Raw genomic sequence first — 72,089 nt, 5'->3', positions numbered from 1 at the left:
CGTGCAATGGGTGGGTGTCCGTGTACCCCAGTGCTGGCATTCCCTTGTGGGGGCTGTTGTGACGGTGGTTTGGGGGGGGATGGGTATGTGCTGTGGGCATGCTTAGGTGAGGGGTGTCCATGGTTTGTGGTCGCATGCAGGGCTTGGTGTTGGGATGGGTGGGTTGTGATGGTGAGACATTATCAAGGAGGATGTGTGATGGGGGTGGGGGGGAGGGTGGGGGTATGATTTGGCATGCCGGTGGGTGGGGGGGAAGAAGTAGTTGAGATTTGACTTACCAGAGTCCATTCCTCCGCCTACTCCAGCGAGGCCCTCAGGATGCAGGATCGCCAAGACCTGTTCCTCCCATGTTGTGAATTCTGGGGGTTGAGGTGGGGGTCCGCCGCCAGTCTTCTGCACTGCGATGTTGTGTCTGGATACCATGGAACGCACCTTCCCCCGTAGGTCGTTCCACCGCTTCCTGATGTCGTCCCGATTTCGTGGATGCTGTCCCACAGCGTTGACCCTGTCCACTATTCTTTGCCATAGCTCCATCATCCGGGCAATGGTGGTGTGCTGCACCTGTGCCCCGAAGAGCTGGGGCTCTACCCGAACTATTTTATGGGGTGGTGTGGATGAGGTGTGGGGTGGCGTTTGTGGTGATGAGTGTGGTGAGTGTGGTGGTGTGTGGTGTTTTGTGCGTGGATGTTGTGTGAGTGATGATGGTGTGTGCCTGTGGATGCTAGTATTGTTGATAGTGGTGTCTCTCTGTGTGCTTCTTTCTCAATTTTTGTAGTAGGGGTTTGTGGGTGATGTGGGTGTGTGTTTTATATTGTGTTGGGTGTGTGGGAGTGGTGTTAGTATGTGTATCAGGTGTGTTTTGGAGCTGTGTGTGTATTTTGACCGCGGCGGTGTGTACCACCAATGGAATACCGCGGCTGAAAGACCGCCGCATGAATTCGTGGGTCGGAATGGAATGGGCGTATTTCTGTTGGCGTGACGGTGGAGGTTTGGTCATCGCCAGTTTTTCGCTGACCTTTGGTGTGCCGGACTTTTGTGGATGTCGGGTTTTTGGCGGTTTGCCTGTTGCGGGTCAGAATGACCGTGGCGGTTTCCCGCGGCCGCGGCGGTGTTATGGCGGTCTTCTGACTGCCGGTAAGCGCCTTTTACCGCCGAGGTCAGAATTACCCCCTTTGTCTTTTATGTGGAAGTGTTGCTTGCGCTTCGTTGGATTGCAGACGTTCCGAGTTACGTGTATGATCTTTAGACTCCTCAAACGCAAAACCTCTCCCACGAAAAAAGCTTCTCAGCCCTGCACTTATCCAGCGCACCTCTACATGAGCGGCCCAGGTCCAAAGGTTGAAGTGGGCAGGATCCAAAGATCACAATGTGCCCATTCTTTTTTTAAGTTAAGAAAAGGAGTTCCCCTCCTTTTTTATTAAAAGACAAGCGTCCAGGACAGTTAATGTCGATAGCTGGAATGGAAAGAAGGGAATCTCCTGTACTGTGAAGTCAAGAGAAGGACTGACAGTTAAACAAAAACAGCTCTACTTGTCTTGAAATGTAAATGTGTGTAATTAGTCTGTCTGTATAAACAAATGCTGCTTGGAAGCCAGTACTGACTTGATTGATGGTTTCAATGGAAGTTTTGTGATGGCAAAGATTTATTCTGTTTCAGAGATATTGTATGTTTAAAATAATGACTCACATATTCACAGTACTTTCTGTCACAATCTTGGTCCTTGTAGCACAGAAACTATATGCTTTTCACCACTGGATCAACCAACATTCTGTTCAGTGGCTCTTTGGTTAAGTACACAGACATCTACAGTCATTTCATGAGTCAATAGAGGTTTCATAATTAGGGTTCCCAGTTTTATGATATTTATTTTTTTAACATTTCTATCTGTCTTTATCCATATTTATTTTTTGTCCATCTTATTAATATGTATTCATATTTATTTTGTGGTTTGTGAATGAGTGGAGTCAAAACTGTCCAGATTTATTTAAATGATAGGTACGCACTCATACTTTGATGCCTGTCTTGTTATAGCAAATTCAGCAGCCAAATATAGCAATACATTACACCCACAGGTAAATATTAGATATTTGCAAAAAATACATTTTAACACAGGACTGTATTTAAAGATATCTTATCCTGTTTTTTTAACTCCTAATGCTTTCTGCTCATCTGTGGTCTTGGAATTCACAACAGTCACTTATTAGAAGAACAATTTTAAGTTTTCATTGTTTTCTATCTGTATATATCTGAAAAAATCAATAAAAATGGAAATCTTGGAGCCTTATTCCTAATGTGAAATAGTGCATTTCCCACTGATTCACCTTGCATTTATTTTTCATTTAATGTGTGCATTATTTTATATGCAGTTATCTGAAGGTGAAAGAGCAACAAGTTTAGGGGCATATTTACAATCTCTTGGCACAGGGCAGCACTGCAAGCCTTCTTGCTGCACTGCCCTGTACCAAATGAAAAGGGCAGGAATGCACCGTATCTACAAGATATGGCACATTCCTGTCCTTTTCCCCTGCAGTGGTGCACAATGGGCTGCCATGGGGCAATGCAGGCATCTCTGCACCATGGTGCAAGTGTGTCTGTGTTGCGAGGATGATTTGTTTTTATGAACAAAGGGACTCCTTCTTGCACTAAAACAATCACAAGAGGTGTTTTACTCCTATATGTGTTGCAAAATGCAGCACACATAGAAAAAGGAAAAAACAAGGAGACATAAAGGTATTTCTCCTCGTTGTTCCTCCCTTACACCTTCCCTAGGGAGGCGTAGGCTTTTGACGTATTCCCAGGTTTACAACTCCTTGCAAATTTGTGAATGCATCAAAATCCATGAGTGTGTGTGGGAACACCCTCCGCAACACCCATGGAATTCCTCTTTCATGCAGAGTAAGGCAATGCAGCAACTTGTACTGTGTTGCCTTACTCCTAAGCTACAAGGCCATGAAAAGGCATGCAAAGTCACTTTGCCTGGCCTTGTAGATATGTGCCTGCAGCCTGCACCACTGGTGCGTCAAAAAAAGTGATGCACCGGTGGCACGTGGCACTTGTAAACTTAGTCCTTAGTTATAGAATATGTAGCATATTTACAAGATTTTGGTGCAGGTCAGCACTGCGAACATTCTTGCTGCGCTGCCCTGCACATTCCTGTCCTTTTTCCCTGTGCTGGGACACAATCACAAGAGGTGTTTTCCTCTTTCTATGTGTGCTGCAAAATACGAGGAGAAATATAGGTATTTCTGATTCCTGTGCTTCCCTTTATGCCTCCTCTGACGAGATGTAGACTTTTAACGAATTCCCAGGTTTACGAAATCTCATTAATCTGGAAAAGTGTCAAGTGCCGTGGATATTACGTGGGAACATCCACCGTAACGTCCATGGCACGCCTCCCTGTTGCAGGGTGAGTCAACACAGCAACTCACGCTACGTTGACTCAGGTTTACGAAATCTCATTAATCTGGAAAAGTGTCAAGTGCCGTGGATGTTACGTGGGAACATCCACCGTAACGTCCATGGCACGCCTCCCTGTTGCAGGGTGAGTCAACACAGCAACTCACGCTACGTTGACTCAGTTCATATTTACAAGGCCAGGAAAAGCCACGCAGGGGGGCTTTAGGTGGCCTTGTAAATATGGCCCAGCAGTGTGTGCCACTGGACCATCACTAAAAGTGATAATCCGGTGGCGTAAAGGGCCTTGTAAATATGGCCTTGTGTTTTTTAGCCATACCTGTGACTCCACCCTCATGTTCGCTGGCCCCACCTCCACTACACACAAGTCACAGTTCCCATACATTTTTAATACACTTCTACCTCTGCCTGTGCCCTATGTGAAATTGCAGATGATAGTACCAGTCTTACCAACGGTACACACTAGTGAGTGTTTTAGGTTTATGTAGCTACTCATGACTTTTCTGCAGGAATAGAGAAGTATGGGAATCAGGACAACTTTGTGAAAGTAAAACATGTTTGTAGAAAAACTAACATGTCTGCTTACATATATTTGACAATGTCCTTTCCACATGAGCTGCAGGAAATAAATAGTTTGAAAAGCGTGGTCAATCATTGCTTTTTTGCATGCCAGTGTTGTACCCTGTTGAGAAAAGCCCTGTGTCATGACTGTCTTCAGACAGAATAAATACCCTGTCAAACAAACACCATGAATCCAGCAAAACCTATCAAAACGATTTAGCACATTCTGAAAATGATTCACACTATAATTTCGGAAGTGGGAGTCCTAGTAAATATTGGAAGCAGATGGTGGGCATTATTTCCTGGCACTAACTATGTTAAAATGTACTGATTTCATAACTGATGGAACACAGGCCTCATGTAAACACAAAGAAAAATGCACAGATTTCTTACACTCACTTTTTGTTTTGACAAGTAGTTTACACAGCCTTTACTCGAATTGAACACATTACTGCTTTGAGTTGGTCCAGGAGATAGAAGATCTCGAAAAGGAATTTATAATAAAATGTGTTTGGGACACTTGACTTGTGAAAGAACAACTACATGCATGCTATCTCCAGATGCCTGATTCCGAGCGAGGATTTATTTTATTATCACTTTTACTTAGGGCATGCCTTGGGCAACATGGTTAACAGAGCGCTGTACGGACAGAGAAAATGTGAACATTAAGGACCATAATTTAAAGGAAATTCTTGTAAAATATGGATTGTGTGTGTGTTTTTTTTTGTTTTATATAGTGCAAATTTGAACCACGGTTTACATTAGCAGCAGATTATATTACACAGAATTAGATTACTTTTTTTTTCATTTTAGATGCAGGTGATTAAATGATTTGTCCAGCATCATATGATGTTGAATGATGCTGGGACTTGAACCTGGTTTGCAGTTCCAAAGTTGCAAATCTGGCCGTTGGGCCTCATGTGCTCCCTATTTAGGTAACAGCTGGCCAGTATGAGGGCCTCATTACGACTTTTCTAGGACCGCAGAAGCCTCTGCAAGCAAAAGAGCGCCAGTCCTGGAGATCTTTTGCCCACCATATTAGGAGTAGTCAGCTGGGCCAGGTGGGCAAAAACAGCGTTTTCGCCCGCTGTCCCAGCGGAAAAATCACCACAACATTGATGCTGGCTCATAATTGAGCCGTCGGCAATGTTGTGGTGCGTCGGGTGCGACAGCACCTGTTGTGCATTTCACTGCCTATAATTTGGGCATTGAAATGTGCGATGGGGCTGTGCATGGGGGACCCTGCACTGCCCACGCCCTTCCCTGGCGGATTACAACTGCCGGGACCCCCAGGCTGCAGGCTGGCTGCAGCCTGTCGGTGTTGGAGGTTTGACTGTGGCGGCTCCACCAAGATCACAATGGGGCTGAGGCAGTCCAACCATCATCGCGAGTGTGGCGGTCTTGAGACCGCCACACTCATAATGAGGGCCTAAATATTTTCTTCTTGCTTGGGAATTATGGCTGTGAGAGCATTCTAGAATCTTGGACGCAGATTAACTAACAAGTCACACAATACACCAAGATACTGCACTGCGTGAGAGGAAGAGGGCAGGAATGCACCATATCTATCAATATATGGCACATTCCTGCCCTTTCCCTGTGCAGGTGCACTGAATGCAGCCTAGCCCCAATGTAGGCACCCTTGAGCCATAGTGCAAGGGTGCCTGCATCATAGTGAGAATTGTTTTTGTGCAAGAAGGGACAATATTTCTCCCCATTACACCTCACCTGGGAAGACATACCACCGTTAATAAATCCGGGAATATGCCAAAACCATGAGAGGGTGCATGGGAACACCCAAGCTTCACCTATGGAATGCCTTTCCAGCTCAGAATAACGCAAGGCAGTGACTAGTGCAGTGCTTACATTGAGCTGGTGGCCATCACTTGAGAAATGATTGCTAGGAGGATAAGTAGGACTAGCAGGTTGTTTTTAGCCTTGCCTAGTTAGCCATGACTGGTTAAGCCACAGCCACTTAGTTTTTGGGGACCGGCTCTTATTTTTTTTTTCCACATGGATCAGAAAAACTTAGGAAGAGAAAGACGGCAAAACAATCACAAAAAGAGAAAGTAGGAACCTACGAGAAAAAACAGCTGGAAGTGCCTGAAGTGAATTAAAGACTACCAGCTATTGTATTTAGTCCACTGATGTTTAATTTTAATTGCACTGGCCGCCAGCTTCTCAGCAGAGCTTCAGACACCAGCACTCTTCCATTCACAAATTGAGCACTGGACTAGTACTGCCTTGTGTTACTCCAGATTTACAATTCCACACAGAGCTGCAGAAGGTGGCTCTGTGTGGCACAGTAAATCTGACTTTGTGCTGCCTTGTGCCCCCTTGCATGATGCAATGAAAGTCCAAGGGCTTCGTAAATCTCATTCTAACCATTGGAAAGGTGCCATGCATCTGGTACCATGCACAATCTAGGTGAGCCACTCTTTAAGATATAGTATAACTGATGTGATAGGTAAAACCCATAATTTTAGAATGGATTGTGGTTTACCAGTATCCATAAGAGGGCTGTTGCCCATAAGAGATCGGCATTAAGATATAATACATATTCTGAAACTAATAATTAAGTGAATACATATATTCTTTCAGGCACCATTTACAATACAAATGGGTCTTGAGAAGAGCTTCATGAATAGAAGAGTTGTGCTGTTACTGAATTACAGAGTGCAGACCACGTGTAAATAATATAAATTCACAAAATGAAAAATGGAATTGTGCACATCCATTATAAAGTATGGCTGTTATACATGGATGATAATTAAAATGTGATTGTGTGATCTGTTGTGTAACCGTAATGGTCCTCACAAAAACCTGTAAACAATCACTTGAAAATTTAAACATCTCAGTTTTTAGTGTTCACAGGTACGAAGCCTTAGGTTCTCATGAAAATAGCTTTAGTTCCGGATCCTCACTTGACTGACAAAGTCGATGCCCACTCTGGTGTTTATTATAAGAGCAGTACGACTGTTTTTTGGTTTGGGGAAAGAAGGGCAAATGGTCGAGGGTAGAAAATCCAGTGTATGGAGATCCACAAAAATCTAAATACAAATATTGATTCAATGAGTGATTAAAAACATAGGTGAGCCACAGGAAGCACGAATGAATTAGCCCTGAAAGAGTCGCCTTCCAACCTTTTTAGAGAAGTTTGCCACATCTCCCATAAAGATAAAGAACATTTTAAAAACCATGGTGTGGGAGACTGCATTTTGTATTAACCTTTTCTGTTCTGGGGCATTCCTGAGTGTATGAATGTTTAGATTTTCAAATGCCCAGGTCACTGGTGGTCCCAGTCAATTGCTATGTGCTTCCAAAAGCTAGCAGCTAAACACCAAAACTATTTTAAAGAATACTTAAGAGTTAGAGAGATTGTTGGACCTGGCCCTTGTGGCAGGTTCATCCACTGACTTTTTGCCTCCATCCTTCTATTTTTTCTGACCTCTCGCTGTTGGCTCAAGGACTCTGAGCACTTTATCACTGCTGATCAGTGCTGAAGTGCAGGTGCTCTCCCTTCTAAAGATTGTATGATTGGCTTATACCTATTTGGCATATTTAATTTACCTGTAAGTCCTTTGTACAGTGGAATCTCTATATCCAGAGCCTCTACATTAAATGTTACCAGTGGACCTGCAGAGCTGCTTGCGTCACCCACTGAAGTAGCCTTTCAAACCTGTCTCAGTCCTGCTAGCACAGGGCCTGCACGCACAGTTTTCTGCCACAGGGACCTGGCATCTAAATGTACTTGGCAGGCCCAGCACTCCCCTTTTACTACATGTAAGTCATCCCTAAGGTAAGCCTTAGCCCTAGCTAGCCTCATGGGCAGGATGAAATGTATGTTGAAGGCAGGACATGTGCTAGGTAGCGGGGCTGTCCTGGTAGTGACAAACAGCCTATTTGGTTTCTCACTGCTGTGAGTGCTGCCTTCTCATAGGATTGCATTGGAAATGCCCTGTGTAGGGGGTATTGGCTGATTTATGAGGGGTAGTGTAGGCATGTTTGGTATGGTTGTAATGGTAATAAGAAATGCTGCTTGCTGGTGTGAGTAGATTTGTTATTACTAGTACAGAAATGCTACTTCTAGAAAGTGAGCAGTTCTCAGTCCTTATGACTCTGGTGTTTTGCAGCTTGACTCCAATCCACATCTGGGCAGAGTGACGGTTGGGCTTTGTGCATACTTTTCAGACAGCCTGTACACAAGGAAGGTGGAGGTGTCACAGAGGTGCATCTGCATACTGAATAGTCTTCCTTGGCTGAGAGAAGGGGTCGTGGGGCACACCTGCATTTGTAAAGGCTGTGGCCTAGCCTCACACTATAGGGTTGTTTACCCCCAACTGATGTTTGAAGCCTGTGCTAGAGGAGAAAGGGGGCACTCCCAGAACCAGTTGTAAATGGTTGGAACCTCCTCTCCCCTTTCTTTGTAAACCCACTGTAAAACTGTAAAACTGAGTTTAAATACAGGGGAGTTTTCCCCACAATTTGGAGACACCTTGGAACTTACTTGGAATTAGACACAGAATACTGGAAGGACTCACCAGGAACCGCCATGGACTGCTGCTGTGCTGACCTGTGACCTACTTGGTCACTGTAAGGAACTGCCACTTGCTTGCATCCACCTTGTGCTGTCCTGCTGCTGAGCCTTGCCGCCTGCGCTCTTTTTCTGTTATTGCTGGGCCCAGGGGCTGCGTGCTGTGATCCTGGAGCCCTGCAACAAGTCCCTAGTGCCTGGAGAGTGCTTTGCCATCTTTCCCTGAAGCACTGTGAAAATTCATTTTGTGCTTAAAAGCGAATCTTAGGTGGTGCCTTTGCGCTTGGTAAAGTGCCTGCTTGAACCCTGGAATAACTGTTGTGACCCGGGCTTTTTTAAGTGTGCCCCTGCACATGAAAGTGCTTTTCCGATGCCGAGAACTCAGGAGTTGTTGATTTCAAAAATGCGCTGGAGACGCGCTGCCCCTAGGATCCCTGGGGCACAAACAGAGTGAAGGAAGGAGCGAGTGTGCTCCTACCATGCCCCTGGGGCGAAGCACGCTCTGAGGAGCGCCCACAGGGCACAAGCAGGCACCCACTCTGGTGCCTGATGTCTCCTACAACCCGGGCTGCAGCCTGGATTGGGAAGCTGGGCGGGGGACGGAAGCCTCATCAGAGGCTCCCCCGCCCCACCGGAGCCCATTTGTTGTTTTGGATGGGCCGGGGGGAAGGAAGCCTCATCAGAGGCTCCTAACGCCCCAACATAGCCCAAAATTGCCCTTTCAGGATGTGGGTGGGTGGAAGCCTTGCTGGAGGCTCCCCACCCGACATAATCCTCACTTGTTGTTTTGGGGCCCGTGCGAGAGTCGGGTGAGCCCCACACCGGGCCCATATTGTTTTCTCTGTCTTTGGTCTCCCCTCTGAAGGGCCGGTTGAGGCCCAGGGAGGGGCCCCCAGAGATCACAGGCCCCAGTGGGGGGCCAATATAAAAACCAGAGGGGATGTGTGTGGCCCCTCTCTCCATTAAATTACTGCGAGGCCCCTGTTAGCGCAACAGAGCGCCGGGGCCCCCTTTGTTCGTTTCTTGGCACTGGGAGTGCCTGGCATCATAGAAACATGTACTTTTAAAGGACCTACGTATGTCATATGTTCCTTGTATCGACATTCATGGTTCATATGTTAACCTGCCTATTTTTATGAGGTGTTCCATATATGTTTGCCAATGTTCTTTTTATGGGCATGATGCTAATATTTGTTTTCCTGACTTGCCATCTTCATGATATGGGCATTTATGATATTTCTATGACAAGTGTATTTGTGCAGTAATGTTATTCCTGACTACTGCTTATGTTGCAGAATAATAAGCAACCTGTGTGTTATATGTGACTACTCCTGGTTCTGCAGACTAACTAATGTCTAACGTTCTGACAACTTCTTGAGTAGCAGGATATTACTGACATGTTGTGTTTGGTCTAATAATTTACGTTGTGTACAATACAGTATATTTTCATAAAACTTGGTGTTGTGTTTCCTTTGTGGTGGAGATAGTGTGTCACATGTGTTGTGTGGGTTGTACAAATGCTTTACACATTGCCTCTGGGATAGGCCTGACTGCTCGTGCCAAGCTACCATTGGTTGAGCAGAGGTTATCTTAGACGTGTAACTCCCTTGCCCTGACTAGAATGGGTGGTTTCTGCCTGGCTTAGGCGCATACCCTAGCCAACTAGAATCCCCATTTCTAACAGAGATAGATATAAAATCCAGAGATTGGGTTTTGATAAAGACACATACCAAAGTAAATAAAGGAGAATCTATGTTTTCAGCTGCAGTCATGGGTCTCAAGGCCACTAGAACTTAGGTTTTATTGAAATAAAAAGGATGGTGGAAAGTTTCTACGGAACAAGCAACAATTATTTGTAATTTTGGTAAACGATCAGCTAGAGCTTCCTTAAATAGATATATTTAAGATGCAGTTTGTGCTTCACGAAATAACAACTGAAATTCCTATTTGAGTGTTGGTAAGTATTACTTTCAAATAGTTCTTCCACAGACTTTCTTGAGTTTAATTCACAGCCAGATACAGCACTCTGACTTTTTTTAATCTAACTTGTATTCTTTGAGTGCTCTCTGTGAGATCTGACCATGATAGTTCTTCTATACACACAAACAGGGTTGGACTTAATCCTTTTTACACCAATGTAAATTGAACAAATTGTGTAGTTGTCGCTCCAGCAAAATGTAAGAATTGAAAACCGTTGATGTACGTTTTGATGGAACAATCCTGTGTATCGCTCCATATTCATCAGCATATATCATTGTAGCATAGGTTCTCATTCTGCTAATGAGGCTACTGGATTTGGGAGACAGGATCACATGGATGGTGGGTACTAAGTATGATTCCACACCACATGACACCTTTCGGCCTAATCTGGGTTCTCCGGCTAACTAGCAGCACCTCATCTCTGGCCGGGATGATTGTGGCAACCGGGCGCATGACAAGGAAGATTCCTCAGGTGAATCATGGTCGGTCAGATCCCATCCCTTTCTCTCAGTTACCGAAAGTCTCATATAGGCAAAGACAATAGAGGCAGAATATAGTTCAATAAGGATTTATTGAAGTAACTGCATCTTATGTAAAAAAGGCATGTATGGCAATAACTAGGATGATTAAACACAATAAAAGCAAGCAGGTTACTAACAGAGTAAAACACAAGAACAATCCTACCATACTGTCACTGGGAGTGATACATATGTTTCTCCTACCTACACTATGTTTGAGCACAGTGTAATAAGCCTAGTCTGCCCTTTGTACCTGGAGGAAGAAGCATGTAGTCTAGAGAGACACCATCCCCGTGTGGGTCAGAGGTCCAGCAGTCTAAGCAAGTAGCTGCAGCGAACCAATCAGCATAGAGTCGTGTTCATCTGGCTGGAATCTCCCTCTAACCTGTCTAGTACAAAGGGGTGTTTTTATAATAAAACACTGCCATTCTAAGAAATGGTCCCCACGTAAGAGTTGTTTTTGTCCATGAATGTTGGAGACACAGCATACCACGTTTGTCGGCAACCCTATCTGACTGAAGCCTTGAAGAAAGCACAAAGTGAAATAAATGTCCTACCAAGAACATGATGCTATCCTAAGCGAAAGTACAATGAGATAAAGAAAATAAAACAGCACCGCAAATGTGGCTATTGCTGTAAAAATAAAGCAATGCTGAATAAAATGTAAGTGGATTAAAGTGCACAGCAGCAGGCCCAATAAACTAAAACAACGTGTCTAAAACATGGCCAAAATTGCTATACAACACCATAATGGATTAGCTTGAATCACACATATATGTTGTATGGAGATTCAAATGAGCTCAACATCATGTCTCACATATAGAATAGGCACTAGGGGCCTGATTTAGAACTTGGCTTATGGGTTACTCAGTCACAAATCGTCGAAATCTAAAAAACATACGGTGACTGATATCCCATCCGCCGAAATCTAGATCCAATAGGATATTATGGGATTTAGATTTCAGTGGATGGGATATCCCCCACCGTTGTGATGGAGTAGCCCATCCACCAAGTTCTAAATCAGTCCCTAAGTCTGCATCATGCTCTTATGCAATATGAAGGGTTATCAGACGTTTAACTGAATAGTGAACATCTGATGGCAACAGATACGGGAGACTATGCCATCAGATGGCATTGTAGTAAAGAGGCTGACTATTCAGTTCAATGTTTGTACACCAAATTTGCATGGTTCAAGTTCATCCATTACAGTGCATTCTTTGATCATGTATAGTCCTGATGAAGATGGTGCCATATATAGGATTGTTCCACCGAAACATACATCAACGGTTTCAAATTGTTCACTTTTGTTAGTCTTCTAAGGAGGAGGCAGAGAGACAACTGATACCTGCTTCACCTCTCAGACATCAGAGAGACAACAGGGTTCTGCATTTTTTTAATAGAGACAATGGACTCCATGACATACTGCTTCAGTGGGTCTGATAAATTGTTGGTGTTTTTTCATTATTTTGTTTAATTAATGATTGTATAGTATGGACATGATGTAACTAAAATTGCAGTTTCGAATAATAATTTTGTAATCAATTTGTGATTTTTTTGAATAAGTAGATAGGCAGATTTGTACATATAAATTGTGAGTTCAATATTAAATAATGTCCAAGGGAAACCTTTTTTCTGTTTTTTTTTTTGTTTAGTTCAATAGTGAAGGCTCCGTTTTCCATTCTTCCTCACACACTGGTATTTTTTGTGATATAAAAATATCATGCACCACAGGCACATATTCCTACTGTTGCAGTGTGAGTGACTATCTGTTAAAACATCCCTCACTAAATAATGAGCTGCATAATATCCTAAACTGAAAGATACGAACTTAGCTTTAAATTCGTGCTGCTCACTTGCGCTCACAGAAGATAGCTAATTGGGCTTGCCTGCTGCTCAGGTTGTGAGGGTAATTGTTAAGGCTGCTGTGGCTGTTGCAGGGAATTATTGTGCAGGTAGTATAACCATTACTAGTAACATCTGGACAATTTTTGACCATCAGCATTTTGCATGCTACTCTGTTTATTCATTGAGTTACCCACGCCTGCCAGATACATCTATTATGCAGGACGTACAAGCTGTCAGTACATCTCATCTCCATGCCAGCTCGTGTTGTGCGCTTCCTTGTATGCACTTGTTCCTCGATATTAGAGGATCTAATAATGCTAGGTGTTTCTCAGGTGATTCTGCAATATCGAACCTGAGGTTTATTATTGAACTGATTACTTACCAATAATCCTTATTACTCCTAGTCCTACTTATTAACCTCTCAAACATTTCTTAAGTGGTGAGCCCTACTTTGTGACCGGAAAGCTTAAAAGCATGGTGGAAATGCAAGCCCCGTCCATTTATCTGGGTGCTGTCAAAGGAATAACATTCTCACCACTTCCTCTGACTTATGCAAACCACAACAAAGGACAGGTAGTCAAGGGAGGCTGAGTGCCTCATAATGACTGTGAAGAGAGCAAGTAGAAATAAAAGTAACCAAGATTAATGGTCAGTAATTGGGGCATTAAACCTACATCTTTGTCCTAATTATTATCACTCTACACCAGTGGTACCCAACCTTTCGACTTCTTAGGACCCCCACTGAATCATTATTGGATTCCGGGGACCCCCCCCCACTAAGTCATTACTGAAAGCTAGGGACCTAATCTGTCTATATTATTTACATTTCTAAGCAGTCGCAGACCCCCTGAGGAACCACTGCTCTACACGGATACCAAAGACATATTTTGCCCATAAAAATCAAAACGAAGTCAGCAAAATTGTAATTAATGCTGCAACATCAGTGAGTTTTTTAGAGAAAGCACGTTCAAGGCCAAATTGAACGGAGTAATCCTACACCAAATGACAACTTCTCAGAGACTAGGCCCTGCAGATGTTAATGGTGTGCAAAGATATGACAGGAAACCCTAGTCCACACCTGACAATTCTCAGCCAGAGGATGCCCCTGAACTTCAGCCCAAGAAACAGGTAGACAGCTGACCTATCCTGATTATCCTACGGCACAGACAAAAAGCCAGGGAAATGGTGTAACAAATCCGTATATTGATCATGAAAGAAGTGACCTTGCATCCCTACATTGCCACTCAGAAAAACAGATGTTCAGAATGGCAAAACGACTATGAAATGTTTAGCTAAACCAAGAATGCAAAAAATACCTCTCTGGAGATGAAGAAGGAGGAAATATAGGCAACCACCACCCCCTGAACTCAAGGAGCTTTAGTGACTAAAATTTCCTAATCCGTCCTCCAGCAGGCTAGTCAGGGGCATGGCTTCCAAGATCTTAAATTTAACAAATATAGCGAAGTTATATAAGCGGCTTTAGGAAGATGGTAAAAGCAAACGTAGCCATTGTGAACACCCTTGTTTGTTCCTTTACCGTTTTCCTCAAATAGCACTGATAGTGATTTTGGTTATTGCATGGTAGATCCTTGTCATGTGTATATAATTACATTGTTTCAATAGGAAACAAAAATGTTTCCCAAAAAACTTCCACGGCAAATTCATACTTAGATTAGTTATTAAATCTAATACATGCTGGGTTTCAGATTCTTACCAATAAGAGTGTGTTCCAACTAAATTTTTAATGTTTTTTAAAAGAAAATGATTCGGTGATTGGTAAATAAACATAAATATGGTTCAAGCAGTGGTTGCTAAGATATTTTCGTATAGTGTATCAGTTTTCATAACAGACTGTGCGATTCTGGAGTTTATGACTCCACTGTAATTCAGCTTTCCTTATTTAATCAGCATTTTCATCTTTTATAAATCGAATCATTAGGAAACAAAATTACATTTATAATTTGAACAGATGTAGTGTACAAGCAGCAGAGCTTGCAATCATTACATTTTCCTTGCTTATGCATGTTTTGTCGAGAAAGTTTATTAACCAATGGTTACCATATAAAACAGACAGTGATAAACCACATAGCTTTGGCTTTGCAAATTAAATGCTCAGCATACAGGCAAACACACAGAAAACAGATACACACCGAGCAATAGTTCTCATGACACCTGTTTTCAAAGTAAAACACAAATCACAGATAACCCTACACACAGACCATTATAAATAGATGCATCAAAGCATACATCCCAACAATCTTGCATAACTATGATCAGGAGAGTTTACAGGGCAATCCACATCAGCAAAACACAGGAAGATGCTAAGTGAAGAGCACATAGTGAAGTATACCAGATGAGAACAAGATGAGGTGCAGCTTAAGAGGGCAAAGTGTTGTCCACCAGGAGACCTTCAACGATTCTCCTCATGGGAGCACTGGGTGATTCACTGATAGTTAATAATGGGTGATGCCTCAGGGGAGCCCTGAGAGGTGTACCTTAAAGGTGTCTAGGAGTTGACACATCACCCATTGCTATAGAAGAGTGTAAAGTTAGTGCTTGGGAATGTGCTTCTGGTAAGCAATTGTTGACTCGCATTTGAAGGAGGCATAGCTGACCTAAGGAAAGGGACAGTATTTGTTCCCGAGGCCCATGATAGCCAGTTGTGTACTAGCCTAGTAGGAGGAGGACTGTTCCCATAATATGTTTTTTTAGTAGGTAAGAAGGAGGGACTGCTTATTTCCTTAAACATACTCCTGACTGGCACACAAAGTCCCTACAAGGGCAAATGACCTTTGCCATCTTGGATTTCCTTTCAAATGATACAGTGTGGGATAGCTTGGGAAAGACAAAAAGATATGCTGTAGAAGTGGAGAGAGTTCTCCTCAGAAACATTTCCCCCATTGGTTAGGGAGTCTCCAGGAGTCCCTCCTACCAACTTGCCAGTGAAAACCACTAACGTGGCACCACAGCAAACCCTCTTAAGGATGCTTTCTAGACCTGCAGAAGATAGGAAACCTGGACCTGTTGTCTGTGATCTGATAGGAGCCTGGGGGGGCTTGGACTGCTCCCTTAGCATCAGCAGTTGATACAGTTTCATCAAACACAGTCTCAGGCTAGCATCCTTGGAAGATTTGGAGATACATAAAAAAGCCTTGGGGCCCGATTTAGATTTTGGCAGAATGGTTACTCCATCACAATGGTGACAGATAGCCCTTCTGCCGAAATACAAATCCCATTTTATCCTATGGGATTTAGATTTCAGCGGAATGGCTATCTGTCACAGTTGTGACGGAGTAATCTATCCACCAAAATCTAAATCAGGCCCTACGTGAAAAGGTTGAATCTTTGACTGTGATAAACCAGCTTGGAGTATCTGACCAGTGCTCAATCGCAGTCAGTCTGAAAGCCCGCCTAGATATCAGTCTGCCATTGTGATAGGCTATCGTTGACACCTACTATTTTTGGGTGCTAATTTTACTAAAAACTTTTAAAAATCATATCTCTGATTTCCCTAATTTTATTTTGTTATTTTTGCATCATGTTATTTATTAAGTTTTATTCCATTATTCTGATTCACTTTTGGATTTTTATTGTTTATTTTGTCTTGATTACTGTTTTGGTACTACATACATACTTAATACTCTTCCTTCACTTAAGCCTATCTGCTCTATGCCATTGTTACCGGGGTTGAGCTCATGTTAATTTAGTAACCTTGAGCTTCACCCCCTAAGGTGGCCAACTGCCCACCTCAAAAAATAATGCACTTGCTTACACTTTACTGTTGAGATCAAACACAAAGGGTCCATGCAAAAATGGTGTAATAGCAACAATAGCCCTGCCTGAGAGAAATGTAAAGACTAATTTTCTAAAAGCACCAAACCATTGAATCACAAATTCTGTAAATTATATCAGTGGGCAAGCACAGATCTTCTAAATTTACCTTTATTTGTGTTGTTTTATTGAGACTAAACCAAAAACATCACTAGCCGAAGATCTTCATCTTATCTTAGTTAGTATCAAATGATGTCATACCACGACATTGATTATTAGAATATATCCATATTTCTGATAGCACTTATATATATTTCAGAGCACCTATTCTAAACTAACAACTTTACAATTAGGGGGGCATTTTCAGTTAGATGACCTCCTAAATAAATTGCCAAATTTGGGAAACTTTGTAGGGAATTTAGACAAGAATTCCTATAAAATGTGTTCCTTCTGTTTGCAAGATTTCTTAAGGGCTATATGAGCTCTAAAATGGAAGAGAAAAGTATTTTGCGAAGTAGTCCTCTTCAAGGAGGAAAAAAGATTTAGGGCATATTTGATCAAGGTATAATAGACTGAATATTTTAGTTAATATCCCTAAAAATTAGGGTCAGGCCTTTATTGAGTGTCTTAAAGAGGAGGTACTAGAAACGTTCCACCTAAATGTTGTAGCCCATTGGAGAAAACAGTATAAAGTTAGAAGTGCATAGATTACAACAGTTTACACCAGGTTTAATACATGGTAAGTGGTGCTTAGAGAAGGAGGGTGGCTGATAAAGCAGCTAACTATTATGCAGGTATTCAAAATTGAGACATTGGCCAGTACCATTTCAAAGGCGCTTCTAGATGGATTGCTTATGGAGGATATGTCTTCATTTTTAAGCTGAATGGCAAGCATTCCTCTTGTTTTGTAGTCTGTAATGTTTTAGTTTGCATGCACAGCTGCTGTGAGATCAGGGTCAGAGGGATCATGTACCCACATTTCAGTAATGAAAATTTACTTGAAACTGTGGTCAGTAATGTGGTCATGGGTAGCTAGGTTAGGTTTGAGCATGGAGCAGATGTTGAGTATGTCACAAGGTATGAAAGGAAGCAGCCATAGGCATGTGGTGCAACAAGTGCTGTTACAGGGCAGGGAATTGTGGTATTCGTAGCTGTCAAAGAAAAGCAACACTGATGCTTAATTTGGGTGAATTCCTCACTTGGGTGGTTGACTCTGGAATTCTGGGCCAACTCAGGTGCAATAGGGCTACAATTGCTACTCTGCATTGAGCCATAAGCCTGATGGGTACTCACATCTAATACATTTATAAAACTTTAAATTATCCCCATATTTGTTAAGGAATTCCACTATTTCAGACATGTCATGCTAACAGATTGTGAAGATAATGCTTCTCTTCTGTTAAAAATGAATTTCAATAATTGACATGGCAATGATCCCGAAGCTGATACCTGAGTCTATTCTCTCTGCAAGAAAAGGAGCATTATTCTATCTGCTCATGCACCAACTATGTTCATAATAGGTTCAAATAAAAAAACAGAAGAAACAACACATTTGTCAAAGAAAATGTTAGAACTTCAGTTGAGAGGCTTAAGAATATGAAACCAAAATCCATGATGATGTGGGGTAGACAATGCATTTATCATAATAAATAAATACATTCTAATGAAAGAATTAGTGGAAAAGAAAACGTACTAGCTAAAATTGGAAACTTTGTACAGGAACCAAATATTATTATAACACACAGGTAAACGGAACAGAAGTGTATTTTAAAAATGTAAATGGAAAGTCAAAAATATGGTTACAGAAAATAGAACTTTGAAATTTGAATTTAAAATGTAAATTTGTGTTTTTGAAAGTCAGAAACAAATATTAGCAAACATTTGGTCCTGTAAGCTAAAAGGACTAGAAATGTATTATTATATCTGCTCAGTAAAACACAAACATGGAAATTTCACCCTCAAAATTACAAAACGTACACAATTTTCAAATTATTGACAAATTATTTCATTCCAAACCAAAATATAGACAAGGAAAAGTTGAAGAACAATTATATATGATTAAGCACCCATGGCCTTAACGACAGACAGTCATATTTCTGTCTTGGAAGTAAAAACACAAATTGTACTAGAGTTTTATAAAAGAGATCACACACTTATCGAGGTACGTAACAGAGAAAATGTCAAAGTAACACATTTCTAAAATAAAGCATTTACATGCCATTCTAATACCAAGACCAGAAAAAGATCAATATTATATCATTTGTAGAAATTTTACAGCTCGTAAACAAGAGTGATGAATGTGTTATATCAGGATTAGATGCCTGAAAGACTTTTGATAATGTTAATTGGGTCATGTGAAGAGAATTCATTTCAGCACAGAGGTCATCATCCATATGAAAGAGACACTGAACAAAGTTATCCAATCTCGCCTTCATTATCAATATAGCATGACGAACCATAGCTACAAATTGGATCCCCCGACAATACCCTCTAAGTTAAAATAACACGAGATCTAGTTCAAACATGAGCTAGTTATCTCTATTTTTAGATCTTATAAACATGTTTTTCTGATTGTAAAATAACCTTTATTCATTGTCCAACCCATTTGAGGGACTGTATTACCAGAACTGTAAAAACATTATTAATTGTAAGCAGTTACAGTTTACTAGAGACCATTATTCAAGAATTACAAGGACTGGAAGACACATCTAAACATACTCAAAAGTATGAACTGCCCCTAATTGCTTCACATATTTTAGAACATATGTCTCCAACGGAAATACAAATCATCCACATATGCAGACGCTGCCAAAATAGTTAATTCATCCTCCAAATTAAACCAAAACTTCAAGAAGTTTGGCAAAATTGAACATCCAGTTATCCAGAATAGGCTTTGACTTTCCACAGCTAAAGAAATGCTGTCTTGCCTATGTACTCTCTCTCGCTGACAATTGACTGTTAAATGCATCTTCTGAAATTCTAAGATTGGCGAACATTGAAAAAGGAGTCAAGGCCAGAAGTGCTTTGTTATCATTCATACAAGGAAGGTCATCACATTGTAGTGGTTCCCCCCACTTTTCTTGTTTGTTGTTGCTGGCATTAAGACTGTGTGATGTGACACTACTAAACAGTGTCACAATATGTGTTTTTCCCCTTAATCATATGTCTTTAAGCCAGTTACAACCAATTAGGTTATTTAAATTTACAATAATGGTGAGTCATGCTGTACTTGTGTCACTGGCATGGAAGCTGCTGTGTGTATTTATCCTATCCACAAGTTCCAGTGTATGACCCATGGAAGCACCATTGTAACTCTGGCTATGCTGCTGTTTTATAACGGCAGCAGTGGCACACGACCAGGAAAGGTGCTTTGCCAAGAAGAAAACCTACATTTATTTGTATATTAACTATCCCAACCCTTGTTGTGCCCTATAAGTGCACGCTGTTAGGTTTTTAGTATATAAAAGTGAGGCATGCTCAATATCAATAATTTAAAATTTATCAGGTCTACGTTTTGCCTTCAAAATGGGGCATAAAGTGGATGTTGATGCTCACACACCAAAATTTGCATGTCTTTCTATTAACTGTGAATTCATCTCATTTGATTCATTTGTTCGTGAAGACGAATGCTTCAGCAGGCTTTGTGGTTAAAGAATCTCACTTCCTAGAACCCTACGTGGATGCAGCATCCAGCTTCACCCCACTGGAGGTATATGAAGACCAAGAAAGTGACTAAGGCTGTCATTATGAATGGCTATTGTTTGGTGTGAAAATAGTTGCATCCAATAACACCTGACACTGTTGTGTTGGGAATTTATCTAGTTTAAGTTGTGTCTTCAAAAGGAGGCATAAAGTAGATTTTGATTCACCCACACCAAAATGTGCATGTCCTGCTCTTAACAAAGCATTTCCATGTCTTTACACTCTAACAGGTTTGACCTGCTGAAATTGAATGTGGTCTGATATCTTAATCACACCTGTTAATTACTAGATGTGATAAATAATGTAACACTTATAATTGGAATCCTTGCACAAGTTTTTACACAGGCATCCCAAATTACCATGCTTCTTATAATGAGGGCCCATGTCTGAAGGTAAATCCTACAAAATCCAGTTTTCTTCTGAAAATGCATCACTGTAGCTTGCTGATGCAAGTAGCACCAAGGGACACTTTGGGCCTCATTATGAGTCTGGAGGTCACTGGACTTCCAGACTTGTGGATGGCGGTCAGACCACCGCATTGGTGGCAGGATTGGAGATCCGGCGGTCTGAAGGTAGCGGCGGTCCTAATCCACCAGGGCAACGGTGCTGGGGATTACGACCCCCTTATCCACCAGTGGTTTCATGGTGGTACCACCGCCAAGAAAATACTGGTGGGGAACAGGTGCAGGGGGCCCAAGGGGCACAAATATTGATGTCAATTATTTTGGCTTTGAAGTATCCATTAGCCTCAAATATGATTGCTAACTTTTATGGTTGTAGTAGCCCCAGAATTGATGTTATTAAATGTTGTACATTTGCACATATCTGCACAGCACACTTTCTGTCACCATCCTGGCAACTGGAAGCAGGATTTTAGGAGAATAACAAGCTCAGTATAGTTTTCATGAATGATATCTTCTCCTCAGGGACATCTTGTGCTTTCTCTGTGAGATGATCCTGCCAAATGCTCATTAGATACGTTTTTTTGTTGAACAAGTTTCTGATGATTAGGTTACATAGATTTGTTTTGAAAAAAAATCTAAGTAAACTGTCCTAAATATTTTGTAATTTAGCACTGAGCTTCAACTAACCCTTTTCTAGAGAGAGCTTAGTTCAGTTGAAATTACAAATGTATTTTAATTATTTTGATGTGCTGCTCGCCATTTTGCATTAAACAGAAGTTAGACTTTGGACTTCCTAATATGTTGTGTTTTATTTTAAGCCCTTGTTGATCTCAATGTTTTCTGGGAACAATGTGGAAAACCCAAATTCCTCCTTTGATAGTGCTGAATATATCCAGGACTGCACTCAGCACTGATCGCAAAGTGGGAGAAGTTAGAACAGGGATATGTGAAGGCACACAAGAGACCGTATTGGTTTGTAATCACAAAGTTTGTCTTGTCAGATGGAGGTTCTATTGGATTTCTTGCACTCTCTCATGAGTGATGGCTTTTTATACTAAAAAGGACACAAGACTACTGTTACTTTTGCCCTTATATCAACTTAAAATACTCACATGGGTTTATGTGTATGGCAATATCCTACAAGAACTGAGATATACACAAGGTTTAGTACCAGATGTACAAACAATCAATTTTCCAATTCCATAGTTCAAATCATTGCGATGTGCAATTAGGAAATCGTAAAATGGGATGTGCATTGGAAGGGCGGCATAAATAATTCTAGAATGAGTTGCTATGCTAAATAGGGAATCCCAAATTGGGATTCCCTTTTGGGTTGCAATTTGTGAATGCAGTTGCAGAAAAATAGAATTCTCTGCTTCCTGGGTCATAGCAAGAACCCCAGTCAGAGGAAGTGCTGCCGTTGAGAAGCCAGGATAGCAGGCATAGTGAGGTGGTGAGAACTGCTGCACACCACTAGTGAGCTGAGGAGTACTAGAAGCATTACAATTAGCACAGGAATGTCCAGCTAAACAGCCACGGAATGAGGATGGGGCAAGGAAGTGCAAACTGAATTTTTCCCCAAAATAACTGGAAATACTGACAGAGGAGTGCTGCAACAACCAGGAGCAGCTGTTTGATCGTGCATCCATAACTGTGCCTGAGACCCAGAAACACAAGATCTGGAAGGACATGCACCTGAAAATAAATGCTGTCAGTGTGGCACAGCGCTTGGTAGAAGAAATAAGGAAGTGGTGGTATGACCTCTGGATCTCACCAAAGAATCTCACCATATGTCTGAGTGAGTCCTGGGCAACAGGAGGTGGTCCATTAACTGTAGCCTCACCCACAACACTGGAGGCAATGATGGAGACTACCCTGGAGCCAGAGGTGGTCAGTGGATTTGGCAGCCTTGCCATGTCAGTAGCTGCACCATCACAAGATAAATGTACCCCTTTTTCACTGTATAGTACATGCATGTGATAATACGACTGACACAGGTAAACCAGTCAGGCACCATTACATAAAAAAAGTACTCTTCATGGTGCATCATGGGAATTGTAGTCAAATAATCACAAGGTGCACTCAGTGTTAGACACATTGCAAAAAATGTGTATAACTTAAATGGGTTCCCCATACAATTAAATTAATAGTGTGTCTATTCTTCCAATAGGTACACCTGATAAAGAAGTGAAATGTTCAACTGGTGAGGGAGAGGAACAGGTCCAAATGGATGAGGCAGGAGCAGTACTGGGGGCAGTGTGCCCACTCCAGCTGTGCATCTTGTTCCCCACATCCACCATCAAGTGAGAAAAAGGAAGCCATCCAGCCATCCGCTGCAATCCAGGGAAAAGTTGTCATGCCCTAACACCAGAATTCTGCAGTGTGTTCTCGTACATCTTTTGTGCAGGCGCCTTCTGTCTCCCAGTCAAATGCAGAACAGGAAGTAATGCTTGGTGGCCCTGAAACATTCATGCTTCATATTAAACACCTGCAGCACAAACAAATGAAATTAGTGAACCGTAAATTTCACAACATTCAGCATGTTCAGTGGGTTTCAATACAGTGGCCAGTAAAATGGACAACCTAACTGATGTCATTGAGAAACTACTGATGGATTAAACACAGATCTGTGACTGGGGGTGAATGTTTAATTTGTTCTGCATTCCGTCCATCAACTGTTCTTTTTGCATTGTCAGCCCAAGTGGGAAGGGTGTGCCCACAGGTGGGTCCCGTGCTCACTATGCCACCAGATTCAAACTAGCCTGGCTAGGAGAGGGGTGATTTGTTCTGCATTCCGTCCATCAACTGTTCTTGCATTGAGAAACTATGCACACAGGCAGAGTAAAATGGCAACCAGAGGCGCAGAGAGTGGTTCACTGCTATGAGTATGGGTGCCTAAACAAGGTCCAATGGCAGTCTTGCACATACCACCTCAGCCTTATCAAAACGTACTGTGACACTACAGGTCAAAATGGGGCACTTCTCTGGGGATGTGGCAAGGGGCCTTGGTCAGATTACCTCTGTATTGGAGGCCATACAGAGAGCGCAACTATCAATTGGGGGTGTTGAACGCCAACCTGATAGTGAAGATATGGTGAGTCTCAGCAGCACCTCTCTCACTGATCTACAGGTGCTGCAACCGTGTGCTGCGACACAGTAGCAGCCATACTCCTGCACATCGACATGGGGGTACCATAGATACTGGATGCACTTCCAGGAAAATTGACAGTTATGTTCCTGCAGGGTCTTTTTTTGGTTTAATGTTAGTTTGGTAATGTAACCAGCCAACATGTTGAGGTACAGTTGCATATGTTGATATGCAAATCTGATTATTTTGAAACAGTTATGAAACACCTGACAATTAATGTTTGTTTGCATTGATCACACACACTGTTGTGTACAAATTGTTTTCATAATGTTGATATGAACATGACTTATCTTGCAAAGTAATGTGTGGTAATTTTGTCCCTGCGCAACCTCTCCTCCATTGTCCATGTTCTTCATTCTCAGAATCAGATTAAGACACGACATGTGTAGTTCTCTGCTGCAGGCAATGTTGTGTAGTATGGCACAGGTGCTGCCACCTTATAGGTAATCTCTGGACCATATTGCAGGGCACCCCCACGTTTGTGCAGGCAGGAAAACCTGGATTTCAGGAGCCCAAATGTGTGCTTGACCACAGTTCTGTTGCAACGATGTGCTGTGTTATATATCCTCTCATTCTGTTTGGTGAGAGAGAGGTAGGGTGTGAGAATAAATGGGCCTAGGGCATACACACTGTCACCTGCAAAACATTCATTGGTGTGAAACAACATGCATATTGTGTGCATTGTGCATTACATAATGATTTGGACATGTATTTTCAATACCTAATATATATCTACGGTCAAACTCCCCACTTCCAAGTCATCTGTAAATTCTGCTATGCCTAAACATGTAGGAGTCATGAGTCCTTCCAGAAAATTGTGAACTATATCAGTAATTATGTTGTGGGTATTGCAACAACCTGAATGTTCAGGGAATGTTTTATTGTTGTGGTTCCTAAATATGTATTCAGTACAGGATGGTGGACATATGCCCACATGTGTCCCCTGTATACACCCTATGACATGGGGGAAATTGTCTATCCTATCAAAATTAATTTTAGCAGTTTGTATTTCTTATGCCTCCCTCGGAAGGTATATGTAGTGGTGGATGTAGATAAGCATGGCATCTAGAAATCTCCTAAAGAAATGTAAAAGTGCACTTTGGTACACCCATCCTGCAACAGCTTTCACATCATGGTAACTTCCAGTGGCTAATAAGTACAATAAGCAAAACACCTGCACCTGGAATTGCTGCGAAGATTACTGCTTTCTAAACGTGGCCTGAGAAGCTCCAGGCCCAAACCAGCCTTGTCTGGTGGCTTAGTGGACTAATACATCCACTGTAGGGGCCTGTGTTTGACCTCATCGTCACAAGTTCAAATCCTGGTGGGTCCACTCAGCCTTTCATCCAGCTCAGAGGTTGATAAAATGAATACCATTGAGTTGGGTAACAATAGACATCTGTTGTTCAGTGCCAAGAGTCCTACGGGTGAACATGTGCTTTACAAATACACATGTTATCTTATGATATCCATGATGACTGGGCTACTTAGCCTGACTTGAACATACATTTCCTCCTCTGTTTTATGGAAACCCTGGGCCAGCCTGGCACAGAAAATCCAGTGCATCAACAGTGATGCATTCTGGCTATGCTTTTAAAGTTTACACCCACTTACCTCCTGGTTTGAATTGATGGCAAACTGCATGCGCAAACGGGCCAAATAGCCACTATTCCCTATTTGCGACTGCTTTATACATGCAGATTGTGAGGCATATTAATGATTCCCTAATACCGACTTGCTATTTCGGGTCACAATATTTTGTGAGTCACAATTCGGTCCCATCACAATTTTGGGTTAGCGAATTGATTTCATACATAGCGTACAGGCCTTTTGGCATTCGCTAACTCATTTGCACCGATTTGCAGCTCACAAATTGTACGTACATCTGGCCCTTACATTTGCAACTGATGCACTATGGAAAACATTCAACATATAAATGGTACAATACCTTTATATTTTTAGAGCCAAAAATGTAAAGAGGCTCCAATGTCTTTTAGCTATTGTCAATGCTCTATAACTTAAACCTCAGATTAGAATCAAAAAGGTTAACCCATAATGTGCACATAACACTGTGGACATCTAAAAGCACAGTACTGAATATGTGATAGAATCCCATTTCATTGGTGCAGTGGAGTGTACAGGGGCCTAACAGAAGTTCAACACTTTAAACTAATAATATCGAACTCTCCCTAGCTATCAATAATTGAGGCCTTGGAGACAGTGTTGGAAGAGGCCAAATAATTCTAACAATGTAAGGAAAATGTCTGAGGGGATGGAGCAGAAGGAATTTCAGGGAGAATCACAACCAGAAAACATCTAGGAAGATGTTAAAGATATTTGACTTGAATTAGTCTCAACTGGAGAGCCAGGAACACAGGCAAACAAACACAGGCAAAGAGCAGAGCTCAAGAAGAGGCTTCATATCATCATCAGTGGGGAGTAAAGCGAAGCACCTAGCCACACTCTGGGTGTGGCTTTCTGGACCGTAGGCTCCTCAAATCCTGAAAAGCATTCTCAGATCACAGGATCTTTCATTCTATGGTTGATCCCTGAACTCCAGGATCCTAGAATCCCGCAGTATATCCTCAAATCCAACTGTAGTCTGCCACTCAGAGGGGGGAAAGAGTCATAACTTTTTAGGTGAGAGCATTGACTATGATGTGATGAAGGATAAAATCAAGCTCCGTCATTGCACCCCATACTGAAGATCATCAACAGCTCCTTTGAGTCCACCACCTTCCCGGAGAGTTGGAAACACGCCGAGTTCAACGCTCTCCTCAACAAATCCATGGTGGACCCAAAGGACCTCAAGAACTTTCGGCCTATCTCCCTGCTCCTCATCCCGGCAAAAGTAATTGAGAAGGCTGTCAACAGATAACTAACCTACTTCCTCGAAGAGAACTGCATCCTGGACTCTTCACAATCCAGATTCTGCAGCAACCACAGCACCAAAACCGGCCTCATCACCACCACCGATGTCATTAGACCCATACTGGATAACAGCTAAACGACGGCCCTCATCCTCCTGGACCTCTTGCCGCATTTGACACCGTCTTCCACCAAACCCTACGCTCATGCCTCAACAATGCAGGAATCCGCAACAGAGCCCTGGACTGGATCACCTCCGTTCTCACCGGCAGAACCCAGAGAGTCCGCCTCCCCCCATTCTGCTCGGAGACCACCAAAATCCTCTGTTGCGTACCCCAGGGTTCGTCTCTCAGCCTGACCCTCTTCAACATCTACATGGCCCGCTCACTAACATTACCCAATCCCACAACCTCAACATCATCTCAAACGCCGACGATATTCAGCTGATCCTCTCCCTCACCAAGGACTCTGCCAAGACCAACCTCCACAAAGGACTGAAGACCATCACCAAATGGATGAAGAGTAGCTGCCTCAAACTCAATTCCGACAAGGCGGAAGTCCTCATCTTCGGCTCCACCCCCACCGCATGGTATGACTCCTGGTGGCCTGCCACTCTCGGACCCACTCCGACTCCCACCAACCACGCACACAACTTAGGATTCATCCTGGACTCCTCATTATCCATGACCCAGCAAGTCAACGCCATATCCTCCTTCTGCTTCAACACCCTCCGCATGCTCCGAAAGTTCTACAAATGGATACCCACCGAAACCAGAAGAACAGTCACCCAAGCCCTCGTAAGAAGTAAACTGGACTACGGCAATGCCCTCTACTCAGGAACCACAGCCAAACTCCGGAAGAGGCTGCAACACATCCAGAATGCCTCCGCAAGCCTCATCCTGGACATCCCCTGCACTGCCACATCACAGACCACTTGAGAAACCTGCACTGCCTCCCAGTCAACAAGAGAATCACCTTCAAACTCCTCACCCATGCTGACAGAGTACTACACAACACCGGAACAGAATACCTGAACAGATGGCTCTCCTTCTACACCCCGACTCGGCATCTCCACTCCACCGACCTCTCCCTCACAACCGTCCCACGCTTCCGCAGAACTAGAACCAGCGGTAGTTCATTCTCTCACCTCGCCGCCAAAATGTGAAACACTCTTCCCATCCACCTGCGCCAGACCAAAGACCTCCTTACCTTCAGGAAACTTCTCAAGACCTGGCTGTTCGAGCAGTAGCAGCACCTCCCCACCAACTCCTCCACCTCCTCAGCACCTTGAGACCCTCACGGGTGAGTAGTGCGCTTTACAAATTTCTGATTGATTGATTGATTGGTAGCATGCATGTGACAGCCATAATCCATTGGTAGCATGGCTCCTGTCAAACAGTGTGGATGACATCCTGAGTGGTATTTAAATACAAGGAGGGGGAGGGACCGGAAGGTTATCTGGTCCAGTGTACAGTCTCCCAACAGTAGTAATACAAACAAAGGTACACTGTTTCACGCGTTTTATAATGGCCTAGGGAACCTGAAAACTCAGGAGCAAGAGCCCTCAAGCATCACAATGGATGACTAGCATCCTCATCGGGAAATGCTCCTCGCCAGGCCGGCACTGCATTGCCTGACGGGCTCCCCGGAGGGGGGCTCTAAGCTGTACTGTTCTGATAGTGACTGGTGGGTTCAAACTATCCAGACTGAAATGCCTGCATTCAGGCACCAGCGCACGTAGGAGAGAACAGAGAAAAAAAATATTTAAATTGGTTATTCATCGCAAAATATATCATAATTTTAATCAGTACACTGGGATGAAGACCAAGATTAAAAACAGAAGGAAAGTAACAGATTGAGTTATGATGCTCAGTTACTCTCAAAGAGCAGCAAACCACAGAGGACTATAACTATTATAGTACCTCTAAACCAGGGTCGACATGTTTCGCGTTGTGCGGTCCGACCGGATCCAATGATGCTTCATCAGGACCAATAACTAAAGATTTAATTAGCTCTTCTCCAAATAAAGAAAAAAATCTTAATATAAAGATAGAAAAACCGGTCACTTACATTTAAGTAAACTGGCTAAGTCACAGTCAGGTCGCCCATCCCCAAGTCGGGATCAGGCTCCTTGGGAGGCACGTTCCAAGGACTCAGATTAACAATACTAGTTACTGGTCCATCGCTAAGGACCTATCCTCTGGAACGGCGTCCCGCATCTGCGTGGTATTGCCATGAGCAAGGGTTCATCAATATTGCCTAAGTCTAGAGGTGAATTGGAGTGGCATAAATACCTGTGTCAAGTTGTGACTGATTATTATATTGAGTGCCCTAACATATGCATGTGTCACAGTTTGGGAGAGCCCATTTACTTGTGTCTCCCACAATTTATTTTAGCTGGTACAAAGCATCAGCGAATATCTGTGCTGTTCAGACAGCTTCTTAATACTGCTTTAACGGGGTCCCATAATATCCCATCATCCACATCACCCCTATCATTCTCCAGTAATAATCATTGATAGTTTTCTCCACGACTTCCCAAATTATGGCATCTCGGAGAAGTTATTTATTGAGATATGAACTTGTGGGCATAGTTGAGGTCCTGAAGGTACTCCGATTTATGTGCATTGATGCATGCTCTGATAGAGTAAAATGTTCAGTATTCATCTCAGTCACCCTGTGCATCAACGAGGACACCACTACAAAATATTTCAGTCTCATTTAAACACTAAAGAATTGAAGGTATGGTCTGTTTCATAACAAATAGTTGGACCCGCTATATATTAACTAGGACCACGGAAGTGAGATACTGTTTTGTTTTTTATGGTCCCCAAAGCACCCTTTCTCAACACAGATCTTTCTCTTTCATTGGCCATCACAATATTCAAGTCACAATCAAGTATTATGTCATTTTCCGCAATTGCAATACTATGCATAATAGTGGTTCAGGATCACTTCTGAACCTGAATTAGCATAAGTACTGCAGTTTGTAACAGTATATGATGACAAATGTAGAATGAGAGACAGATATACAACAGAGTCATTTGCTACACCCTTCAATGCTTTGGCCCAGATTTATGGTGGCCTAACGCTATTCCAACTCCACATTAGCATCATTTTTTGACACTAATGTGGCATTGGAAAGGCAAAAATGCCACTTTGTAATCCCTTGAGCTACATTTTGCTTGCGCCGGGCATAATGTATGCAAGGGGAGCGTTCTGGCACTAGGAGAGCCGTAAAAATGGCTCAAAAGAATCCATGAGATTCCTTTGCACCATTTTTATCTGCATTTTTTAACGTCTGCTAAGTGCAGGTGTTAGAAAGAGGCTCCCATTGTGTTCAATGGGCCTCTGGGTGCTTTGAAGGATCAGCTTCAACATTTTTGATGCTAGTCCTGCAAAGCGCCGGACTAGCGTAAAAAATGATGATGCTAGTCCACCCGACTACCGCCATGGTGCAGCGGCTTTTCAAATACGGCACACGCATGTTGGCGTTAGGTGGGTGCTAAGGGGCACAAGAAAAGTGGCACTGCAATAGATGCAGCACCACTTTTCATAAATCTCGGCCTTCATGTTTGAAGATATTATATATTAGCATCACCACCCCTTTTGCTTTTGTTGTGCCAGAAGAGAGAACCGGAAAAAGGAAATGAATAATTTTTTTGGTTTAAATAAATGGCTTTCTGGCTGGACTAACAAAGAGGAGCGCAAAATACATCACTAACTTGTTTTGCAGGTGGAATAACAATGTCATTTCATGAGACAATTATAGTGACTGTGTTGACACTGTGGTCCCAGACAGTGGATTAAAAACATTCCTGTCCATACTGAGCAGCCTTATAGAGGCTCACCTTTCCTAGCTCCACTGAGTCTGTTTCACTTGCCAACAGTGGGCCATCGTGCACTTCTCTGCCATTACCTCCCATCCTTCCCTTGCCTTCCTTTCCCAACCAATGAGGCTCCTTGTCTCCCCTAGACCCTTCCCTTCCCCTTTAAAAAGGCCCTCCACCCCAACACCTCATGTTATTTTTTGTCTAGCTCGCTAGACTTACCTTCTCTTTTCTCCTCTATGGCAGGGCCTGGCAGAGCTCGTGTTGACTCTCAGCAGGTGCTCTGCTCCTCTGTTCCCGGTAGTAGCGTCTTCTTGGAGGTCGGCTGAGCTGCCTTGGGGAACCACTTCCAGGTTGGCTTACAGAGCCGGACGGCTCTCTGGTGGCTGGAGCTGCACTTCCGGGTCTTTGGCTCATGCTTGCTGGGCTGATTCTACAGTAGTGTCTTCTTCCTGCAGTTACGTTAGGGCGGGCGGTTCTGCCTGCGTTTTTCTTGATTTTGTGTAATTGGTGTGACATTTTTATTTTCTGCTTGTGGGAGGGGGGTTTCTCCCCTATTTTAGTTGGCTGGTGTTGGGGCTTCTTTGGTGTGCATTTTGGCTTGGAGCATGTCGGTGCAAGGTTGTTCCAAACGGCGCCGGATTGTGTCTTCTTCTTCTTCAGAGGGGGAGGATGTTGCGGTTCCCATTCAGACGCCTGGTGGTCACCAGGTTATGCTGGGGGTTCCTGCTCCTCTCATGTCCAGAGAGGAGGTTCAGGACATGATTGAGGTGGCTGTGTCTAAGGCCCTTCAGGCTGGGGCATCCCGTCCTGGATGTTCTTCGGCATCCTGTCCCTCGGGGGCGGTGGAGGGGTCTTCTTCCTCTGATGATGACGCTCCTTCCACGTCTTCTGGTGGGAAGTATGTCTCCAGGTAGGAGATGTGGGATGTTCTGGCACATGTTCAGGATATTTTGGGATTTCCTCTTTTTCAACCATCTGAGGCTGATTCCCACTTGTTTCTGCAGTACTTTACACCTTCTCGGTTTTCCATGCCTTTCCAGGGCCCGGTTAAGGATTTGGTTTTCTGTGAGTGGAAGGATGTGGACAAATCTCAGGTTCCTCATTTTCTTAAAAATTTTTATTTGCTGGGGGGTGGTGCTACCTCCTTCCGTTAAGCTGGATTCCATTTTGGCTACTTTGATTGGCAAGACTGCGGTCAATCCGGAAGACTGTGTTCCTGCTGATGCCACTGGCAGGAAGGTGGATTTGGGTCTGAAAAGGGCCTTTGCTGCAGGGAATCTGGGCCTCAGGGCTGGTATTTTCTCTGCATATTCTGCTTAATCTTTGGTGCAGGACTTTGACAAACTTGCGATAGCTGTGCAGGAGGACTCTGAATGTTCAGAGCTGCTGGCGGTTAGGGACCAGCAGGCCAGGTTGCTAGCTGCCGTCTTCTGATGTAGTCCGCACTTCGGCTCTGGCTTCTGGGTCTTTGATTGAGGCCCATAGGTCTCTCTGGTTGCGAATGTGGAAAGCGGATCCGGGGGAGAAGGCTGCTCTCCTGCGGCTTCCTTTTCAAGGTCACACTTTGTTTGGGGATCAATTGCCTTCCATGATTTCCAAAGCTTTTAAGGAGAGAAAGCACGCATTACCTTCCAAAGGTGGTTCCTTGACTGGCAATGGTTGGCGGAAACATTCTCTCTCTTCTCCCAAATTTGATTCCAAGTCCTTTTTTTCCAGGAAACGTCGTTTTGAGCCCCGTTTTTCTCAAATGGGTGAATACCTGGATCAAGACTGTGCATTTCCGAATGCTGTCCATTGAGACAATTTTTCCACTGATCAGTCCGGGGGATTTCCTGGGGTCTCTAGATCTGCAGGATGCTTACCTGCATGTTCCGGTCGCCCTATCCTCTCAGAGGTTCCCCCGCTTTGCAGTAGGCCGGGACCATTTTCAATTCTGTGTTCTTCCATTTGGCCTCAAGTCCTCTCCCAGGGTTTTCACCAAGGTGCTGGCTCCTCTGGTGGCTCTTCTCCATTCCGAGTGGGTGTTTGTCCATCCGTATTTGGACGATATTCTGATTCAGGCTCCCAGCAGGGTTCTGTTGAGGATTTATGTGGCAAGGGCTTTCTTGGTCCTGCAAAGTCACAGGTTTTTGCTCAACTGGGGGAAGTCAGACTTGGTTCCTTCCTGGGATCTGTTTTTCATCAGGGCACACTTTCTGACTCTACTGGGATTGGTGGCCGTGTCAGAGAAGCAGCTGTTGAGCCTCCAGTCACTGGTGTTGAAGGTCTCGCCGCAGAGAGCTCCCATGGTTCTTCTGTGGTTGCGTCTGTAGGGTTATTTGGTGTCGCAGATTTTTCTAGTGCCTTGGGCGCGGTTTCATCTTCTTTGCCTGATCTACTGGTTTCTCTCCTGTTGGTCTCTGGCTCCGGGCTCTCTTCAGGTGAGGATTCCTGTGTCGGTATTCATTTACAAGGAGTTGTGTTGGTAGCTGGTGCCGGCTCATCTTCGGTTGGGGGTACCTTTGGCTCCTTGGCAGCCTGTTATAGTGACGACCGATGCCAGTCTCTCCGGATGGGGTGCGTGGCTGGGGTCAGAGCAGGTCCAGGGGTTTTGGTCTATTCAGGAGTCGGTCCGATCCCCGAATTGGATGGAGTTGAAGGCGATTCTTCTGACGCTGGTGCATTTTCAGGTGTCCCTGAGGGGCATGGATTTTCTTCTCCGGATGAACAACTTGGTTGCCAAGTCTTACGTGAACAGGAAGGGTGGGACTAGATCTCGGTCTCCGTTTTGGATTGTGAGGGACATTTTCGTTTGGGCTCAAGTGTGGGTTCTGTCTTTTCGAGCCACGTACATTCAAGGGGTGGCCAATGTTTGGGAGGATCAGTTGAGCCGGGTCCTTCCTTCCTCTCAAATTTTTTCCCTCCGGTTGTCTCCGGTTGATGTGCTAAATGCAGTAGACCATGAGTAGCGAGCGCAAGCAGCTATTCACGCTTGCTACATGTGCTCTTATGGTAGGATAAGATTTTCCCCCAACTTAGTTCTGGCATTTAGCTTTATTTTCTTAGGACAAAATACACCTTTGAGTCAAAAATGTATGCGAGGATGCATTTTGCATTAGGTAACAGCATTACTTGCAGAAGAACATGCAGCCACTTCCAGTTGCTAAATGTGCCCTTGTGGTAGGATTTGTTCCCACAAACTACTCCTTAATTTAATCTGCATCAAAGAGTAACACGAAATTACCAAAACTACTCCAATTACTCCAGCATAATCAAAATTCTGCTCTGGCCTAATACACACAGCCTTTGCTCAAACAATTCCATCAAATATATGTAGTTTGCATTTATTTACTTAAACATCAAATAGCAATAGGGTATGGGAAGCAAGAATGTAGTGGGAACAATATTGCAAAACTATGGTAACAGGAACATACACTAGGAATTAAAAAAATTCAGTATGAAACTGTAATTGAAATATAACAATAACCGGATAATGAGGGAAAGGGGGGGAAAGGGGATGGGAACATAATGCAAACAAAGGTAATGAGTAAGAATACAAGGATTATTAATAAAATCTGTTGACAAGTCAGAATTATAAATTTAAAATAACAAGCACACAATTAAAGACAGAGAGATATTATGCATGGTAATCTAAGAAGGTTTCTGTACCTCATCAGAAGTCAAGATATTCTTACTGGCAAGTAAGCTAGATTTGGATAAGAAAGTAATGATTGGAAGCCATAATGAATCTACTTTTATACCTAAGGAAATGGGTGTAATGTAGTTAGTATCAAGCCTATGATGAAAGCATATAGGCCCTCATTTGGACCTCAGCGGTCATTTTCAAAGATTGCCGAGGTACCAACGTGCCGAAGGCCTCCAGTGCAGGCGGTTTTCCGCCCAGCGTATTATGGCTGCTGGCAGCCCTCCGCCCTTTTTCCGATGGAGAGCCACCAGCAGCCATACTGGCGGTCGGCGGTGAAGTGGAGGCTGCTCCACCTCCACCGCCACGTCATCAGAACACCGCCCACCCAATAACAACCCAGGATTCGGTGTGGCGGTGTTCTGGTGACAGGGAGCTGGCAGTGGAGCAGCCCCCATGGATCCCGTTCCCTCCTGGATGATCACCGGACAAGGTAAGGTGATCATCCGATAGGGGAGAGGGGTGGGGGGGTGTTGTGTGTTGTGTGGGTGCATGGGGGTGTGAGTGTGTAGGCGGGGTGTCTGAGTGTGTGCATGCATGCGGGGGGTGTTGTGTGCATGGGAATTGTGTGCGCATATGTCTGTGTGTATGTGTGAGTGTACGTGTGCATGTATGTGTGCGTGTATGTGTAGTAGTTGTGTGAGTGTGCGTGTATGGGGGTGGGGGTGTGAATGTCAATGTGGGGGGGTTGGTGAGGGAGTCCTGCCACCATTGGAGGGTGGTAGGGGGTCGTGGGTTTGGGGGGAGGTCTCAGGGGAGGGGGATGGGGTGGTGGAGACCCCTATCAGTGCCAGGGAACAAATTCCCTGGCACTGTTAGTGCCTACCGCCATGGATTGCGTGGCGGTACAGAACCCCACAAAATCCATGGTGGTATGCAGGGTTGTGATACCGCCGGCGGTCTAGTAACGGCCGCCGGGCTGTCTCCAGCCCAGCAGTCGTTACCACCCTGGCGGTCGGAGTGTAGAAGTGGAGGTTTGGAATGGCGGTAACCGCCATGCTTGTAATGTCATTTTTTTTTCCGCCGGGCTGTTGGCGGTATTACCAACACTTCTACTCCGACCGCCAGGGTTGTAATGAGGGCCATAGTGTACCATCAGGATTTAAAAGTATCATCTTGCACACTTTTCCAATTAGATGTTATTAAATGAAAGGCAACCGCCAACATTAAGTCTATACATTTATGAACCTGATCAAGTTCAGACCAGGCCGGAGCAATAACACCTAAAAACATATTTGAAAACTAAAACAAAATGTTTAAAATTTGTATTCATCTGATTCCAGGCTTGTTTCCAGAACTTATGGATAGGCCATTCAAAGAGCATGTGTTTTAAATCAGCATGTGGAGAGCTGCAGAACCAACAAGAGGAGCTTGAATGAGAAGAACATCAGTATAAATCTGTATAAACTGACAGGAGTGAGCAATAAACAAAAGTAAATGGAAAAGATAGTTGTGAAGTATTGGCAGCTATGTTGGATTTATGTAGCTTAGTCTAAACTTTGTCCCATAAACTAGTGGGCCAGCATTCAAGTAAATGTGCTTCCCATACCAATTCAGTTTTTGATGTAGCTCTATCCTCAGAAGAAACTAATGTTTTGTAGATAGTAGAAGCTTTGGGATTGGTGGTTAAGAGTGGGAGCAGCAAAACTGATACAGAGGAGGAAGAAACAGTTTGAGGTTTTTTTTTTATATAAGATGAGTTAAAAGTTTGTGGAGGAGGATGAATTGTTTCTTGGACAAAGAGGGTAGGAACAATGTATTTTGAATTTCCAGGAAGGGTATAATTGAACCATTAGTAAAAAGTTGAGATAACAAGATATCTATGTTCCTCCAGGTTTTCCAATATATGGAATGATTGTTAACTTGGATGTTGTGGTTATGCTGGATAGATTGTTGTTAAAGATTGGGGAGAGATGTGTGACTAAATGAGTGTAGGGTCGATAGCATGCAATGTGAATGGCCAGTAACAGGTGTATATATTTGGGAAATGTGAGTCATATATGACTGTGCTTTTCAAAAATCAAAAGGTGCTTAAAGTCATAATGGATTATGATGAGAGCGAGTGGAATTAGGCCAATGAGCTGACTGTTTTAAGGAGAAATCAGATAATATTGTTTAAAATTAGGGAAGTTAAGTCCTCCTACAGATTTGTTTTTCTTTAAAGTTGATGATGCTAATTGAGATCTATTACCTTTCCATAAGAAATTGGAGGGCAAAGAATCTATTGATACACTCCAGTCTACCCCACCAAGCCAGACATAATGGATTCAATCTAGTACTTGTATCATTTAAATATTTAGGGCCTGATTTAGATCCTGGTGGAGGGGTTACTCCATTACAAACCTGACGGATATCCTATCTGCTGTATGAAGACTGGAAATGTTGGGATCTTGTCGAATTTTAGTCAGGAAGTGTTCCAGTACAATGATAAATAAGAGAGGAGATGTGGAACAACCTTGACGTACTGTTCTAAATAAACAGAAGTAATAAGATATGATGCCATTCTCAGAAATGGCAGCTTTAGGGCCGGTGTAAAGTAAAGAAATTAGGCTACAAACATCTTGGGGGAACCAATCTATTTTAATGCTGCAAACATGCAATCCCATGCAGTCCTGTTGAACGCTTTGTTAGCATCCAAAGCAACAGCAGCTGAAGGATGATCTAGTGTGGGGGTATTGCCAAGGACATTATCAGAAAGTAGTCTGATGTTACAAAGCCAGATTGTTCCCAACCACCAATGTCTGGTAGAATGGGGTCAGTATGCATGGCTAGCATTTTTGCAAGAATCTCATAATCTATGTTAACTAAGGATATGGGTCAGTAGATTTTACAATATTTATCTTAAGGAATCAAAAAAATCATCACTTCATGAAAAGTACATTGAGAAGCATCTCCTTTAATGAAAAAGTTAAATAAAAGTAGGAGGTATGGAAGAAGAAACTTTGCAAAGTGGGCATAGAATTTAATGGTAAAAATGTCTGTCCAGGGGTTTTCTCCTTTTCACAAGAGTTACTGCGTTACTGATGTCAGTCAAAGTAATATCCCTCTCTATAGATTTAAAATCAACATGAGGGGCTTGTGGTGAAACAAAATAGCAGGAACAGTTGAACTTGGCTAGTTCTAGGTCGAGGGTGGAGACAATTTAAACCCTTATGAATCCAACCATGTGGGTCCGCTAAGAAGAAAGGGATAAAAGGGAAATTGTCAGTTCCCCATTTTATTCCCCTGGTAGTTCCTCATTCTGGGCCAAAGGATTTTTCTTTTGATTTCAGCCTGCTTTGTAAGTCCTAAATAATAATAATAGTAATAATAATAATAATAATAATAATAATAGTTGTGGCATTATTGTAACTATTATTATTACAGAAATGCCTAATAAAACCTAATAGATAACATAAAAATACACCAGCAGTCATCCAGCCACAGTTTACAAATAGAATAAGCAAGAAACATACAGTAGGTAATAAATATTGAATCAATGATATTACATCCTTTTTTTTTTCAAAACAACTTTACTGAATTTAAAAAAAGTAACAGAAAATGATAGTAGTTTACAAAATGAACACATGACAGTAAGTTATACAGATGGTGATTTGGACCTGTGAAATAATCATTGCACACACAGAAATATAGTCAAAAATAAGATAACGTTCAGAGCAAGGATAATTGAAGAAAAATTATAATTGCATAGAACAGCTGAGTATCAAGGCCACTAAGTCAGAACTTAAAACGGTTTCGCTTCCTCATGAAATGGCAAGACACCTTTTTAGACCTGCAGAACACTCTAGCGTGTAAACCTATCCTTAAAATCCCTTCCAATATTAGGTTTCCTACTTGGAAAATAAGATTTATTTTATTAGGGGTGCAGACAGCATCTTTTTGCAAGTCTGTCCCTGGAAAGTTCAGAGCAAATCAATCTGGCACACTTTAGACAAAGTCATGGGCAACACAAAACCACCTTGAACATCTAATAGGCTGTTGTTTCTTGAGCTAAAGGATGGAAACTTAGAGGAAAATTCCTATAGTAGACAGTATATTAACTTTCAAGTTTACCAGTTACCCGACTGTAAGCCAAGTCAGGCCTGAGAATAGCAGCTATAAATATACAAATCCAATACCACGGTTTGTGAATCGTAGATGATGCAATAATGGGGCAAAATGACTAGAAAGGTCTCAGAAAAACGTAAAGTGCATCATGGTATGAACCGATGAGTTATCTCATGGGCAAAGATGTACCGATTAGTCGAGGGCCCACTCCACTATGAATTTTGATAATAATTTAAGTTTACAACTACAAGGAACCAAACTCATGGGATGGAGTATTTGAACAACACAAAAGGCCTTTCTGTAGGTGTTGAAACTTCAAAGACCTCCAATTGCACAACTCCGTTTACAATAATGCTTTTTTTTAACAAAGTTTGTCCGAATGTTTCAAAGGTTGGCATACAGTTCTGGACGGCTTGACGGCTGGATGGATAACAAACATCCTTTACCATTTGACTTTATCAGACAAATCCAACTGCACGGAATCACAGGTACTTTCCAGGGTCAGAGTGTCCACAGGATGAGTCCAGACCGAAATCCACAACAGTACTGGAACAATTTTAACAACGGCCTCCAATTATGTTAGTCCCAGTTACTCGTGGCAAGTAAAATGAGTCCAATGTTCCCTCGTTCCTAAGAAAGACACAGCCTAAGACAGGGTTCAGTGTTCCATGAAAGATGCTGTGAAAAATGGTCTCGAATCAAGCTGAAATTTTTGAGCATTGTCCAAGGAAAAGTTGGTAAATTCTTCTGTTTTAAACTCATGTAATGTGAGCTCAGTTTGCAAGAAATATTTTGGAGTATCGAAAGTAAAAATAATTACGATTGAACAGGAACAAATATTATATAGGGCTAAATGCCAGAGCAACTTTTTAATGTAGCTCAGTGAAGAAAAAGCAACTTACAAAAAAGCTAAACATATTAATTTTATTATATAACCTATAGTGAACATGTAGTGAAAATCACCCTCTAAAAATATAACTCGATTAATCTGTTTTTTCAGAAGCAGTCACTGGTGCCACCAAGTCTAATGTTACGATTTAGGCATTTGCCACACATTAAAATGACATGCCAACTAATCATAACAATAAAACCAATGTACAAATAACAAGAGGGCACCTTGGTGTATGGTTCTAAAACACTGAGAGCAAGACATTGGCCGACCAGAATAGTGTGTTCAAAATACCATTTACCTACACAATGCCTAATTTGAGCCAATAGTAGTCAATCTACACCTAATTCTGGGACAGTATTCCAAATACTATTTGGGCCACAATATTTCTGTTGGACAATATTTTTGCAAACAGTAGGCAGGATGGATGGAAAGGTATTATTTATCATGTGTCTACTGTGAAATGTGCTGATCCATAATACCCAATATTTTGTCAAACAACCTATCTGATATGTTGTTTCTGCTCTTGAAAGCCTCCATCACAAATGCATAAGCGGTCATTACAACATTGGTGGTAAAAGCCGCTTACCGCCGTGCAGAAGACCGCCAACACACCGTCGCAGCTGTGGAAATCCGCCACAGTCATTATGACCCACAGCACGGAATCCGCCAAAATACAGACACCCACACAAGTCCGCCACACCAAAGGTCAATGATAAACTGACGAAAACAAAACCTCCACCGTCACGCCAACAGAAATACACCCTCACTATCACGACACACTAATCCACGTGGCGGTCTTTCAACTGCGGTGTTCCATTGGCGGTACACACCACAGCACTCAAAACACACACACACATACAAAACACAGCCACATTGGACAATTCAAAATACACACACCTGATACACATACACACACCACTCCCACACACCCAATACAATATAAAACACACATCCACATCACCCACAAACCCCTACAACCACAATTGAGAAAGAAGCACAGAGAGAGACACCACCATCAACAATACTAGCATCCACAGGCACACAACACCATCACCCACATAACTTCCACGCACCTCACACAACACCCCACTACATATCAGCACACTTATCACCACACACACCACCCCACACATCACCCACACCACCCCATGGCACGGCAAAGACACCCCAGGTTCTCGGAAGAGGAGCTCAGGGTCATGGTGGAGGAAATCATCCGGGTAGAGCCACAGCTATTCGGATTACAGGTGCTGCACACCTCCATTGCAAGGAAGATAGAGCTATGGCGAAGAATAGTGGACAGGGTCAACGCAGTGGGACCGCACCCAAGAAATCAGGATGACATCAGGAAGAGGTGGAACGACCTATGGGGGAAGGTGCGCTCCGTGGTCTCAAGACACCACCTTGCGGTTCAGCGGACTGGCGGCGGGCCCCCACCTCCTCCCCCACAACTAACAACATGGGAGGAGCAGGTCAAGGCGATTCTGCATCCTGAGGGCCTCGCAGGAGTAGATGGCGGAATGGACTCTGGTAAGTCAAATCTTAACTATTACATCCCCACACTACCTGCATGCCATCACATACCCCCACCCTCACCCCCATCACTCCAACTCCTCACAAATGTCCCAACATCACAAACCACATATCCCAACACCAAGCCCTGCATGCAACAACAAAGCATGGACACCCATCACCAAAGCATGCCCACTACGCAAACCCATACACCCCCCTAAACCATCATCACACAAGGTCCCACACAGGAATGCAAGCACCGGGGTAAATGGTCACCATCCATTGCATACCATGCCACACACAGATGTAATAAACATCCTTTTACACCCCTGCAGGACCCCTACCCAATGTTACCGGACAGGAGGGTCCACACATGTCCACACCACCAACAGAAGAGGCCCACAGTGATGACAGCACCTCTGTCCAACTGGATCTAGATGACCAGCCCGGCCCATCAGGGACCTCGGGACAGTCGGTCCCCATCACACAGTCACAGGCCACTACAGAGCTTCCACCCTCTGGAAACACCAGCACAGCACCCACCCAGCAGGCCCATACCTCTGTCCCCAGGACACATCAATCAGCAGTGTGTCCACCACTACAGGGAACCCAGAATAACCCACCACCCCAACAACAACAGGAACCTGGGGGCAGTGGCAGTGGGCACACGGTCCAGGGGATAGAGGCCCAGGAACACTGGGGAACTGGGAGGGCTGCTGTGCGACAGGGGAAGGACAGGCCAAGGGAACCCACTCTCCATGAGGCCCTCTCCAACATCATGGGAGCCTACCACCACTCCCAGGAGACGATGGCAACGGTACTGGCCAAGTTTCAGGAGACCCAGCGTCTGCAGGAGGAACAGTATTCCACCCTGGGCACTATCGTAGGGGTGCTGAAGGAAGTACTCAACACCAGGAGGGACACTATGGCACAACAAGGGGCCCCTGACACTAGCATGGACGATGAACTGCCCACCACCTCCGCTGGCGCTAGTGGACAGGAGGCCCCGCCACAGGACCACCACACTAGCACCCCACTCCCTGCAGAGGGAGAACCACAGGCAAACAGTCCCTGAGATCCAGGACAAAGACAGAGAATGATGCCAAGACCCCCGCCAAGAAATGAGACCACCCTGAATGTCATCCTTCTGTCCCACGTTGTCACCCTGTCCATCCTCAAACTGCCCCAGCACCACTTCTTATGCCCATTTGGGCAATGCACCTGTGAGAGAAATAGACTGGACTCTGCCATGGACATTCCTCCACCATCACCCCTCACCATTTTGCAACCCCCTCCAATATTGAGCACTGAAATAAACACCGTTGAAGCACAAAACAATCTGGAGTCAGTCTGTGATTTCAAAATAGTGTATTAGCAATCACTGTGGCAAAAAGCTCTATCAATTGTAATGTCAACATACCTATGTCACACAGCTCTAGTCCATGAGGAATCAAAGCAGATGTCACACAGTGGGACCCACATCTGTGAAATCGTAAGGGAAAGTGACAACTCAGTGACCATACACTGGGTGAAAACGACAGACAGTAGAGAGGTAGTAGTGTTAAAGTACATGTAGTAGGCAGGTTTGTAGTCTTACCTGTGTCTCACTGGACATATTGCAGGATCACTGAGTCCCTGTTGTCCATGTCTTCTTCTTCTGCATCCTCATCTTCACTGTCCACAGGCTCCACAGCTGCAACAGCACTGCCATCTGGACCATCCTCCGGCAGAAAAGGCACCTGTCGTGGCAGAGCCAAGTTGTGAAGCATATTGCATCCCACGATGATCTGGCACACCTTCTTTGGTGAGTAGAATAGGGATCCACCAGTCATATGGAGGCACCTGAACCTGGCCTTCAGGAGGCCGAAGGTCCGCTCGATTATCCGCTGTGTTCGCCCATGGGCCTCATTGTAGCGTTCCTCTGCCCTTGTCCTGGGATTCCTCACTGGGGTCAGTAGCCATGACAGGTTGGGGTAACCAGAGTCACCTGAAAATGGCGAGGGACAACTGTTAGACACACACTAACCTGTAGGGATATCCTCAGACCCAGACAACCATTCCCACTGTCTTGCTTCCAGGTGCTCACCTAATAGCCACATACGGTGCCTCTGGAGTTGACCCATCACATAAGGGATGCTGCTATTCCGCAGGATGTAGGCGTCATGCACTGAGCCAGGGAACTTGGCATTCACATGGGAGATGTATTGGTCTGCCAAATATACCATCTGTACATTCATCGAATGATAACTCTTCCGGTTTCTGTTCAGCTGTTTACTCCTGCGGGGGGACCAAAGCCACATGTGTCCCATCAATGGCACCTATGATGTTGGGGATATGTCCCAGGGCATAGAAATCACCTTTCACTGTACGCAAATCCTCAACCTGAGGGAAAACGATGTAGCTCCACATGTGTTTCAGCAGGGCAGACAACACTCTGGACAACACGTTGGAAAACATAGGCTGGGACATCCCTGATGCAATGGCCACTATTGTTTGAAATGACCCACTTGCAAGGAAATGGAGTACTGACAGCACCTGCACTCGAGGGGGATTCCTGTGGGATGGCGGATAGCTGACATCAGGTCTGGCTCCAGCTGGGTACACAGTTCCTGGATTGTGGCACGGTCAAGCCTGTATGTGATGATCACATGTCTTTCCTCCATTGTCGACAGGTCCACCAGCGGTCTGTACACCGGAGGATGCCGCCATCTCCTCACATGTCCCAGCGGACGATGCCTATGAAGGACAACAGCGAGCACAGAGTCAACCAATTCAGAGGTACGTACCCACAGCTTACACAGAACACGAATCCTAATCCGAAAAGTGGGCTGTATGTGTGTTGAGTCTAGGCCTAGGTATGTGTGACGCAGTAAAAAATGAAGCCATGTGGGCCCCTGAAATGGTCGCTGCCTGACCTCTAAAGTGGGACAATGGGATGTGAGGTAACTGCGCTGGCGTTGTACACCGTCGCGGTAGGCGGTCGAAGACAGCGGCGCAATGCTGCATTGGTTAACATTGGACCCTATGGGTCCCAGGAGCCAATGACGACGTATGCTGGCGGTGACGGTACGCACCGCCGGGGACGTGACCGCCATTTTCTATCTGTTCAATCACTCGATACCTGATCTTTGACAGGAGAGGACCTACACTGCAAGTGCTGCTGTGACCTTGGTCTGGAAGAGACAATGGCTCGAGTGTCTGGGGAAAGGGCCCCTGCCTTCACATCGGAGGAGTTGGAGAAACTCGTGGACGGGGTCCTCCCCCAGTACACGTTACTCTACGGTCCTCCAGACAAACAGGTAAGTACAATGGGAGCATGCTGTATGGGCAATGCCTGTGTGGAGTGGGGTGGATGTAAGAAGGGGGAGAGATTGCGGCGTGCATGAAACGACGGTGAGTGCATGTGCCACATGGCAAGGGTAGGGATGGGGGCCAATGACTGTGACGGTGCACTTGGTAATAAGTTTCTCTTCCCCCTGCACAATTCATGTAGGTAAGCACCCACCAGAAAAAATATATTTGGCGTGCCATTGCCAAGGACGTCCGGACCCTGCGGGTCTACCACAGACGGAGCACCCACTGCCGGAAAAGATGGCAGGACATTCGCCGCTGGAGCAAGAAGACGGCGGAGGGCTCAGCTGGGGATGGCCTCCCAACGTGGGAAGGGTGCCCGTCGCACCATGACCCCCCTAATGTTCAGGATCTCGACAGTGGCGTACCCGGAGTTGGATGGGCGCTTGAGGGCATCACAGCAGCCACAAGGGGGTGAGTACACTCTCATCCTGCTGATTTTGCGTGCAGTGGAGGGGTCTGGGTGGTGGAGGTGGTCTGTGGGTTTCCCTAGGCCAGGGCGAGTTTAGTAGGCAGAGTCTCTCCGTAAAGCAGGCCATGTGGCACCCCACCCCACCTCTGTAGAGTGCCAAGTACTCCTAGTCATGCCCCTGTGTCATCCATGTGTGCAGATGTCGTGCATAGCCTAGTAGGCCATTTCCCAGGGATTGAACAGTGGAGCCGAAGAGCGCGGAATAGTGCAGGGGGCTTCTGTGTCTGTCGTGTCCGCCAACGGTAGCAGTAATGCATGCACTCAACATGTCTTTTTTCTGTCCCCCCCCCCCTTCTTGTGGTCTCCCTGTTCTTGTGTGCATTAGCATCATCAGGCGGAGGAGCAGTGGCAACGGAGCACGAGGGAGCTGCATCCCACATGGCCATGGAGGGCCACACTACGGACTTCACCAGTGGGACGGAGGGCAAGGGGAGCTCCACGGCGGGGACAGGAGCTGACACCAGCGACACGGACTCGCCCTCTGATGGGAGCTCCCTTGTGGTGGCGGCAACATCTGTGCCCCCCCCCATCTACAGGTACAGCCGCCACCCCCTACCTTCGCCCCAGGCACCTCAGGCCCTGCCCCAGTCACCCCTGCTGCCCTCAGTGAGGAGGCCATTGACCTCCTCAGGTCCCTCACTGTTGGGCAGTCTACCATTTTGAATGCCATCCAGGGTGTAGAAAGGCAGTTGCAACAAACAAATGCATTCCTGGAGGGCATTCATTCTGGTCTGGCGGACCTTCAGCGAGCTTTTCAGACTCTGGCCTCAGGACTGATGGCAGCCATTGTCCCTGTCTCTAGCCTCCCCCTCCAACTTCCTCCACCCAGACCCAATCCCCTGTACCCCAAGCCTATCCCTAGCACACCTTCAGACCTGCATGCACACATGTCAACACACAAGGGAAGCTCTGGCAAACATAAGCACCACACATCCCACAGGCACTCACGCAAGCATCACACACATGCAGACACACCAACATCCACTGCCTCCACTGTGTCCCCCTCCTCCTCGTCTCCCTCCTCCCTCCCAGTCTCGTCTCCACTCACACCTGCATGCACTACATCTACAGCCACTACTGCCATCACCAGCACACCCACCACCACACCCTGTTCACGTGCAGTCACCACCCCCACTACCATTCACATGTCCCCTGTGTCCTCTTCCAGTGTGTCTGTGATGCCCCCTCCCAAGATACACAAATGCAGGCACACACCCACCCAACAGCCATCCACCTCACGACAGCCTCCAGTGCATGCACCTTCACCCAAAGTCACCAAATGAACACCTCCTACAACCACAACCTCTTCCTCCACTCCCAAACCCCCTCCAGCTACCCGTCCAGGTGTCTCCCAAAAACTTTTCCTGTCCAACCTTGACCTCTTTCCCACACCTCCCCCACCCCGTCCGTCTCCTAGTGCCCGACTCTCCAGGTCCCAACCTACCACCTCAGCCACAACATCTCCGGGACCAGTGGTGCCTGTAGTCACCGTAATCTGTAGTGCACCGGCCACCAGGGCAGCCAGTGTGGCACGGAGCCACAGCACAGACAGTCCCCCACCTGTCAAGCATCAAAGGTTAGCCAGTGCCCGGCGGGAGAGGGGGAAGACTCCAGCCACTGAAGCCGCTCTCAGGGGTCCTGGTGGGAGTGTGGAGTCAGCTGCGACACCTTCCAAGGTGGGGAAGGGCCACAAGAACCCAAGAAAGTCTGGGAAGAGCAGCACGGCGGAGGAGATCGCCATCATCCCCGCTGCCCAGGAGGCCACATCCATCATCCCAGCTGGCCAGGAGGCCACCGACATCATCCCCGCTGGGACAGAGAGGACCACCAGCACAAGCCCCGCTGGGACAGAGAGGACCGCCAGCACAAGCCCCGCTGGGACAGAAAGAACCGCCAGCAGCTGAGTCACTGCAAAGGAGTCCGCCGCCTCAAGCACCGCTGAACAGGACACCGCCGCCTCAAGCACTGCTGAACAGGGCACCGCCACTCCAAGCACCGCTGAACAGGGCACTGCCGCCTCAAGCACCGCTGAACAGGGCACCGCCGCTCCAAGCACAGCTGAACAGGGCACCGCCGCACCAAGCACCGCTGAACAAGGTAACCGCCGCTCCAAGCACCGCTGAACAGGGCACCGCCGCTCCAAGCACCGCTGAACAGGGCACCGCCTCTCCAAGCACCACTGGCCCATGAGCGCCAAGGGCACTGACGCTACTGAGTCCGTCACAAGCAGGATGAAGCACTCTGGGCACAGAGCCCCCTCCAGAACCAGTGGAGACTGTCATCCACTACCTCTGTCCTTAGCAGGATGAAGCACTTTGGGCACCATGCCCCCTCCAGAACCAGTTGAGACTGTCATCCACTACCTCTGTCCTTAGCAGGATGAAGCACTCTGGGCACAAGGCCCCCTCCAGAACCAGTGGAGAGATACATCCACTTGATAGACTGTGGCTTTGCACTCCAGAGGGTGGAACAGTGGGCAACCAACCCACTGTAGAGACTTGAGAGACTGTGGCTTTGCACTCACCAGGATATGGCAGTGGGCAACCCACCCACTGTAGAGACTTGAGAGACTGTGGCTTTGCACTCCCCAGGATATGGCAGTGGGCAACCCACCCACTGTAGAGACTTGAGAGACTGTGGCTTTGCACTCCCCAGGATATGGCAGTGGGCAACCCACCCACTGTGGAGACTTGAGAGATAGTGGCTTTGCACTCCCCAGGATTGAACAGTGGGCAACCCACCCACTGTAGAGACTTGAGAGACTGTGGCTTTGCACTCCCCAGGACTGAACAGTGGGCATGTGGCCCTCTCGTGGATTTGGCGTTGTGCACTCAACTGGCTGAGGTGCCCCCCCTTTTCCCCCCCTGAGGTGCCTGTTTTCTTGCTCTCTGATGCCCCTGCAGTGTTCTCTCCGTCATGGTCGGGAATCTTGTGCGGGCCTCGCCCATACCGTGTGGGCCCAGTGTTCCACGGACTTCATTGGAGCACTACCTGGACTACTAAGCTTGGTGTATAATTTGTTTATGGTGTATATACATATTTTTGCGTACTGCATTTTAATATATTACAATGGTTACACTCATTTCCTTTTGTCTTTGCATTCTTCCGGGGAGGTTGGGGTGTGTAACTGTGATGTATCATGCTGTATTAGTGTGTGTGTTGTACTGGGTGAGGGTGGGGGTGTTGCAAGTGTGTGTCCCTGTTTTTTCCCTCCCCCTCCCCTGTGTCGTAGGTGCAGTACTCACCGTGGTCTTCGCCATCTGCGTTCGTGCTTCTGGTAGAGGAGCAAGAAGATGAGTGCTGGCAGGATGTGCAGCTCTGGTTCCATGGCGTCCGGATTCCTCGTGGGGTGTGTAGAGGTGAGCGTTTTCTCTTCGCAGTCCTGTTTCCGCCGTGTTTTTATCCTTGGTAAATCTGCCCCGGAAAAGGAGGCGGATTGGTAGGTTGTGATACTGTGGGCGTTACTTTGTCTTCCGCCTGTCTGTTGGCGGTGACTGCCAAGCTGTTTGTCTGTACCGCCGTGGCAGTCGGAGTGTTAATGTGGCTGTCTTAGTTTGGGGTTTCCACCACAGTCGTAATTCCAATTTTTTTACCGCCGGCCTGTTGGCAGTCTTACCGCCGCTTTAACACCGTCCGCCAGGGTTGTAATTACCACCTATGTGTACATTGTCAGGTTCTGTCATATATCAACAGTGATGCAATATCTGCATACTTACTTTTGCAATTGAGTATATGTTTTGAAGGCTTTTAGTATGGAAACCTTTTGTTTGCACTGGCTTTTGCAGTTGTGGTAGTTCACATTCACAGGTTGGTGGAATGGTATGTGTAGTCTGTCAATTGGCTTTCCTCAAGGTGTAGGTCTCTATCATGGTTACCTCAGAAGTGGGTCATGGCAGTGAAAATGTCCTATACAGATATAAGGTTACTAATGTCTGAAGTGTGGATAGTGATGTTGCCACTTAAATAATGGCCTTTTGATGTTGCCACTCATCATGAAAATTTGAACTGTATGTGGCCTTCATGCACATGACAGGTGCCCATTGTATTTATGGTGTTGGTATGCTACCTGGAGTTGTCTGTAGGTAAATCCTATGTGCTAAGTATGCACCTATAAGTGCACATGATTTTCTTTTCAGGTAGAGAATGACTAAGATGAGTAAGTCCAGAAAAAGTCTGTGTCATCCTTTTCTACAACACAGTTGGTACATGTGTTGGTGATATGGGTTTAGACACTATCATATTCCAAATTTGGATATGCTAAATCTATAGTGAAGGTTGTAAACACTGTGACATAAAATGTTTTTGGATTGTATGCAACATACTATCTTGTGATTGGAATTTGATGAGGTTCCTTTCCTGGAACATGACATCAGGTCATGCTATAGGTATGTGTAGATTTGGAGTCTGTGTTTTGTGGAAATCAACATTACCACTATTTTCCATTGCTTGTTTGTTGCTCCACCGCCATGCAAAAGCTGGCAGAGATGCGTTGTCGGGGGCCCCATGACCGCCGCACTTTTCACTGCCTGAATTGTACCACCACTGACACAACCTACACTACAACACCCTACCGCGCCAACCGACTGAACACCTGGACCCCCACCAACAATGAAGAAATCGGCAAAACCATGAACTCCATCCACTCAGGCTCCCCAACAGACCCTTGCCCCTACCACATCTTCAACAAGGCCAGCCAAATCATCGCTCCCCAGCTCCGTGGCGTCTTCAACAGTTCCTTCGACATGGCAACCTTCCCAGATATCTGGAAGCATGCGGAAGTCAACGCCCTTCTCAAAAAACCCAAAGCAGACCCTGAAGATAGTTAACGCAAAACTGTCTCGCTTCCTAGAAGAAAACAACATACTCAACGCCTCCCTGTCTGGATTCCGCAAGAACCACAGCACTGAGACCGCCCTCATCGCCTGCACAGATGACATCAGGACCAGAGTGGACAAGGACCTCTCTGCAGCTTTTGACAGTGTATGCCACCAAACCCTCCGCGCACGCCTTTTCGCCGCCGGAATTCGCCACAAGGCCCTGGACTGGCTCACCTCTTTACTCTCAGAAAGAACCCAAAGAGTTCGCCTCCCTCCTTTCCATCCATCCAGGATCATCTGTGGGGTCCCCCAAGGATCTTCCCTCAGCCCCACCCTCTTCAACATCTACATGGCTCCTCTCGCCAACATCCTCCGCCCCCACGGCATCACCATCATTTAATACACTGACGACACCCAGCTCATCATTTCCCTCACCAGGAACCCAGCCACCGCCAAGATAAACCTGCACGCCGGACTCCTCGACATCACCAAATGAATGACAAAAAGCCACCTCAAACTGAACTCAAACAAAACAGAGATCATCATTTTTGGACCCAACAAGACAGCATGGAACGACTCATGGTGGCCCACCACCCTCGGACCACCCCCAACACCCACCACCCATGCACTCAACCTTGGCATCATACTGGACTTGTCTCTCTCCATGACCCAGCAAATCATCCTCCTGCTTCAACACCCTTTGCATGCTACGCAAGACTTTCAAATGGATACCTTTAGAAACAATAAGAACAGTCACCCACGCCCTCATTAGCAGCAGACTGGACTACGGCAACGCCCTCTACGCAGGGACCACAGCCAAGCTTCAAAGAAAACTCCAGCGAATCCAGAACGTAGCCGCATGTCTCATTGTCAACCTCCCTCGCCACAAACACATATCCACCAACCTCAGATCCCTACACTGGTTGCCCATCAACAAAAGGATCATTTTCAAAGTCCTCGTCCACGCTCACAAAACCCTCCACAGCACTGGACCGGCCTACCTCAACGAATGAGTAAACTTCCACATACCAACTCGACAGCTCCGCTCCACTGACATCGCCTTCGCTACAGTCCCCCACATCCAACGCACCACCTCCGACGGCAGATCCTTCTCCCACCTCGCCGCCAAGACCTGGAACTCCCTCCCCCCCAACCTACGCATGATCCTGGACCTCCTAACCTTCAGAAAGCACAAAAAAACATGACTTTTTGAGCAGTAACCACCCCCTCCCCAGTGCCTTGAGACCCTACTGGGTGAGTAGTGCGCTTAAGAAATTATTTGATTGATTGAGGAATTTGCTAATTAAACTTTAATTGTGTCTCTTGTTTCTCTTCTGCTTCCTGGCTATGGCTAACCTAGGGCTAGATGTACAAAGTTTCCATTTGCAAAAAGTAGTTGCGAATTGTGCACTGTTTTTTTGTGAAACTAAAAGCACAAACCAACCTAGTTAAATTATGAATATTAGAGACCCCTGAGCAATATTTATGAGGTAAGTCACAAATTGCGACTCACTACGACAGGATGCCATCAAAGGGATGGATGCCTGCTAGGGTCAGCAAAACTCTATGGGCCTCATAATGACCCTTGCAATCTAATGACAGCCAGGGTCGCAGTGGAGGTCCAACTGCCACATTACGACCGCAGTCATAGCACCATGGTTGGACCACCAGCACTGCCAGTTTTCATCTACACGATGGAGTAGCGGTGCTGGTGGTCCTAAAACTCCAGGGTAGCAATGCAAGCAGTGCACACCTCTGAATAACGACGCCCTCCTCTGCCAGGGTTGTGTGTCGGAACAACGCAGGCATTTACGACGCCAGCGTTAAGAACGTGTCCGAAACCACAAATGCGTCCCTACAACGCATTTCTTTACCACGCAAGTCATTACAACGACTTGCCTTGGGGAAAGCGCTGGAGTTTGGAAAAGTATAATTTACTATTCCAACTCCAGTCTGCGCCACAGTAGGGAAAGTGTTGGACATAAAGTCCAACATCAGTCCAACAACACTTTCCCTAAGGCAAGTCGTTGTAATGACTTGCGTGTTTAAGGAATGCATTGTAAAGACATATTCGTGGTTTGGGCCTCGCTTTAAAGACACAGCGTGGTTTGAGCCACATTGTTAAGGCTGTTTCCCCTCTGCCAGCAGTTTCATGGTGGTACCCCCACCATGAAAAGGCTGGCTGAGACAGGGTGCAGGGACCCCCTGGCCAGACATGTCACTATGTTCACTGTCTGCTCTGCAGACAGTGAACATTGCGATGGGTGCTAGTGCACCCTATGCACTACAGCATTGCCGCTGGCTCTATTATGAGCAAGAGACAATGCTGTAGGCCGTTTCACACTCAGCCAGCGAGTGGAAACTGTATTTCAGCCCACTGACCCAGCGGGAAACTCTTAATGGGCCCAACCGGGAAGTTGCCAAACTGGCGTTAACCTACCCGTCTGGACTTCTTTTCCGTCCGCCGAAGTCATAATAAGGCCAACAATGTTGGCAAAAACTACTGTATAATGTACCTATGGATAAGTTGCCCTGGCCTATATAGCATGCCCACAACACATTGGTTAAGGGAATTGCTGTTAAGTTACTTACCATATAAAGAACATGTACATGGGACTAATATTCTGAGCTCTTATATCAATGATATGGGTTGCATTAGGAGTCTAGTAATACCACCATGGTTTCCAACAAATAGGATGTCCACTCTGATGAAATATTTCAGGTGCCAATGTATAGTCCTGACTTACCAATGGGGACACCTCCTAAAGGCTCTCAGTAATTGTAGCACGTATAGCATGTGAAATGTCAGATTTAGATCACAGCCTCATATAAAGTTGACACTCATTTGACAATTCAGGAATAGTAGGACTGTACCCAACCTGTCAGACTCTATGTTGCATATACATTTCGATCAAGGGGCATTGGAATAGACAGAGGGCAAAGTCCTGGAAAACTTGTAATCAGGATATTGGGAGTATGGATCCGTAGGTGGCAAGGATCAACCAGCAGGGTTTATAGAGCAGTATAGTGGTACACATTTGACACAGTCACATGTGCCTCCTCATATGCTTTTGTACAAAAGGGATAACATAGGTGAGTTATATGCCATTATACAAAATAGAATGGGCACACCTGTGTCCCGATGTTTAGAACTGTACATCTAGGTGTCCCTAGGAGACCTTTTACCTTTTGCACTTACCACATTGTCACAGCTTAGTTTCTTACACATCATACACTGACAGGTCAGAGGGAGGAAAATCTGTTTAGTCAGTACTTACCCCCTTGTGGCTGCTGTGCTGCCCTCAAATTCCCATCCAACTCAGAGTTGTCCACTGCCAAAATGTGGGACATCCCCAGCTGGGCCTCTACGGTCTTCCGGGCACAGCGTCTCAGGTCCTCCCACCGCTTCCTACAGTGGGTACTCTGCTGGATGTAGAACCCCCAGGGTGGCACTTTCTTGGCATTGGCACACTAGATCCCCTTTGTCTGATGGGTGTTGACCTGCATGGATGACACAGACAAGAGGAGAAAATCATGTCCACATGCACCATCCCAAAACAAGTGGGGTGAAAACTTAAGTTAGTGCAAATAGCCAAACATACTCTTCCTCTCACTTCAAACTCTTTTTCAAGTTACCATCTGCAGTCAGGCCATGTGTGAAGTGGAGTCAGTCATACAACATGCATGAGCAGTACCAGGTGTTGGCTAGAAACATATGACCAGACCACAAGAATATCCTTAGAATGGTATAGCTCAACAACTGTTTTTCGCACCACCATTAATGTAAATGCTGTAATATATTGTTGTGGATCAGCGTACATACATCACACACTACCTACTATGTATCAGGGCAAAATATTTGTCTATGCACATGTACACGTGTCCACATACCAGCATGTGATAGCTCAATCCTTCATTCCTGTACATTTCTTGTACATCATCATACTCTCTACTTTTTACCCATTGGTATTGCATTGGGGGTCACCTGCTTCTCTGATGCACCATATAGCTTTCCTGGAGAAAAGGCATGAGCTCTATCACCTGCAGGACATGGCAAGCTTGCTCCCAGAGGCAGTACACAGCAGCTCAGGGCATAGAGGTCTTGCTGGCAGCAATGTCAGGAGACAAGTGAGGCATACTGCAGAAGATGGTGGTCACATCCACCACGTACAGGACCGTCACCGCCGGCAAACGTTGCCATTGGCCCAAGTCTACCAAAGGCAGCAATGTGTTCCAGTGGCAATGTCCACCGCAGTTGTAACCTACCGCCATGATGACATCCAACAGAAGAGTTAGGTCACTTCCTGATGTCTAGTACAGTAGGTCAGGCATCTGCCATTTTAAGGATTATATATGTACGGTGAAGTAATGAAAGGTGCGCCATTTACTAAACATTGTTTAATGATCATGTTTTAAGTGCTGGCTTCATATTTACATGCATCAATGTACATGCCATTAGTAAAGGATGTGAAAACGAGGTATTCTGGGCTATGTACATGGAATAGTATTCCCACCATACTAATGACAATCTAAATATGGTATAGGTGCAACAAATATGTGTTACATGTCAACTAGGTCACCAAATTTTAACTGTTTCATGTGACATGATTTTGAAATATGTGTGACTTATGATGTATAGATTGAATCATTCACATTCATTCTGGTGTTGTCCCACATAGTTACCCTGGCATGAGGAAAGCAAGACAACCTCTATTGTACCATCCACTAGCAGACCTGCAAATCATGGAGGAGTGATACGTAATACAAATATATCACCTGGATAGGCATACAATCATGGATTTCTGTCATCAGTTGGAGTCAGATATGATGCCTGCCATTCGCAAACCCAATAGCATACCTCCCATTGTTCAAGCCTGTCAGTGCTACATTACCTGGCCACTGGGTCCTTTCAGAATACAGTGGCCCTAACTGCAGGGATGTCTCAGCCCTAGTTCAGTCTGGTTTTGAAGGCTGTACTGTCTGCATTGGTGAAACACCTGGACAGCTACATCAGATTTCCTAAATGTGAGGATTTAGTCCATGTGAAGGAAGATTTCTATGCTTTGGGACACATTCCACATGTAGTTGGAGCCATAGATGGCCCCCATGTAGCCTTAGTTCCCCTAAGTAACAGAAAAAGCGTCCACTCTATCAACATCGAAGTGGTCTGTTTGGCTGACCTCGACAATTCACAAGTTTGTGCAAAGTATCCTGTATCAGTCCATGATTCCTTCATCTTGTGGAATAGCAATATCCTACTGTTGATGACACAACTATACACAGAGAGGGTCTAGCTAGCTGGTAAGTCATATATGTCATGTGTGTCTGTACCTTTTTTCCTGCTACCATATATGTTGATGTTCAATATTAAAGTTTGTATTGCTGTAACTATACCTTACAGGTGACTCTGGCTACCCAAACCGTCCTTGGTTTTTGACACCAGTGAGGTATCCAACCATGCGAGGGGAAGTCTGCTTCAATGAGGCCCACAGAAGGACAAGGCGTGTCGTGGAGCAGACTTTTGGGCTCCTGAAGGCAAGATTTCTACCATAGACAAATCTGGAAGAGCCCTCTTCTACTCACCCTACAAGGTATGTCAAATTATTGTTTCCTGCGGCATGCTCTACAACATTGCCCTGAGATGCTAGATACAATTCACACCAGGAGAGGGGGAGGCAATAGATCCTGTTGATGGAAATACAGATTTGCCAAGTGAGGATGAGCATGGTGAGGATGAAGCTGTACACATCAGGGCAGATCTCATCAATCAGTACTTCAACTGACTCAAGGTATGTGATGATGTTACAATTGAGATTCCATGGGGTATTGTTGAGGTTATGCATGCCATGTCATGTTACCACCATCAGTGAGGTCTTAAGTGGCTCCAAAGCCAATGACTCACATATGCGTGCATATTGTTACTCGGAGTTCCGTACAGAACTGTTATGTATATAGGGTAATGGTCTGTAAATGCAGAATAAAAGTCACATTTGTACTTAGGAATTGGCAATGTGATGTATGTGTTCCACCCTGTCCTATACCTTATCTTTGTCAATCATAGATTGCCTGTTTGGTTCATCCTCATTTGGCAATCTCAGACAGTGCCACAGGCAGATGGTCTTTGCAGGCTGACATGAGAAGTGGGCGTGGATTAAACCTGGAACCTTTTAGCATGAAATTTGTGGTGTGTGAGTGCTATGCCCAGACTGTCAGGACAGTGGGATGGAAGTGTCCTTTTCCACCAAAAGTACCTGTTTGTTATTGGACATGGTCAAATGGTGCCATGTGTGTATCCATTTGTGTCTAATATATGTCATAATGTGGTAACCAGACCCTCAACCATCATAATGGTTTCAGTTGTCTGCGAACTAACTTATAAAAACCTGTCAGTGTGTTTCTACTTTGCAGACCAATGTGGATGTGTCTGAAGACTGACATAGGTGAGTGGCAAGCCTACAGATACCTGACCATGGTAAGTGGAAGGTTCCATGACTGGGTAGATAAGTATTGAACTCTGTCTGTAAAATGGGGAATGGTAATTTGTAAGTTAAGGTATAAGATGTGATAAGTATCTAGTTGATGATACATTGAACTAATCTGTTTTCCTCCTGGGATGTTGAAAGACTGACATGTCCCTAACTTCAGTAATCTGTGGGTTGGTAGTGAATGACACCTAAGATGAAATACTGAAGTCCTCAGCAGTACTTCACTATGGGCCAGTTGTACGTAGCTTTTTTCTTGTCGCAAAAGGGCAGATTCTCAGAATTGGGTCATTTGCGACAACAAACAAGCATTTTGGTATATACAATCCCTATTTTGCGATTCAGTAATCTATTTACTGAATCACAAAATAGGTTTGCGAGTCGCAATTAGGAAGGGGTGTCTCCTTCCTAATTGTGAGTCACCTTGCAATGTATGATTGTTTTGTGATCGTAAATGCGGTCACAAAACAATCGCAGTACGCACCTTTATCAAATTGGTGCTAACGCATTCACAAACGTGAATGGGTCGCCATGGGACCCCTTCCTCTTTGTGAATGGTAACGAAAATATTTTGGCATAGCAGGCAGTGGTCCTACAGACCACTGCCTGCTCTGAAAAAATGAAAAGAAAACTTTTTGTTTTTGTTTTTGAAATGCATCCCGTTTTCCTTTAAGAAACACGAGCTGCATTTAAAAAATAAATATAACTGCTTTATTTAAAAGCAGTCACAGACAGCATGCCACCATCCCTGTGAGTGCAGCCATTCCCAATGGGGTTGCAAATTGCGACCTACCTCAAAAATATTATTAGGTCATTTGCGACCCCATTGGGAATCGCAAACAGTTTGAGGTACACTGTTGTACATATGGTTTTGAGACTTACAATTTGCGGCTCGCTAATGAGTCGCAAATTGTAAGTCACAAAACTCTGGGTCGTACATCTGGCCCTATGTGCTGATTGACATTTTCCAAATAGATGTGCGGAGATGTACAATACAGGTGATTTGTGTCATGTCAATGTTACAATCCCAATTCAATATGTATCCTGGTTATCCAGTACATGTGTGATGACCACTATGAAGGTCTAACATTACAGAGGAACACGTTGCTACAATAGTTGTTATGCATGACAGTTTTATATGGTTGATACCAAGTAGACACTTACACAGGACCTATGGTTAAGTGGAATTTATTGGGGAGTGCACAACAATATCTGTGATTTGAAACAGAAATAACACAAAGAAAACAGTGAATCGTTCAGTTATCGTGGATGAAATCATCAGGGTACCTGCTACACCTTTTGGAGCACAAGTGCAGTGCCCTAGCACCACAGGAAATTGAATTAGGTTTCAGAACAGTCAACGGGGTGTATCTGTGGCACACAAGAGGAATCAATCAGGTGAGGTTCACTTCCTGGCAGTGGGTTTGGTCTTGGCATCTCCTCCCCCTGGCTGTCTGAGTGGATGTCCACATTTGTGGGGGGTTCTTCTGCTACAGAGGGTGGGGTGTCCAAGGCATTTCCTTCCCCTGGCAGGGCCTCAATTCCACTAGCAGCCAGAGATGCCGAAGGGCCTGATATTTCATTGTTAGAGGAAGAGGTCTGATGTTTGCTGCAAAACCTACTCAAGGTAGTGTTCATGTCCCTCAGCACACCAGCAATGGAAACCAGGATTGAATTTTGGGCCTGCCACTGCTACATGGCTTCATGGTCGTTGTCCCTCTGCAGCTGTTGGATTTTCCACATCATGGTCAGTATCTGGCCCACCATGCCTGGGGAACTTTGGATGTGTCCCTTTGAGCCCCTATCCTCTGGGCCACACCATCACCTCCCACGCACCCTACCCCAAAGTGCCTGTGCCCCTGGCACAGTCTGCCCACTCCCACTGGTGGAATGACCATCAGTGTCAAGGGTGACAAGAGGAGTCTCAGGTACCAGGCCCCAGGTACTGGGGGGCACACAATGGAAGAGACTGTCCTTGGGACATAGGATTGTGGGTGAATGGTTTCCTGTGATGTAGATGCAACCGGGCTGGGAGAAGTTGATGTGGGCATTGTGAGGCTGACAGTTGTTGACTGATCTGGTGTCCCGGATGGGCCAGCTTTGTCCTCATTGTACAAACATCCAGGAGTGTTTTCCTCACTGGGCCTTCATCCAGAGAGGTAGTGTCAGAGTCTGTTGTGCTCTATATGTTGACAATGGCAAGGTTACCTGTAGGAAAAGTGGAACACACAGTTGTTGTAAGTGATGCAACAAGTGATGTTTAACTTTGACTACTAGACATGCTATGTGAGATCCACACACTGCCTTTACATGAGCCCCTGAATGACAATGACAGCTGCTACCAAATCTTATTTAGAACAAAGTCGGACGCAAAGATTTGCTATTCTATACACCATGCTTCAAAGTCTATGGTGATATTTAGATGACTGCTGATACCCTCATATCTTGTCTGAGCAAAGACATGAGTATGCACATTTCTCACCTAGTAAAGAGTATGGCATCATAGGTTGAAACAATGCAGAATTGTGTCAGATCTGGTACACAGTATAGGAGTTACCATTTTCCCTGGGCCTCTGTCTGGATGTACTGCAGGTGAATCCAGTTTGCCATTTAGTTGTCCCCCGGGTGAGTATATGATGTGGGTGGATTACTTTGATAGTTTCATAAGCATGACATTTAAAATGTATTGCACTGTTCTGGTTTTCTTAATGGGGAAATAGTGCCTACTGGGAGTTGTAGTGCTGTCACTTCCCAGTACTTTGCATGCCAGACACAACCACTGTGGCCCCAGCTGAGTTTAGTTGACACGTGGCATGCCAGGGAAGTTTATTTGGACATTTGAACAGAGGGATGGTGGGTGGTTTGGTCAGTGAGGTGGGGAAAGGTGATCAGTGAGCATGCAAAATAAAACTTTTTGGTGACAATAATGGTGTGATGACTTACCCGACTCCACTCCCCTAGGGATGGAGGATGTCAAGACCTTCTCCTCTCATAATGTGAAAGTTGGGGGAGGAGGTAGGGGCCCACCGCCAGTCTTGCTGACCGCAGACTGGTGCCTGGATGCCATGCAACAGACCTTACCCCTGAGGTTGTTCCACCTCTTCCTGATGTCATCCCTTGTGCATGGGTAACTGCCTACAGACCTCACCCTGCCTACAGACCTCACCCTGTCGACTATCCTTTGCCACAACTCCACTTCTCTGGCAATTGATGTTTGTTGAACCTGTGCTCCAAATAGGTATAGCTCTACCCTGATAATTTTATCCACCATGACCCTCAACTCATCATCAGTGACACGTGGATGTTTTTGTGAAGACATGGTAGTGGTGGTGAAGACAGTCAGGTGGTAAAAAAGGTGGAACATTTTTTAGTGATGAGGTGTGATGTGAGTTGGTGATGGTTGTTGGGTATTGTGTGTGATAGTACATTTTGTGTTGTGTATGTTGTGCAGGTGTGGGATGTGTGCAAGGTGAAATGTGTATCAGTGCCTATTCAGGCTTTTCGTATCTCTCTACAATCTTGCTTCTCAGGGGCTGTGTGTGACGTTTTGGTAGCTAAGGATTGTGGATTATGTAGGGGTGTGCTCTATAGGGCAGTGTGTAGGTGTGTCGAGTGTGTGGATGTGTGGGGTATTCAAACTATCCAAAGTGGTGTACTGTTCTGACTAAGGTGAGTTCAGACCACCCCAGTTTGCACCACCAATGGTTTTCCGCCATAGAAAAGCTGCTCTCGTAATTTATGGATCGTAATATGATCTGAGGATTTTTGTCAGGCTGGCAGGGCTCATTGTGGGACCGCCTCTTTTTTGTCCTCTAGTGTTCTGGTGGTTTTGGAAAAATGGCTGTTTTTGGTGGCCTTCACAGTGTGACTCTTAATACGGTGGTAGGATCATCGCCAACATGGTAGTCTTTTGGTGGCTGCCAATGTGGTGGTCTTGCCAAAAGACCGACAAACTCGTAATGACCCCCTTAGTCACTTTTTTGTAGCTCAGATTTTTCCTGCATAGCAACACTGCTGGTTGTAGCCACAGAGGGCTCCACAAAGCCAGGCACATTCTCTGTGAATTCCCCTGGTCAGAGCTCCATGTGCTCACCCATATGTGTGACTAGGATAATGGGAAAACCCTCCCTTGTGGCCACTTAAAACCAGATCTGGCGCATCTCCCGCTTGGTTTGGAGCCAGCTTGACTAGGAAGACAAATAGAGGGAGGCCTAAGTGTGTGTTAAATCTTCCAGTGACAGGGTAGGCACCATTTAAAGCTCAGGAAGAGACTGGGAACAGCCCCTAGGCCATCCTGCTCAAGGAGGACAAACACCTCTCGACACCCAAGACTTTTGGCCACTATCTGGGAGCAATCCAAACCTCACTGCAGGGAAACCAATCAGGTGACACAGGACACTGGCAGAAAGGAATAGTTGGCTTAGGCAGGGAAATCAAAAGTTTCATAAACCCAATATAAAATCTGACTGTACAATTAAGTCAGATTTTAAATTACCATTAAAATGAGTCCTTGAATCATCTTTGTAGCTGTTCCCAATCTTAAATGTAGCATTATAAGTTGCTATAATGTGACGTGGTGTTTCTCTTTTTTCTCTGACAAGACATGTAAAACTTGAAATCTACATGACCTACTTTTCAATACCTTGCACCCTGGCATAGGGGCATTTAGGTCCTAACTTGAGGGTAATTTACAGGACTATAAAGGAAGATTTTGGCCTGACAGAAGGTTTATTTTGCTCTGTCAAAATTACAGTGTAAAATTGCACACAGAGGCTGCACGGGCAGGCCTGGAGATGTATTTTACAGTGCTAATTTAGTGGGTCCAGGTAGGGTTTTAAAAGTAAATTACATGTGCCAATTAGGTGTATGCCCATTTTACCGCTGGTTAGCACGAATTATGTGTGCAGAGCCTATGGTCAAAAGAATGGGTTCAGTTAAGAAAGGTAGTTAAAGTAGACAAACGTGGCGGAATGCAATGAAAAAATATGTTTTTTTCCAACATTTACTACTACCTCGCAAATTTGTTATAGACTGTTATTACTTAAAGGGTCTATCCAAAGATTGATGCTACAGTACACTGAAAAACCCATCATCAAAGAAACATTTTGGAATGTTTATTGTGGATTACTGAGAGAAACGCTGAACTGGATAAAGATAACTGTCTTTTTCACTACACTGAATGAGCTGTGTAATAAATGAACTTTGTGCTATTTAAATGTGTAGCTCAGCTCAGGGAGCTGAGTCCTATATCATAGCATTGTTGCCATCAGACTGACCGGCAGAGACGCATAATTTAAAGTTCCCACCGGTCAGACCGGCATGAACATTGTAAAACACTTGGGGGGACTTCACTGCCATGGCGGTGGTGTCCTCCACATGGGTTTGGTGGTCCAGTGTTGGGACCGCCAAACTCATAATGAAGCCCATAATGTGAAACATAGTTAGGGAGCATAGAATTTAGAAGAACTTTCTGAAGTTGGGTGTTTTTGCTATTTCTGTAGTTCTTAAACTCCATACTTTATTCATTTTGATAGATACTTACCCAGGTTTGCATTGCGGAATATACCTTCTGTAAAGCTGAACACCCACCTTACAACACATATGCCTTTTCTCTTTGTCTCTGCGTGGAACATAATCATTCCTTACAGCAAATCAATCACTCACACAGGCCGTGTTATTGCAGCAAATGCCATTTACTAGAGAAAGGAAATAAGACAATAAACGTTTCCATAGTTTAGATTGTTTCATGTCATAGTTAAAATAGAAACATTGACACCTTATAATCAACCCCAAATAATCTCATGTCAAAAAGCTGTCAGTCGTATGTAATTTAATGCAGTGTGAAGGGAAAAGACATAGAATACACAAAACATATTCATGTGCTTTACATGTTACCCTTTAGGCCACTTTCAAAGCAGTTATTGAAACTGCCGCCATCAATTAAATGTGCGTAAGTCTCTAGCATGTAATTATCAACCCACAAAATGAAGTGCCGTGATTGTGCCTTGAATGCCATTGTACACCTATTACTTTTCTTTTGTAAAAGTAATTACAAGGCTCAAACCACGTGTATTCCAGTGATGACAGCGATCATTTCTGACCTTTATCTTTAGCATTAAACATTAGTTAGGGATGAGTAAGGTGTCCATTCATTAAAAAAAGCTGGCCATAAGGCTATTGTGTACAGGGCGCAGGTGAAAGTTGGGAGTGGTAGCCACTTCACCAAGAGAATTTATACAAATAAAGGCGCCCCTGTTATTCAGGCTACATACCACTTATATTGCAATTGCCTTTTTACACAGATGATAGTCTTGGCTTGGGCCAGACACCATTAAGCCTTTAAGACTCTCTTAATACTTTGGGGGACTACAATGCTGAAAGCTATTTAGGTCACTTCACCCAACCCACTTCACTAAACCGTGGGTGGAACAGTGTTTCCTTATCTTCAATTACATGCAGTTCCTAGTGGAGCCCGTAGTTGGAATACAGTAAACTACTTTTGTCACTTTGGAAGCAAAAAAAATTAAAAAATGTGAACAGCTCTCAGGTCATGTTTAAACTGACACAGTACTTAGGTACTACTGTCATGGCGTCTGTTTCAATGAACTGGTGAGCCTCAAACTGCACCATTCTAATTTAAAATGTAGTGATTGTGTCCTTCGATTTGCAATGAATAAAATACACCCCAAATTAAATTACTCTATTTCTCACCCGATGACCATCCTAGAGATTATTACTGCTCATTCGGCGAGAAACTTGGAACATTTCTGGATATTTCTTTGACAGACCTAATTGACATACTTTTTAAACATGTTTGAGTTCTGCCTCAGCCCGTGCTTCGCGTGGACTTAGGCTTCAATCGTTCTTCAATAAAACTAAAAACTGCCGACCATAAATGTATTTTTTTTTTACGTAGGTTGCTTACAAAATCAAATTTGTGATGCAAGTTTCCTCTCCATTATAACCATTTGCGCACAAATGTAATCGTACTCACATAAGCTTTGTTAAAAGATACAATAACACATCATGTGAGAATGGCGTTGTGAATCTTGCGCTCAAGAAATGTGGAAATGGGATTCTTCGGCCATTTAGCCTTTAGATAGTCCAGGTAAATCTCTGCTGTAAATGATTTCTGTTAATGATTCTGACGCACTTCAAGGTCAATATTGTTTAAAAGTGCATTTTCTATGAAGAATGCAGTGATTTAAAAAGAGTACTCCACTCACCTGCCCTGGCCTGATAGAAGTAAGGAAACAATCGACCGTTGATTGTATCACTCTGGCCTTTGCAAGTTCCACCTCTTTGACATTTTGCGCTGAAATAGTAAAATATTGTGAAGTATTCATATCTAATTTTTATAAATCCCATGAACATTGCCGATAAGGCAACTAATATGAGTAATAATATAATGTGGACAACATTATTTTTATTTTGTTTCAACATATAACCGGTGAAGTACAGTAAGGTTATAAATTCGTATGAATTGTTTTAAATGCACTGTTCGGCTTGATTGAACCTTTTTTATTTCTGTTTTTGTAAGCAAACAAGAGCCAAACATCTCTTAGTCTTTTGATATTTGTATTAAATCATGGACCTGTAGTGTCTTTCTTACAGAAATGGTTTGTTATGGTTTTAACTAACTTTTAATAAACCAACCTTATCTAATGACAATAACATAGAAAATAGGCTTTGCTTTTAGCATGCTTGTTTGTTAAGTCCCTAGCGTTAGAGTTTTACAACAATATTTCTCTTATGAGACTTTCCAAACTCACCAGAAAAAATAAGTACATAGGGCTAGATATACGAAGAATTGAGTAAGAAATATTTGTTTCTGGTTTTGTAAACCGACCAGTGTTAATAGGTCGATTCGCAAAAGTGCCAATCCGAGTGGCTCACAGTATTCATGAGGTGAGTCGTAAATTACAACTCACTCCAATTGGATGCCATAACAGGGATAAGGCCTGCCGGGGTCAGCAGAATGTCCTGCTTGTGCTCGTATTAAAATAAAGTATTTTTTAGGTCTGGCCTTCGAGACAGCTTTAGATTTACTGCCAGACTATTGTTCTCACAAAATATTCTTAAATACTACATATATATATATATATATATATATATATATATATATATATATATATATATATATAGTAAATACAGTTATAGGGGTAGTTATAGTTATAGGTTTCAGGGTATTCCGTGAAGTGGGGAGATTATGGCCCTCATTATGACAATGGCGATAAATCCTGCTTACCGCCATGCCGAAGGCCGACAATTTACAGCTGCGGTGGTGGATATTCGTTCACCATATTATGACACACACACACACCAATCCAACAGAATACAGCCACAGACACAAATCCACCAGACCAAAGGTCAGTGATAAACTGGCGGTATCACACCGTTACGCCAACAGAACAACGCCCATCACATTATGACCCACGAATCACCACAGCGGATATTCAACAGTGGTAAACCATAGGAAGTACATACCGCCGCGCTCACAATGGACACCCACAGACAGAACAACACCACATTGGACAATGCAAACAACACACAAATGACACCCATACACACACCACACATGTACGCAACTATAAAACACACACCCATATTACCCACAACCCTTTACGAATACAAATCATTGGCACAAGATTGACACCAAGACCACTGCTACTACTACATACACACACCACATACACCCTAACATCCCTCATGCACCCCACTTCACACACCCCAACACATCACCTAACACACCCTCACCAACACCCATCACATAACACCCATGGAACCACAAAGGCACCCCCGTTTCACTGAGGAGGAGTTAAGGGTCATGGTGGAGGAAATCGTCAGGGTAGAGCCACAGCTATTTGGAGCACAGATGCAGCAGATATCAATAGCCAGGAAGATGGAGCTATGGCGGGGAATCATGGACAGGGTCAACGCTGTGGGACAGCACCCCAGAACAACGGACAACATCAGGAAGAGGTGGAACAACCTATGGAGGAAGGTACGTACCATAGCAGCAAGACACCAGCTCGCTATCCAGAGAACTGGCAGTGGACCCCCCACACTCTCCCCCACAACTCACAACATGGGAGGAGCAAGTCTTGGCAATACTGCATCCTGCGGGCTAGGCCAGAGTTGGAGGAGGACTGGACTCGGGTAAGTCAACTCTCAACAATTATCACCCCCTACCTGCATGCCATCACATACCCTCACCCTCACTCCCATCACTTCACTACATCCCACACACTACACCATCACATTGCATTCATCCCAATTCCAAGCCCTGCATGATGTACCAATGCATGGACGCCCCTCACAGCCCTGCATGGACACTCAACACTAAAGCATGCACAGCATAGGGAAACTAACAATCCCACCATACACCAACATACACAAGTAAAAGCTAGCAGGGCAACACCAATCATATAGGGGAAGCCAGGGATGTACAATATGTCACACACATGAAGCATAATACATCATTTACATTCCCACAGGTACCCCTGCCAATGTCACTGGAAAGGAGCTGCCAGCACTATCCAGTCCCCCAACAGAAGAGGCCCACAGTGATGACAGTAACTCTGGGCTTCAAGATCTGGATGATCTACCTGGCCCATCAGGGACCACTGGACAGCTGGTTACCCAAGCCCAGTCACAGACCACCACAGAGCCTCCCCCATCAGGGAACAACACCACAGCACCCATCCAGCATACCCAAACCTCTGATCCTGGGACACGTCAATCAGCATTGTGCCTACCTGTACGGGGACCCCAGGCCACACTTCGCATCCAAGACAATCAGGAACCTGGGGTCAGTGGCAGTGGGCACACAGTTCGGGGAACAGGCGCAGAGGCCAAAGGGAAACTGGGAGGAGTCCTGTGTGCCAAGGGGAGGACAGGCCCAGGGAATCGACTCTCCAGGAGGCACTTGCAGAGATCCTTGCAGCCTATCAACATTCCCAGGACACGATGGGCCAGATCCTGGACAATATGGAGGAGAACAGGTGGCTGCAGAGGGACAGTACCAGGGGATCAGGGAGGACTTGCAGGCCATCAACAACACCCTGATCTCCATAGCCGGGGTGCTGGCAGACATGGCCAATATAATGAGGGAGGCAGTCACACAACAGTGGGACCTTGCCACTAGCCAGACATATGAACAGCCTTGCACCTCCGCTACCGCTAGTGGCCAGGAGGCCCCGCCACAGGACTCACAGGCCACTAGCACCTCTCCCCCTGCAGAAGGAGAACCAACCCACAAATGTTCCTTGTGATCCAGACAGAAGCCAGAGAAACTTGGCAAGACCCCGCCAGGAAATGAGACTCTCCTTATTGTCAACCTTGTGTCCCACTCAGTCACCCTGTCCACCTTGAACTGCCATTGCTCCCTATCCTATGTCCCTTTGGACAATGCACCTATGCTACAAACAGACTGGAACAATACCTTGGACTTCCCTCCATCACCACCCCATCCCATTGCACTTGCCACTCTATATTTTAACACTTCAATAAACACCTTTGGAAAAAAAAGAAGTTTGGAGTATATCATGTAAATCAATTACGTATTCATTTAAACAGGGACAAACATTGCAAAGCAACTGTACAGAAAATGAGCACAGATTAATGACCTGTAGCTGACTGTAGTGATCACACCAGGAGTATATGTGAGGTCACCAATATCTGCAAAATTAATTGCTGGAGGGAACAGAAAGTGGGCATAGAGTTGGGAAATATCAGCATGCCAGTGCCACAGAAATTCAAACAAATGTCATTGAAATGTGAAGTAACACTGTCCTACCTGTGTGTCATTCGAAGTATTGTCTGATCACAGATGTTCTATTGTCCTCATCCTCATCCTCTGCCTCCTCATCCTCACTGTCCACAGGGTTCACTACTGGCACACGGGCATCTCAAGCCTCCTCCTCCTGCAGGAGTGGGACATGGTGTCTGAGGGCCAGGTTATGCAACACGCAGCATGCCACCACTATCTGGCAGACCTTCTTCAGTGAGTAGCACAGGGATCCACCTGTCAGATGGAGGCACTGGAACCTGGCCTTCAGGAGGCCAAAGGTCCTTTTAATTATCCTTCTCGTTCGCCCATGTGCCCCATTATAACGTTCTTCTGCTCTTGTCCTGGCAATCCTCACAGGGGTCAGCAGCCATGATAGGCTGGGGTAACCAGAGTCACCAGAAATATTGAGGGACAACATTTAGCCACACACTATCCTATATGGCCCACACCATACCCATACACCAACATCTACTGGGTGGGAACCAGGACTCACCTATTAGCCACACCCTGTGCCTCTATAGTTGGCCCACCACATTTTGGATGGTGCTATTCCTCAGGACAAAGGCATCATGCATCGACCCAGGATACTTAGCATTGATGTGGGAGATGTACTGGTCCGCCAAGCACACCATCTGTACATTCATAGAGTGGAAACTCTTCCGATTTCTGAACACCTGTTCATTCTGGCGGGGGGGACAAATGCAATATGTGTTCCATCAATTGCCCCAATTATTTGGGGGATATGTCCTATTGCATAGAACTCGTCCTTCACTGTGGCCAAATCTTCAACCTGGGGGAAAACAATGTAGCTGCACATGTGTTTAACCAGGGAAGACAACACTCTTGTCAGCACTTTTGAGAACATTGGCTGTGACAGTCCTGCTGCCATGCCCAGTGTCACATGGAGAGAACCAGTTGCCAGGAAATGGAGCACTGATAGAACTTGCTCAAGAGGGTGGATCCCAGTGGGGTGATGGATAGCAAAGTTCACCAAGAGTCTATACACAGGGGTATGTCTCCATCTCCTATTCATCCTCAGCGGTAGGAATCTAAGGGAAAAAAGAGTGAGGAGCTGGTCACAAACTGAACAATGGAGCTACAACAGAACTTTGCATCCTGTTAACTTGTAATGGGTCAGTTTTATTTGTCCAGTTTGTCCTAATATCACCAATGACGTAGCAATTTTCCAGGGCCTGCCCCTCCCCCCCCCGAAATGGCACCCGCCTGTCCTGTGTGGAGGGACAGATGGAAGTGCGGTACTTCCGCTGACGTTGTGCGCCGTTGCGTGAGGCGTCAGGAACCGCCGTGCAACTCCTCATTGGTTGTAATTGTGCCCTATGGGGTACAGTGGCCAATGGTGATCTACGTCGGTGGGGACAGTATGCACTGCCGTGGATGTGACCGCCATTTTCTATCTGATTCCTCACTTGCTACCTCACCTTCCACAGGAGAGGACCTACACTGCAGGTGCTGCTGTGAGCTGTGTCTGGAACCTACCATGGCCTGTGTGACCAGGGAAAGGGCCCCAGCCTTCACTTTTAAAGGAGTTGGAGAGACTGGTAGATGGGGTCCAACCCCAGTACGAACTACTGTATGGGCCTCCAGACCAACAGGTGAGTACACTGTGGGCACAATGCATGTGGCATGAATGCATGGAGTGGTGTGTGTGAAGGCCTCATGTAAGAGGGGTGGGTAGATGATCTCTGGGCGTGTGCTGGGCCATGTGTGTGCCAATGGTGATGGAAACGGGTATGGTGGGCCATATGTGTAACTGGCTGGACTGTTTGTCTAAATCTATTTTCTTGTGTGTATTGCCTCTGCAGGTCAGCACCCATCAAAAGAATGGTATATGGCGTGCCATCGCCAAGGAGGTGCGGACCCTGGGGATCTATGGCAGGCGGAGAACCCACTGTCAGAAACTGTGGGAGGACCTGAGACGCTGGGCACAGAAGACGGCGGAGGCCCAGCAGGGTATGGCCTCCCAATGAGGAAGGGGTGCCAATAGAACCCTGACCCCCCTGGTGGCCCACATACTGGCAGTGGCCTAGCCAAAGCTGGATGGGTGCTTGAGGGCATCACAGCAGCTACAAGGGGGTGAGTACAGTGCCCATCATTACAACTTACGCATGGTAGGGTGGTTTTCGGGTGGGGGATATGTATCAGTGGGTGCCCCTAGGCCAGGCCTGACATTGCAGCGTAGGTCCCCTGGTGGCTAGGGTCCAGAAGGGAAAATCTTGCTACCCAGCTCATAGGCATCCACTACTGGTCAGGGCTGCGTGGGTCCCAGGTGTGCTGCATTTGACGGTTTGTGCCCCTCCCCATGCCTTGGCTGCTAACTATTTCTCTGGTAGTGCTATGGCATATTGTATAGGCCTCTTCCTTGTGTGTGAGGGTGCTTTGTACGCCAATAGTGGTATCGGTGCAGCCATTGAGCAAGTGTATCCTTTGTCTCTCTCCCTCCTTTTTGTTCTGTCATCTTGTCCTTATGTGCATCAGCATCATCTGGCGGAGGAGCAGAGGCACCGGCGACAGAGGGAGCTGCATAACACAGGACCCAAGACGCAGACTCCACCGACGGTGAGGGCACCAATGGGGCGGAGAGCGAGGGGAGCACATCGGCGGAGACTGGAGAGGAGAGTTCTGACACAGATGCCTCCTCTGACGGAAGCTCCCAGGTGGTGGCGGACACTTCTGTGACCACCCCAGCTACAGGTACATTTGCCACCCCCATACTAGTATCGCTCTCCAGCAGCCCCTCATTGAGTTTCCAGTGCCATCTCACCCAGGCGGATGGGCATCTTCTTCGCCCCAGGCACCTCTGGCCCTGCTCCAGTTAGCCCTGTGGCCATGAGCAAGGAGGCTATTGACCTCCTGAGATCCATCTCTGTTGAGCAGTCAACCATTGTGAATGTCATCGAGGGGCTGGCAGCCCAGATGCAACAATCTAATGCATTCCTGGAGGGCATTCACACTGGATTGGCGGCTCAAAATAGATCGATTCAGGCTCTGGCCTCCTGTCTGATGGCAGCCATTGTTCCTATTTCTACCCTCCAACTTCTACTGCCCAGTCCCATTCTCCTCAACCCCAACCCATCCCAAGCACACAGGCAGACGAGCATGCACACAAGACAACACTCAGGAGTGTCACAGGCAAACACAAGCACCACACTTCATCCCACAGGCACTCACACAAACACCATCCAATTGCAGACACACCAACATCCACTATTTCCACTGTCTCCCCCTCCTCCTACACCACCACCTCCCACCCAGTTCCATCCACACTCACATCTGCATGCATTACATCATCATCCACTACCAGCATCACTACACCAAGCAGAACACACACCTCACTGGCAGACACATCCACAACAGCCATGCACACGCCCCCTGTGTCCTCTCCCACTGTCTATGTCCCCCCTCCTAAAGTAAACAAATGCAAGCACTCAAACACCCAACAGCCATCAACCGCACAACAGAATACAGCCCATGCAGCTGCACCCAAATGCAGCAGACAGACAACCCAACAACTACTCCCTCATCCTCCACTCCCATTCCTTCTCCCACTTCCTGCCTCAATGTCCCTGAAAAACTGTTCCTATCCACCATTGACCTCTTCCCTACCCCTACCCCCATCCTGCACGTATGGGCAGAGTAGGAAGAGGCCAGCCAAGTACCTCAGCCACACAGTCCACGGGTCCAGTCGTCACCACACCCATTGGTGGTGGAAAAGGATCCAGGCCACATGTCCTGAAGGTGACGGAGCTTGCACCAGGCAGTCTCAAGGGAAAGGAGCCTGCCCCAGCTGCCAGGAAGACCAAGGAGCCTGCACCAGCAGGCAAGAAGGAAAAGGAACCTGCCCCAGCTGCCAGGAAGACCAAGGAGCCTGCACCAGCAGGCAGGAAGACCAATGGGCCTGGGGAAGGAACTGTGATGGAGTCCCCACCACCAACCATGGTTGTGCAACCGTCCAAGGTTGCAGGGGATGGGCAGTAGCCTCCACCTACCAGCAGCACCACCACCACTGTGCAGCCATCTGAGGTTGCAGGGGATGGGCAGGAACCTCCCCCACCAGCAGCACCACCAACACTGAGCAGCCATCTGAGGTTGCAGGGGATGGGCAGGAAACTCCCCCCACCAGCAGCACCACCACCACTGTGGAGCGGCCCAAGGATGCAGTGGATGGGCAGGAGATGCCCCCCACCAGCAGCACCACCACGGTGCAGCTGTCAACGCCGGCTGACGTATATAATCCTGCCTCCATGGGCTGCTGTGCAACCTGCTCCCTCCAAAGCCAGTGAGTATAACACCCACCTGAGAGACTGTGACCTGCACTCCTCTGGATCAAGCACAGGGCATGTTGCCCCCTCCAGAACCAGTGGGTACGGCACCCACCTGAGAGACTGTGGCCCATCACTCCCCAGGATCAAGCACAGGGCATGTTGCCTCCTCCAGAACCAGTGGGTGAGACACCCACCTAATAGGCTGTGGCTCATCACTCCCCAGGATCAAGCATAGGGCATGTTGCCCCCTCCAGAGCCAGTGATCTTGTTTCATCTTCCGGCTGAGGTGCCCACCCCCTGGTCCCTATGAGGTACCTGCCTATTACCAACTGATGCCCCTGTAGTGTTCTCTCAATGTTGAAGCAGGTGACAAGTGGGGCCTTGGACTTTGGCCTGTGGCCATGTGGGCCACGCAAATTGAGGACTGGGCTGTGTCCCTTTCCCGTAAATTTGTACAAATCTGTTATATTGCCTAACTTATTTTTTCTACTGTGTTGATCTTATTACAAACGCTTTGTCTAAATTGTTTTGTCCTTGCATTTTTCAGCCGAATTAGGGGGTAACTTGTCTTCTTGGGCAGCTGGTTGTGTGTATGGGGTGTGTGTGTTGCATGTGTGTCTGTCACTATCGTTTTCCTCCCCCGCTCCCTTGTGTGCTACGCAGCTGTACTCACCATCATCGCCTTCGCAGGTGCTGGTGTTGGTGTTCGTGGTGGAGCAGAACGTAGAATATCATTGAAAAAACATGCAGTTCTGGTTCCATGGCGGCGTGATTCTTCCCTGTGTCTCCAATGGTGAGTCCTTTCACTTCTGTGCAGTGTTTCCACCAGGCTTTTGATGTCGTTGGTAACGCCCCGGAAAAGGTGGCGATTTGCAGGGACATAATATGGTGGGCGGAACATTGACTTTTGCCTGGCTGTAGGCGGCTTCCGCCGTGGTGGATGTTGTTTCCGCCCTGGTGGTCGGTGTGGTACATTGGCTGTCTTTCAGTGATCTGTCCACCATGGTCATAATTTGGCAGCCAGCCAGTTTGCAGTATTACCGCCACTTTATCACCAACCGCCAGGGTCATAATGAGGGCCTAAATTTGTATTCCAGAATAAAGCATCCTTGGACACATACAACAAAATAAAAGAGACTGTAGTGGTATCTGTGTAAATTTGTGTTGGTAGTGTTAGGAAATG

Source organism: Pleurodeles waltl, chromosome 1_1 (genome assembly GCF_031143425.1).
Source record: "Pleurodeles waltl isolate 20211129_DDA chromosome 1_1, aPleWal1.hap1.20221129, whole genome shotgun sequence".
Taxonomy (NCBI): domain Eukaryota; kingdom Metazoa; phylum Chordata; class Amphibia; order Caudata; family Salamandridae; genus Pleurodeles; species Pleurodeles waltl.
This window is presented reverse-complemented; position numbering follows the sequence as displayed.